The sequence below is a fragment of the Nyctereutes procyonoides genome, unplaced genomic scaffold (genome assembly GCF_905146905.1).
Source record: "Nyctereutes procyonoides isolate TBG_1078 unplaced genomic scaffold, NYPRO_anot_genome, whole genome shotgun sequence".
Taxonomy (NCBI): Eukaryota; Metazoa; Chordata; class Mammalia; order Carnivora; family Canidae; genus Nyctereutes; species Nyctereutes procyonoides.
This window is the reverse complement of record NW_026575052.1, coordinates 48784190-48854287: the sequence shown is the minus strand read 5'-3', so window position 1 is coordinate 48854287 and position 70098 is coordinate 48784190. Positions and strand designations below refer to the sequence as shown.

The 70098-nt window shown below is 53.8% G+C and overlaps 1 protein-coding gene across 6 annotated transcripts; it reads right to left on the bottom strand.

Annotated features, from left to right (window-relative positions):
• Positions 1–44911: 44911 nt before the first annotated feature.
• PCDH1 (protocadherin 1) lies at positions 44912–67854 on the bottom strand. 6 transcript variants are annotated; one of them, XM_055332080.1, is made up of 6 exons: positions 67650–67854; positions 58798–59645; positions 53443–55638; positions 48020–48239; positions 47012–47050; positions 45680–45814 (listed from the first exon to the last, which is right to left on the bottom strand). In XM_055332080.1, the coding sequence occupies exons 1-5, from the start codon at positions 67687–67689 to the stop codon at positions 47025–47027; spliced, it is 3330 nt and encodes a 1109-aa protein (XP_055188055.1). In that variant the 5' UTR covers positions 67690–67854; the 3' UTR covers positions 45680–45814; positions 47012–47024. The 6 variants fall into 6 exon arrangements, with proteins under 6 accessions (XP_055188049.1, XP_055188052.1, XP_055188054.1 ...); XM_055332074.1 differs by lacking the exon at positions 47012–47050 and having other exon boundaries at positions 44912–45814; XM_055332077.1 differs by lacking the exons at positions 47012–47050; positions 67650–67854 and adding an exon at positions 66065–66644 and having other exon boundaries at positions 44912–45814.
• Positions 67855–70098: the final 2244 nt, after the last annotated feature.

Here is a 70098-nt window from a genome sequence, read left to right as displayed (position 1 = left end):
TTAATACTTCCAAGTCTGTCTCTTAATCTGCAAAATGGGGACACTGTAGGAACGGACCTCATAGGATTGAATGAGGTAAAGGATATACATGACATGCCTAGAGTGTAGTAAAAGTTTGATAACTGATGATGGATAGTATTTTTTACAATGACCTTGGAGAGACATTCAAGATCAGAGTGAGTTTTCTTCCCACGCCTTGGGTTATGGTTTATGATCCCCGCTTGGGAGGAGGGTCTAACTGACCGCTGTTCTGGTCGCACCACACAAAGGGCTGCGGTCAGCTTTGGGACCACCTTTAACAGTTCTCTGAGCCCAGGAACCAGGATGAAGAGGGAACTCAAACCCCTGATCCATAAGGGCTAGAGGAACTGTTCAGCCAGTGAGACTGGGGGTGTCTGCGGGCTGGAATGGAGGACTTCTGTCACTTGCTAGAGGGGGTCTGGGAGTGAATATGGGCCTCTGCTGAAGGCTCACTTGAGAAATAGGAGCTCTGCAGCAATAAAAGAGGCTGTCTCCTGGGGAAGTGAGTTCCCTGTCCCCAGGGGAGTGTAAACAGAGCATGGAGGTAATAGAAAGGGGCACTAAGCATCCCTCAGGACTCACTGGGTGTCTCTGGGCAGCTCTCAGAGCGTGTCAAGGAAGCTCAGGATCAGAAGTGGCCCAGCCTCTGTGGGGGGGGGGGGTTGGGGGGGTCTCGGGGGGTTTGCCCCCACCCTTCTTTTCTGTATTCCTTTTTTTTTTTTTTAAGATTTTATTTATTTATCAATGAGAGACACACACACACAGAGAGGCAGAGACACAGGCAGAGGGAGAAGCAGGCTCCATTCAGGCAGCCCGACTTGGGATTCAATCCTGGGTCTCCAGGATCAGGCCCTGGGCAGAAGGCGGCGCTAAACTGCTGAGCCACCAACCCAGGCCGCCCCCTGTACTCCTTCTTTTCCTTCTCGGAGTTCTGTTTCCTTTTCCCCACTCCACCCTGCAGAGGACCCCTGAGAAAAGCCAAGTCCAAATGGGAATGGAGTCTGCATACTGTGGAAGTGTTCGGTTAAATGGAGTGAAGATAAAGGAGAGAGAGGCAGGTGATACACGTGAGGGAGGGTGACAGAGGGAGGAAGGGAAGGCAAGGGGGCAAGAGGAGAAAAAAAAAGGAAGAAGGGGAGACAGAGAAACCAGAGCAGTGTGCGGAGAGAGGGAGAAGCAAGACCAACAGAGAGAAAATTCAGGAAAAAAGGCTGAGAGGGAGAAACAGGAATGAGAGACAGAGAGAGAAGGCAAGGATTGGAGGCCGCCTCCCCACCTGCAGCTGTGCTCCTCTCTCCTGGCTCTGACGCCGGCTGGTGGCTGGTGGGTGGGCCCCAGGCACACGCGTGTGCGCACACAGGCCTGGCCGCTGAGCCACCCTGTGTCACTGCAAGCGTGTCAGCCCCGGGATGGGGATGAGCCGGCTTTTATCTCCTCCGGCTGCACAGGATTTACAAGCTTTTGAAATGCAGGATTAATAAGAAGAGGCCGGTGTTTTAATCTATAATGGAACAGAAAGTATCATTATTGTTAAATAATGCACAGCCTGTCGTTTATTAAGAATTAATGGCTTATCGAGTGCTCAGGTTGCTGCAGCCGCCTCTGCCCTCCCAGGCCTGGGCTCCTAGCCGCTGGCCTGGCCGTGTCTCTTGAGTCCTACTGGCCAGGAGCAGGCGGGAGGGGCAGCAGCCAGGCAGCATGGGCCTGAAAGCCTGTGTTTCATTCCCTGGCTTGGCCTTTCTCAGTGGCCTCCTGCCCCCCACCCCACCACCCACCGGCTGTAGTTGTGGGGGAGATACGATGGGCAGAGTCCACCTCCTGCCTTCAGCCTGGATACATCTGTGCCTTCTGAGGAGACAAAAAATGTCCTGACCACATGGGGCTTACCCATTCCACCTCTTTTTCTAGGCCTATGCAAATTTGGCTTCCACCTCTCACACTGAGTACTCTGGCAGTGGTGACCATGCAGACACCAGGGGGGAAGGAGGTCCCTTCTCCCCTCTGAGACTTAGAGACAGAGAAGCATCTATAGATGCACCTTGGCCCTAGGAGCAGGGAACCAGCATTTCTGGAGAACTTTCTCTGTGCCATTCATGTCACAGATATCTTCTAATCTGCATCACCACCCTAGGATGTACTGTTTCCTCCAATTTATAGATGGGAAAACTGAGGCTTGGGAAAGTTAAGTCATCTATCCAAGGCCATACCACAGATGGCAGAGCCAAGTTCTTCTGTTACCCCAAGGCCATTTGTACTCCAAACTTTGGGCACTGGCTCTGGTCTCTGTCTCATGTTGGGTGGCCTCAGGGATGGTACTGCAAGAACTGTTATAGGGTCCGTGTGTCTGTTGCAGGGAGGGAGCTGTGACTGCAGTGATGCCCCATGCAGCAGCAAACCCAGCATCTTTACCAGCTGGGAAAACTGACTCAAGGAGCCAGGGAGTGAGTGGGTCAGGGATGACACCACAGGAGCCGGACACACAGCTCAGCTATCACAGCCACACTCCATCCTTGAGCCCATGTGACAGAGAGCTCCCTGTCCTCCCCTGCTACCAATCCCATATGGTTTGGGTCTCTGGCCAGAAATGCCCATGTCTGGACACAGAGGCTGACCAGGTCTCGACCATACCTGAGACAGGGATCAAAGCTGTGTGACCTTGGGCAAGTTACTCTGCATCTCTGAACCTCTGTCCAATGGTAATCGTGCCTGCCTCAAAGAATTATTGGAAGTACTGAATGAGAAGCCATCATTACTGATACTGGCAGCTGAGAGTGGCACTGGCAGTCATTGATTCCAATGAGAACACACTTCCAGCACCCACAGCCCACGGGTTCCCACCCTAGCTCTTCATTCCACAGACAGGTTGTGAGTATCAGAGACTATGTGACAAGCCTCTGCTTACTGAGTGCTCTGGCCAGGCTGTGGGGGGTGGGGGGACATAGGTGTTGAAGTAGCCAGAAGCTGTACCTGTCCCCACAGCCCCTGGCCTCACCCTCACGCCCTGCCCGCCTGCCCATCTCCTCCCACTCCATTCTTGGTCATCCTAGCCTCAGCTCTCTCCTGTCTCCGTCTCACTGCCACCTGCTTCCAGCAACCCCATGTGCACCCTCCCCCAGAGCCCCTGCGTCCTCACCCCGGGGCCTCATCTCTGTGCCCACGATCTGCCATCCTCCACCTTCCATTCCGTCCCCTTTCCCCCTCCCCCGCCTCCCCCCCAGCTCCTTCCTCATTTCCTTCATCTTCTTCTCCCTTCCTGAGCCAGAGCCCAGCTTCCCTCCCCCCTCATCCCCATCTCACCCAATCGCCTTCCTGATTCCCGTTCCAACGGCTCACTGCCTCTTCCCTCCTTCTCCCCACGTGCACGTCTCTCCCCTTCCCCGTCCCCACCCCCAGGATCCCTGCCATTCCAGATCCGGGGTGCCGTGGTCCTGGAGGCCGCGGGGCTACTGCCCCCAGAGGCCGCTGCAGGAGGTGCACGGCAGGGGGCTGAACCCCCAGCACCCCAGGGGCCCGCTGTGGCTGGAGTCGCCCGATGGGCTGCCTGGGCGGCGGCCCGCTCCCGCCCCCGCTCCCGCTCCCGCTCCCGCTCGCACCCGCAGCCGCCCCCGCCCCGGGCGGCCACCACGCTGGGACCCCGGCCCGCAGCCGGCCCCTCACGGGGCTCCCGGTTTATTAACCTGCCTGTCGCTGCTCTCGCCGCTGAATAGGGCCGGGGGGGGGGGCGCTGGCAAGGGGGCCTCCGGCTTTGCCGGGGTCGCCATGGAAACGGGGCCGCGGCCACGGGCTGGGCGGGCAGCGCCGGGGGCAGCAGGCAGCTCGGTCCTGAAGCCTGGTGCAGCCCGCGGGCTGGCTCCCGCCTGACAGGCCCCCGCGGCCCGGCCCGGCGCGGAGGAGGGGGGCCCGGCCCGAGCCGTGGGAGGCGAGGCCAGAGGGTGCGGGCGCGGACCGACACGGGGCGGCGCAGCAGCGGCTCGGGCGGGCGCCGCGGGAGCGCCAGGGCGGCCGAGTGTCCGCAGCCGCAGGCCTCTCGGCCTCAGCCCCGGCGGCCCGGCACCAGGCAGTTCTCCGCGGCACGGGGGCGCGAGCCCCTGCGGCCTCGTCCCCGCTGTCGCCCAGCGGCCACGTGCGGCCTCCCGGCAGCGCCAGCTGTCCCGCGGCGGGCGAGGCGCCCTGGCCGGCCAAGCCCTCCGGGCTGTGGTCGCTGTCGGTGCCGCTTGCTCTCTCAGCCGCTTCCCTGCGGGGAAGAAGGAAGGAAGAGGAAGAGGAAGGGGGGAGGGAGAGGCGGAGGGACTGAGGAGGGGCCGAGACGGGGATCCTGGCAGGTGGGAGAGCTCCTGGAAGTAGGGATGTGGGAGACAGGTGCCCAAGGGGGGACCCAGGGCTGCCCGTTTAGGCTGCAAGAATTCAATAAAGAGCTCGAAATGCGTTTCCTCGTTGAAGTTCCTTCTACCCCGTACTGGCCTTCCCAGCAGTAGAATCTGTCCTTCCTTCAGGCTCACATTAGGCACCACATCCAAGAAGCCCTCCCTGATTCTCACACCAGATCCAGTTGTCTCTTTTCCGAGACTCCTTGCCACTTGGCCTCTAGCTCCACCCTAGCACTGCGGTTCCCTCAGAAGAGCAGTAATGGCTTGGACTGAGGTTTCCCATGACATGATGTGCACTGAAGGCTTTATGCCCGTTTTCTCACTTAATTCTCCGCACAACTCCATGAGCTAGGTAGCCTTATCATCGCCATTTTACAGAGGAGGAAGCCCAGGTTCAAGTTAAATAAGTTGCCCCACATCACCCAGTTGGAAAGTGAGGGCTCAAGGCCAGGTTTTCATGACTCCAGGGCCACCAGTTTTTCTTGCCACAGGCAAGCAGCCTCCTCCTCCCCTCTTCCCGACTCCCTTCCAATGCCCAGCACAGTGCTGGTGAGTAGTGGGTGCTTGAGAGCTGTTTTAAATTAGGTTGGTGGTTAGGGATCCCTGGGTGACTCAGCAGTTTGGCGCCTCCCTTCAACCCAGGGTGCGACCCTGGGGTCCCTGAGTCAAGTCCCACATCTGGCTCCCTGCATGGAGCCTGCTTCTCTCTCTGCCTGTCTCTCTCTCTGTGTCTCTCATGAATAAATAACATCTTTAAAAAAATAAATAAATTGGTTGGTGGTCTAAAAAAAAATTGGTTGGTGGCCAATAAATAAATAAATTGGTTGGTGGTCAAAAAAAAATTGGTTGATGGCCAATAAATAAATAAATAAATAAATAAATAAATAGGTTGGTGGTCTCTAGAAAGGTCTGAGCATGTGGCTGGGCATCGGGCTTGAGAAGGCCAGGATGGAATGGGCAAGAGCTGGGTGCCCTCAGTTTTGCTGGGGCCTGAATTAGCTGGGCTAACCTCATGAAAAGCAAATGCCACTGAGCCTTCATTTCCTCCTTACACTGCCTGGAGGCCACCCTAGGTCTCCAAACTACCCCTTCCCTGAATTCCTATGGCTCCTGGGCCATGGCCCCCCCTGGTGGCCAGAGGGTCACAGTGGTGGGTGGTGGGAGAGTGCACAGGCAGAGAGCTTGCCTGTAGCCCACTGGGCTTCTCTCTATACCTTCTCTCGCGGGCTCCCTTGGGGAATGGAAGCCAGGGGCCTCAGATAACCAAGTCATTGTGGAGCCTGGCCCTTAACCCAAGCCTAGAAGACAAAGTCCCCTCCCTCCTTCCCCTCCTGCCCCATTTGAAGTGGGCGGGTAGGATGGTGTTGGCAGAGGACCTGCATCACAGCCTCCCCCCAGTGTAGATTCCATCCCCATTCCTGCCTTATATCCAACAAGAGAGGGTTTGAGGCTAAGGGGTGTCTGCCAGGAAACATCACGAGAGGCCACTTCCCTCTCAGGTTAGGGTTTTGATCTGGAATCTAGGAGCTGGAGTCCCAGGGGGGCTCACATCAGTACTGCTCTTCCACCCCAGACGGGTACACGCCATCCACCTCCTGTAGGAACCTGCAACACCCGCACCTCAGCTTTGAAGGCAAGGCTCCTGACAGGCTGCTGTTCCCATGGCAACCCCATCCCAGGCTGCCCTGCCCAACCGTCCCTCCGCCTGCCTTCCCCCAGCCTGAACCCACATCACCTTCATTCACAGAACAAGAACTGCTTAACCTGGCAAAGTGGACCGCTTCCTCCTAGCTTTCTCTCCCCCATTCCTCCCATTTTTTTCTTCCTTTGCAGTGGAGATCCACCAACCAGAGAGAGAAATGCTGAGAGTGGCAGTGGGAGCAGGCCTGGATTAGAGTGGGTAAAGAGCTGAGATGGGGATGGGAGGAGCCATGGCTCAGTGTCCCCTCACCCCTGGGCCCCAAGGCTTGTATCTCTGCTCTCCCATTCCCAGTTCTGTCTTGATTCTTGGACCTGTGTCTCCACCGGCCCTAGTTCTGTGACCATCCAGGCCCCAGACAGGCGCCCTGATGAGCCCAAGACCCTAGAGCACAACAGTGCCAGGTCTCAGCCTCCAGCTCAGGTTTTTCTCTCCAGTACCAGCCAAACTGGAGCTCAGCCCTGGAGCTCAGCCCAGGAACATTAAGGCCGCTCCTGACCCTGTGCCCCTCCTGTATAAGACACTGCCTTGCAAATGCAAGAGGGGTAGGGGGATTTTAATTTATAGTGTGATTTTTGAAAAGATTTTATTTATTTATTCATGAGAAACACAGAGAGAGTCAGAGACACAGGCAGAGGGAGAAGCAGACTCCATGCAGGGAGCCTGATGCAGAACTCGATCCCAGGACCCCGGCCGGGATCATGACCTGAGCTGAAGGCAGACAGTCAACCACGAGCCACCCAGGTGCCCCTTATAGTATGATTATGACAAGAGCGGGAGGGAATCTCCCACACCCCAGCCCTGGGGAAACAATTCAACTGCCCTGGCTGGGAGAAAAGAATCTTGGTTTCTGGCACTGGCAGGTGCTGTCAGAAAGTCAGGAGGAGCCTGCTTCTAGCAGTCCCATCCCTACAGGAGGCCCTAAGCATGGTCAGCAGCTCAGCTTCAGAATCAACCAGCCTGGGTTTGAATCATAATGCCCTAATTTACTCACTGTTTGATACTTTCCTTCTCTGAGCCTTGATTTCCTTATCTGAAAAGCAGAGATAATCATATTCAAGTATATGGCGAACATCTATGAGCCCTACATCCCTTCCAGACACAGGGCTTTATATATGATGTTTCATTCTCAGAACAGCTCACTGAGGTAGACATCATTATTGCTGTGTCTCTTCTGCAGAAGGTAAAACTGAGACTCAGGGAGGTTAAGGTGAGACTGCAAGGGGGAGAGCAGGGTTTTGATTCCAGGCAGCGTGAGATAATGTACATAATAAGTTGGGATATTCTTAGTAGTGAGGTTCTGTGACCAAACTTGGGGCTCTCTCACTTCCTTCACTCTGAGGAAATGCACGGGCTCCTCTGGGCTACAGTCTGGAGGTCAGGGGGGTACCCAGGCTAGGTGAGGTTGGAGATGTGGTGGCTATAGGAAGGCAACTAGCTTTGGTCCAAGGAATGTCTGAATTGGCTTTGTTGTGAGATTGTCTCTGGGCCCAACCCTCAACCTTGGAAAGAAGGCGAGGAGGTAAGACCTCAAGGAGAAAATGACTAATCCAAGGTCACTTGATAAATAGGCAACTCTACTGCCCCACCCCCACCCCCCATCATATGCAGCCTACATCTATTTTAGAAGCCTTGGAAAGTTAGAATCCCCTGGGAAGGGTGGGGAGGAGTGGAAGGGAAGCAATTCTGTTTGGGAGGCTTCCCTGGAACTCAGACCCACCCAAGCAGACTTCCAGTTTCCCCACCTTCCTTGTGCCCACCTTCAGCAGCCCACCTCTCAAGAACCTAACTCTCCCCCACCCCCCACCTTGGGTGAATGTGCAGAACAAACAGCATTGTTCTCCATACAATGGACAAAAAGAACTTGGGAATTCACAGAATGGTCCTGAATTTCAGCTTCCTTCCCCTGCAAGCCCTAAAGAGATCTATTGTCTGTAAACTCCACTTAAAATATGCACTATGCTCCAGCTGGGGAGCCACTTAAGATGTCCCGGAAGAGCCTCCGCTACCGCTACCCCCTTCCCCTCCTTCCCAGGCCCTGTTAGAACAAAGCAGGGAAGAGGAGGAAGAGCAGCTACCAAGAACCAAGCTGAAAACAACCCTGCCCCCCACTCGGTGCTGTACCCCTTGGTGCCTTAGGCCTCTATTTTGCAGCTGAAAGGACTGTCTAGCCCTGGGTTTGAGGGGCCTGACCCACTGGAAACCCTTCATTGCTGTACCTTGGCATGGAAATGAAGGCTTCAGGGTCCTTATCCTCTCCCTGCTTACAGGGGCCTCCAAGGACAGGGAACTCATCACCTTATAAGGCACCTGTTCCACTCCTGACAAGTCTCACTATCATAAGACCTTCCTTAGAAGAAGCCCCGCCCACCTCCCCAGAAGGAGCCCAGTCCTTCACCTTCTGGCTCCCTATTAATGTGGTCTCCCTCTGGCATGTGACAGGCTTCCTGGAATTTGAAGGCTGCCCCAGCAGCCCCCTGAGGCTTTATTTTTCCTGGGCTGAACACCCCTGCACCCTTCCCCCAGGCCCTCTGAGTCTGTGGTTTTGAGTCACTTCACCATCCTGTTTTCCTACTCTGTGCAGCCTGGTGTGTCACTTAGGACTCTTAGTGTTGGAGCCCAGAGCTGACCCCAGCAGCCATAGGCATTTATTCAATAAATATTTGTTAAGTACCTTCCAAGTACCAGGCACTGTGCTCACAGCCGGGGATGCAGACAAGATCCTAACTCTCCCAAGGCTTGTAATTCTGGTGGAGAAGTCAGATACTGATAACAGATAAGCACAAAAATGAATGCATAATTACCAAGTGAGATAGGGATCTGACTAAAGCAACTTGGTAATGTGAAAGCATCTAACAAAAGAATCTGATTTAGTGTGGAAGGGAAAGGAGTGGACCACCCTAGGCTTCCTGACATGTAAAGGATATAGCTTTAACTAGAGAACAAGGATAAGGAACAGAATTCAAGACTGTGCAAAGGCACTGTGGCCAGAAGGAATTTATCTCATTCAAAGAACTAAAGAAAAAAACAAAAACAAAAACAAAGAACTAAAGAAGCCAGGGGGACACCCTGGTGAGGAGTTGCACTTAATTCTAAGAGCAATGGAATGACCCAAATGTATATATGCAATAAAAGCTGATTAAAATTTGCCTAAAAAAGACACAGATCCCTAGCATGGCTGGTCCTAAAGCAGTTCTCCTAAAGCTTTTGTGTGTGCTGTTCCCTCTGCCAAAGGTGCTCTGTTCCTAGGTTTTTCTGAAGCTGACCTGTTTTCATCATTCAGGGCTTTGCCTAGCCTAGCCAGTCTAAAGGAGCTCTGGCTACATGCCCTGTCACTCTCTATTCCTTTAGCCTGTCTTATTATTTTTAATAGCCATTTTCACAATCTGAAGGTGAACTATTTATTTCTTTGCATGTTCACTTTTGTTCTCTCACTAGAAAATAAACTCTGGGCGGGAATTTTGTACATCTTAGTGGCTTCAGCCCCCAGTGTAGTGCTAGCACGTAGTAGGACCTCAATAAATAATAAATGAACAAATGAATGAATAACTGAATGGACTCCAAGATGAAAGGACCTGTGTTTACCCACAAATACACATATATAAATTCATAGATACTAAAGGGCAAATGCATATGTGTCCGAAGTCACATAGAGACGTCTTTTGCCTACGTGGCCACCTCTCAAGGGGCCTCTTAAACAATTCAGAGTCATGGCCTGTACAGTTCATTGCACTGCTTCAGCTAATCAATACCTATACTCTCTGGCTGGACGAAGACCTGTACAAACAGACATGTGTCAGGTCAGCTGTTGGTTAATCAAAGAGGAGGGTGGAATTTTAAGTGCCCTATGAGAGGGACAGTAGTAGAAAGAGATGGGCGATGTGGCTTAGAAGCAGTAGAACAACTCATAGGCTCCATCTCCCACCTCTTTCTGGGGCCCTAGCCCAGTTCCATTGCTCCCCATGTCCTGCTCTACTGGGCAAACCGGCATTGTATGGGAGCTAGAACAGAGAAATTTGAATTTAGTGGCATTTACAGAGCTTGGAATTGGACTACTTAGGCAACTTTTTTAACAAGTATTTACTGAATACCTACTAAATGCAAGGCACGGCTAGGGACTATCACTTTTATACATAATAGCTGATTCAGGGCAGATTGTGAAAAATGATTGAGGTTGAAATTTTAGGGATGCCTGGGTGGCTCAATGGTTGAACCTCTGCCTTTAGCTCAGGATGTGATCCCGGGGTCCCAGGATCGAGTCCCACATTGGGATCCCTGCCAGGAGCCTGCTTCTCCCTCTGCCTATCTCTGCCTCTTTCTGTGTGTCTCTCATGAATAAATATATAAAATATTTTAAAAAGAAATTTTAGAAGTAGAAGCTTTGTGGGGCTCCTGGCTGGCTCAGTTGGTAGAGCATGTGACTCTTGATCTAGGGGTGGTAAGTGTTAAAAAAACTAAGTAGAAGCTTTGTGTTCTCAGAGTCCACATGGACTGGGGGGACAGGGCATGGTTATTTCCCAGAGAGGGAGCTCACGGATAACTTCCCAGAGTATTATTTAAAATAATGACTGCATTGATTGAGCACTTACTATGCGTTAGGTACTTTTTACATGGATTCTCTCACTTAATCCTCACTATATATCTTTGCGTGTGTGATTGCTCTTATTATGGGAAGAGTAAGTCTCAGGGGGGGTTAAGCAACTTGCCCAAATTTTCAACAACTATTAAGTGGCAGAATGAATATTCAAGCTCAATGGGAGAGTCCAGAGCTCCTCCTATTAACCATAAGGGTGGTCATAGCTATGCTAAAAGCAAAGGTCCTAACTCAAGTAGGCAGGTACGTACAGTCCATTCTAGGAAGAAGACAGCTTGAGCAAAAGCTGGTAGGCATCGCTGCCAGTCTGTCTGTTTTTGAAAATCTCTGGTAGCCTGAGATCCTGGGAGATTAAAAAAAAGCAGGAGCAGCAGCGAGATTTTTGTCAACTGGCCTTTAGCGTGTTAGCCCCATGGTAGTTTCTTGCACTGGGTGTGTCTTTCTCTAGTCCCCAAACAGAACTTAAGAGTGGGGGACAAGGAGGTGGCCGGGATGGTGCTTCTGGTGAATTGGTCTTCTCCCTACCCTGGCTGGTGGGGGCCACTTGGGGACACTCTCTGGGCCAAGCGCCTCCTCTGCCCATCTGCATCCCTGCCTCCTGACTCATTTCATTCCAACCAATAGATTTGTAACATGCAAATTTAATGAATAGGCAAAGAAATGATTGGCTCATTTTCCCCTGATGTAATAATGCCACTATTCAAGTAACCCCTAGGTACCTTCCCCCCATCCCATTTCTGGGCATTTGATCATGTTTCTGGCAAGAAACTCCAACTCCTCTATTTCCCCTTTTCTTTTCCCATTCTGAGTTGGTGAATCACTTAAAAACGCCCTACTCATCTCCTAAGGAATAGGATGTGTGGAGGACCAGAAGAACCCTTAGGCCCAAACCACCACAGTCCTCCTGAGAGGCCCCGTGTGCATCTGCTGGCTGTGAGCAGCATCAAATCCAGGACAACAGAGCCCATTTACTAAGAGATTTTGTGAGAATCCATGTCCAAAAGCTTCCTGAAACCAAACCCCGGCATATCGGCTGTTCCTTTCAGCCCCTAATTTAGTAATTCTATTGAGAAAAAGAGATTGTGGGTTTTTTTATTTGGTGTGATTTATTCTTTATCATATAAATAATAATAATTTACAAAGCTCTTCCCCAAACAGAAGAGAATCTGTACATAAAAATAAACAAAAATTAAACTGAGCTGGGCCTGGTGCCCAGAAAACCAGCCAATTCCAAACACAACCAGGGGGAAAATTCCTCCAGGTCCTGGGAGCTCTGAGGACTTGGCTGAATTCTGGGTGGAGGCTCTGGTCTGGGAAGCCATTGCCCCCTATTCCTGTGATCTTGTGCAGGACGATGGCTCCCCTGGCAGCCAATCATGGACAGCCAACCAGCAGACTTTATGGGCTGGGATGTGGGTGGAATTTGGACCCAAAGGCATAATCAATTTTTAAAACTCCTGGGCAGTGTGCTTGCTGCTGGCTTCCAGGGACTGCAAGAGCTACTGTGCTGGGAAGATGGGGTATTTACTGGCCAACACCCAAAGTAGGTGGAAGCTGCCTATGATTCCATTTTTCCCCAGTAGTTCATTAGATGATTGGGTTGGGCAGCATATCCTCTGATCATCTTTTCCCCTGGAGCTCCAACCCCCTCCCTGGAGGCTTGTTATTGCTATAGATATTGAAAGATGACAAGCAATCTCCTTGACCATTGATTAATTTCCCTCACGAGACATTCTCTGGCTGTTTGCAACTTCTCTCCCCCACCCCTCTTTTTTCCAGAAAAGTCTCTAAGAACAAGACTGCTTTCCCACATTCTGACTTGTACCTTTACTTTAGAGACTTTAGATATATGGGGATGCCTGGGTGGCTCAGTTGGTTGGGCATCTGACTCTTGATTTCCACTCAGGTCATGATCTCAGGGTCATGGGATCCAGCCCTGCATTGGGCTCCATGCTGGGCGTGGAGCCTACTTGGGATTCTTTCTCTCCCTCTCCCTCTGCCCCCACCTCAGAAAAAAAAGAGGGGAAACTGGGTGGCTCAGTCAGTTAGGCGTCTGCCTTCGGCTCAGGTCATGATTCCAGTGTCCAGGATCGAGCCCCGAGTTGTGCTCCCTGTTCAGCAGGGAATCTGCTTCTCCTCCCTCTGTTGCTCCCCTGTTCGTGCTATCTCTCTCACTCACTCTCTCTCAAATAAATAAATATTTTTTAAAAATAAATTACAAAAAAAATTTTTTTAAGATTTTATTTATTTATTCATGAGACACACACACACACACACACACACACAGAGGCAGACACAGGCAGAGAGAGAAGCAGGCTCCATGCAGGTAGCCCGATGTGGGATTCGATCCCAGGTCTCCAGGATCATGCCCTGGGCCGAAGGCAGGCGCTAAACCGCTGTGCCACCCAGGGATCCCTAAATTTTTAAAAAAATTTTAAAAAGAGCTTTTATATGGCTGGAGAGACTAGAGACTGTAAGTACTCTCTTCCTGTCCCAAGGCAAGAGTTATGTCTGCATTGATCTCCAAGGTCAGTCATCTGCAATTAAAAACTTTATAGATGGTGGGATGCCTGGTGGTTCAGTGGTTGAGCATCTACCTTTGGCTCACAGCATGATCCCGGAGTCCTGGGATCGAGTCTCACAATGGGCTCCTCATGGGGAGCCTGCTTCTCCCTCTGCCTATGTCTCTGTCTCTCTCTGTGTCTCTCATGAATAAATGAATAAAATCTTAAGAAAAAAAAAAGAATTTTGTAGATGGTGAAGGTGGTGCTGATAGTGAATGCTGACGACAATGATGGCAAAAATGATGAGGAAGATCCAGAGAAAAGGGAGGATGATCACGATGCTAAGCATGCCCTTGTGGCAGAGGTGATTATCTGGCTTAGACTGAAATCAGAAATGAGAATAGAAGGCACCTGGCTGGCTCAGTCAGAAGAGTGTGCATTTCTTGATCTTGGGCTCATGAGTTTGAGCCCCACATTGGGTGTAGAGATTAAAAAATCTAAAACCGAAAACAAACCTAGAGTCCAAAAATGGGAAATTGATGCATTATGAAGGTGGCGGTGGTGGCAACGGTGATGGTAAAAGCAAGGAACCCGAGAAGGGAAAAGTGAAGGCAAATGTGTGCAGGTGAAGAGCTATAGGATAAGGGGGTTAAGAGCCCAGATTCTGCAGCTAGATGTTCTGGTTTGAAATTCCAGCTCTACCCGTTTGGCTAAGGTTAGTTACTTCACCTCTCTGCCTCCCATCTGTAGAATGGAGATTGTAACAGTACCTGCCTCATGGGGTTGCTGGAGATACACTTAAAATGCCCCGCTCATGGTAAGCACCGTGGAAAGGCGGGTGATATAAGGTGTAGATGGGAGTTACAGCTACATCTGGAGGAGTGAGGCCCAAAAAGCGTAGCAGGCAGGGATCAAAGAATCAGGAGACCTTGGTGGGGCTCAATCATTCTTTACTCCCTGTGACTCCCCACTACCCCCTGTCCTTAGCTGCCTGGTGAGTGAGAGGATAATTGAAGTGAGTAATATTCACACTTCAGAAGTCCCCTTGAGCAGTAAAGCTCTACATGTATGACCAATACATGGCCCTGTGGGAACATCCAGGCCCAGACAAGACCATGCAGGTCTGTAAGTCCAGGTGTAGATTCATCAGGCATTCTTGTAGCAGGGGTCAAACAGAGGAAGATACTCAGCAGGTTGGACCAGCTTCCTTCTACAGATAATGGAAAGATGAGAGGTAAGCTCCTGCCTGGGGGAGGGGGCCCCAGCTGCCTCTCACTCCAAGGCAGCTGCCAGGCCCCAAAATACAGCCCTGATGGGCTTGTGCAGCAAATTTCAGTTATACCGTGATTTCAGCTATGTTGGCCTCTGGTCCCAAGCTGAGCACATGTAGGATTTCATTACAGAACCAGCCTTTCCCAGTTCTGCCCTTTTTTCACATTCTCCACCAGTCTCTTCCTCCCAGGGCTGGAGGACAGAAATGGGAAAAAAATTCATTTATGCATTGCACCTAATTAAAGCTTTATAGGCTCTTCCTGTTTGGACCTTACCTAAGAAGGTTAGAGCCCACGAATGTCTCCAGAAACAATAGGTAGCTACCAGGAGGCTTCAGGGGGGCAGGAAGTTCTCCATCATTCCTGTCCCAGAGGGAATCCCCCCTTCAGGCTCCTGTGCCCCTGAAAGTCAGGGGTGGGGGAGTGGGCTCAGCCTTCAGTATCTAGGAGCCTTCATCATTCCCTTGCCTCTCCTCTGGTTCCCACCACGAGCCACTCCTGAAGTCCTACCATGGCCTGAGTTCCAGTCTTGGAATTCTCACTCACATATATGGCCTATGGGCCCGGCATGATCTGCATCCAGGAGCTGAGGGATGCCTGGTGCAATCTGCCCTCTGGCCTACCCCTTGGCTCAGATCCCAGTCCACCTCAGCTCTATGTATGTGTTTGGTTGGGGCTTAGAAGACATAATACATATATTAACAGTCTCTGTATTGAGCTCTTACTGTGTGCCAGGCTTTGTGCTAGATGTTCTACATGCATCATATCACTAAATCCTTATTTACAGAGGAAGAAACTCACTCAGAGAGGGTGGTCACACAGTTAGCATCAGCGTCTGGATTCATAGACCTCCCTGATGGCAAAGGCTGGGCTCTTACCCCCTAAGCTATGCACCACCCTCCGGGACGGACAGGGCCCCCTCTGGATACTCAGAGCAAGTGGCACTGAGGACAGTGTAAAGAGCCAAGAGGTTGCCTCAGATCTACCTGTCCACCCGTGATTGTATCCACCCGTGATCATGTTCACCTGAGACTGTGTCTGGGGAGCCTCCCAGGAAAGCTGGAGCAGAGCCCAGGGCTGCCTAGACAGCTCAAGGAAGCTGCCAAGTCTCTGCTGAGTCAGCAGACCCCCATCTAGAGGCGCCCATAGTCAGCTCACCACGAGAACACCCCAATACTTCCCTACAGCTTCTGCCCCTCCATCAAAATGACCCTCTGACCCCTCTCTTCCCTGCACACTCTCCTATCTCTAGAATGTTCCCTGTGGCTCCCCCAGTCTCCCTTCCTCCTGAAGCCCCAGGCCTGGATGGTTTGGCCCCTCCGGCCTGCAGATCTTCCAGTTGGGCTTCTCTTTGGGGTCACCGCTTCAGGTGCAGCTCTGCATCTTGTCCGGACTTGTATAAATCAAAGGAGGACCTGAGTGTCCTAGGCGCTCCCCTGGACCCCCTCCTCCCTGCTCATCAGCCGCACAATGGAGTCAGGGGGCTGGGGGAGGGCTGGCAGAAACCAGCTTCTTTCTGAGGATGGAAAACAGAACTGCAGGAAATTCGCAGGCCGAGAAATGTCTGCTTGGCTCCGTGTTTGTTCTGCGCTCTGCGTCTTCCCCGGCGCGGCGCCCCTCCTGCCCCGCCCCCCGCTCCCCGCTCCCCGCCCCAGCGCTCCGCGTGGGCGCCGGGGTGCAAGGTCGTGGCGCTGGGGCTTCGCACGAAGGTGCATCTTGGGGGGCGGGGGGGTTGCGCGTGTGCGCGTGTGCGCGCACGCGTTCCTGGTGTGTGCGTTTCCGCGTGTGTGCTTAGGGATGGCTGACCTGCCCCTCCTTTCCAGGCAGCTGAGCCAGAAACGCCAGCGGCAGAGACAATTGTGCGGGTGGGGATGCTGCGCGCAGAGCCCGCGGAGCCCGTGGGCAGGCAGAGAAGCACCACACAAGAAATTGATTCCATTAAAAAGTAATCTTAAATTTAATAAAAGTTATGATTTGATTATAGCCACAGAACCTACAGGCAAGAGGGAAGGGGGGTGTTGGATTCTAGTGATGGATAAACAGAAAGAGGAAAAAAAAAAAAAAACAAGAAGAGAGGGGGGAGGGGAGGAGAGAGAGATGCTTAGGTTTGGATGCATAAGAGGCTGGAGAGACCTGGGGGTGGGGAATGAGACCATTTTCTATCCCTCGGATGGAACTAAAAAGCCTGTGGCTTGTTTCCAAAGAGGAAGCAGACTGAGGAGTGAGTGAAGAGATTCAAGGGGCTCTGGGGAACAGAGCGCGGGGTTGGAGGGGCTGGGGCAGGGAGGCAAGCCCAGGGGAGGAGGCCTGAGGAGGGCCAGCCCTGCGGCCTGGGAACAGGTGACAAACACAAAGCTCCAGTTCAGCAGACAGAAAGGCAGTCGTGGGTTTAGATTCCAAGTCAGCCTTTTCCTAGTAGCGCCATCCTAGCAGCACCACTTAATCTTTCAGACCCTCAGTTTCTTCATCAGCTAAATGGAGCTGTGGAGACAGCCTCACCAGGCGGCCCGGAGGATGACTGAAGCCAGGCAGGAGCTGTATCTGGCATCTCCTCAGTGCCCAATAAAGGATGGTCTGCCCACTTTCCCTCCCCTGCCAGGGCCCTCACCCCCCACACCACCCCCTTCCATTTATATGCAAGCACTGGTCAATCTTACTCCCTATTTACTTTTTAAAGTTTACTCATTTGTTTTAATAATCTCTACACTCAGTGTGGGGCTCAAACTCAATACCCTGAGACTGAGAATCACATGAGCCAGCCAGGTACCCTCAATCCTATTCCTTTTCTAAAAACTGTATTTGCAATGGTGGGGACTGAGTGGCCTTCATCTCCCTTCTCAATGTGGGGAGTTTGTTCTCCTGGACAGAGTCTCACACTTTGTCCTTTTTTTTTTTTTTTTTTTTTTTTTTTTTTAAAGATTTTATTTATCCATGAGAGACGGAAAGAGAGAGACAGAGAGAGGCAGAGACATAGGCAGAGGGAGAAGCAGGCTCCCTGCAGGGGAGCCCGATGCAGGACTCTATCCCAAGACTAGAGGATCATGACCTGAGCCAAAGGCAAATGCTCAACCATTGAGCCACCCAGGCGTCCCTCATACTTTGTCCTTTGCCCACCTCTCTAGAGCATGGACAGGGCATGGACAAAGCAGGGAAGCCACATGCTCTAGAACCTACTTCCATTATAGGCTAAGGGACCACCTGGAGGACACATCTCCCTGCCTAATCCCCGATCCCCGACCCACTCATCCCAGGATCACGCTGAGGCATAGAGCTGAAACTCTCTGGGCCCCTTGGGTGAAATATTCCTTGGGTAACACTGCTCAGGCCTGGCCCTCAACCACCACAATCAGCTCCTGTCATGCACAGCATTTGGCTTTTCATGCAAGCCTCCTGCTACTTCCTTCCAGAGAGTCTGGGCCTTGTCTCCAGGTTGGGCGGAGGGAGCCAGGGCCCTGCAGGGTCAGCTCCAGCATCAGTGAGTAGGGCCTGGGCAAGAAGCCAGGACATCATTGTAAAATGCTAAGTGAAGAGAGAACCAGAGATCCTAGCTACCCTAGAGTCCAGAAATTGGGAACCAGGAAATATAATCACAGTAACAGGAGCCTCCAGGGGACACACAAGAAATCATTCTGGGAATAATGTGACCGACCAGTTCTGCTCAGTCATCTTCTCCCCTCCCAAGCTGTTTTTAGCAAAGTAGCTCCATCTGAATTCTCACTCACCCTCTGGCATGTTAAAGACACCTGCTGCTTGGAGAGATTGAGGAAGATAGGACTGGTGGTATGAGCTTCTCCATTTTACTGATGAAGAAATTGAGGTCAGAAAGGATAAACCGGGATCCCTGGGTGGCGCAGTGGTTTGGCGCCTGCCTTTGGCCCAGGGCGCGATCCTGGAGACCCGGGATCGAATCCCACGTCAGGCTCCCGGTGCATGGAGCCTGCTTCTCCCTCTGCCTGTGTCTCTGCCTCTCTCTCTCTCACTGTGTGCCTATCATAAATAAATAAAAATTAAAAAAAAAAGAAAGGATAAACCATTTCCCCTAGACTACACAGCTTGTAATAGATGGATCTGGAACTGAAAACCATGTGTTTAGACTCCTATTACAGAGCTCATTCTTACCAGACCCCCCAGCTTCCCTAAGCAAGCCATCATTCATTGTGACTACACCTACTGGAGGCCTCGTCACCATTGCTGTCACCAGGCTGCTCAGCTTCACATCTTTTGCCAAAATCACCACCGTAATCCCCAGGGCAGCAGTCTCTGGGCTCATACATTCATCCTCCTCCAGGAAGGGAGCCCAGTCTTGTATTCTACAGCCCATGTAGTCTCCAGAAAGAAGAGCCGATAGTCCTGAAGTTTGGAGGAGGGTGCCTCAAGAGAGTAAAACACAATGACCTGTAGGGGCTTTAAGATTGCTGCCATCTGACTGGGACTATGGCACAACCTGGCCATTACCCCCTGAAGGATGGCCTCCTCCCGCCCCCCTCCAGCTTTGCACACCCCTTCATGGAACCACCTATTCCCTGAGATGAGATGGGTGGGCCACCTCCTGGGCAAGGGTCTTCAGCAGGGCAGCCCTGCAGCTTTTTGCGAGCATGCACATTGGGTCCCCAAGACAGAGATCTCACTCTGCTTCCGGACCTTGGTCCTGTGTATTATCCTCGTCCTTGTTCTGTTCTCTGTGCACAGAGCAATCCAGCCACTCCCGGTGATAAAATCCAGCCAGCTCACTCTTTCTTTTTTTTTTTTCTTATTTTATTTTATTTTATTTATTTATGACAGTCAGAGAGAGAGAGAGAGAGAGAGAGAGAGAGAGGCAGAGACACAGGCAGAGGGAGAAGCAGGCTCCATGCACTGGGAGCCCGATGTGGGATTCAATCCTGGGCCTCCAGGATCGCGCCCTGGGCCAAAGGCAGGCGCTAAACCGCCGCGCCACCCAGGGATCCCTAGCTCACTCTTTCTTGAGGAAGATTTTCTTCCTCCTCCTCTGCAGAGACAGAACACAGAGGGCAGTGGCTGGGGTGAAGGGATCATTTAGTGAAAGGTCCTCCAGTAGATGGCCCTCAGGCTGTGTTTTCAAAAGCAGACCTTTATGCTTTACTTGCAACAGTTCCCAGCTCCAAGTGTTGCCTGGGTGACCTTTTAGAAGGAGCCACCATGGAGTCCTGACTTCTATATGACATTCACTAATAAATCACCTTCTCAGCCTCTCCCCAGAGCTGGCCACCCATGATGAATGAGGTAGGGGGTCTGTGCTGGGAAAAGGTGCTCACATTGCCCAAGAACTTCCTGTGTGCCAGGCCCATCCATACTAGAGGCTTGGCCTAGAGGATGCCAGTTGATCCCCACATCAGCTTCGTGAGGCAGTTCTTACAGTCCCTCACTTTGCAGTTAAGGAAATAGCAGCTCAGAGAGGTTAAGTGATTTATCCAAGGTCACACAGGAAGAAGATGGCAGAGCCAAGATTTGGACCTAAATAGATCTGATTTGAAATTGAAAACCCATGCTCTTTCCACCCTGGGTGCCTTTAATCTCTGCTTCAGCCCCAGGGAGGGTTCTTCACAGGAAAAATGTCTCCACTCTAACTTGGCAGTTTCTTTTGGGGTGAAAAACACATACACTCTTTGAGCCAACAATCTCTCTCCTAGGATGAATCCTCAAGAAACACTCATACATGTGCACAAGGTGTATTAGGTGTTCACCACACAAAATATATTAGATATTTAGAGTAGATACATGAAAGAAGAAAAAATCCTCAACAGGGGTACCTGCCTGGCTCTGTTGGAGGAGCAGACAGCTCTTGATCTTGTGATCTTGAGGCCCTGAGTTTGAGCCCCATGTTGGGTGTACAGATTACTTAAATAAACGTTAAAAAATAATTTTAAAAATAAAATCTTAAAAAAAAATCCAAAACAATCTTAATGTCCATCAGTAAGGGGATAGAAAAATAAACAGAATTACCATGAAGGCTGTAAGGAAGATGAGGCAGGCCTTACTTGAACAGCAGGGAAATCTCTATAGAACACAGACGTAACAGAGGGGAAACACAACATTTGAATTCTGTGCAGGTTTATATACACACATATATTACATATATGTATTTCATTTGTGTAGGGTTTTTTCCTTAAAGCATTGATGGTTTCTCAGCAAGGGGAGATGGAAAAAGGTGGAGAAGTGTGAAGAGTTAAGTAACTCTCAAGCACCAGGAATCAGACTCTCCACCCTGTCTGTCTTTTTTTTGAGGCTGGGTCCCCCGTCCCCCCGAGGGTTCCCAGCACAGACATCCATGTGCCTGTGACAAGAGAAAAGAGTTTCTTTTCTTTTTATGATTTTATTTATTTATTTGAGAGAGTGAGCAGGAGAAGGGGGGAAGGGGAGAGAGAGAGAGAGAGAGAGAGAGAGGGAGGAGTAGACACCCCGCTGAGCAGGGAGCCCTACCATGTGGGGCTCCATCCCAGGACCCTGGGATCATGACCTGAGCCAAAGGCAGATGCTCAACCTACCTGAGCCATGCAGGTGCCTGGGAAGGGACCTGTGCTGGGCATGGCTTCCTCCTAACATTCCCTTCCCCACCTGGTACCTCCTGCAAGCAGTGCAGACAAGGCCCCAGGAGATCATTTCTTAGGTTATAACCAATAGGGTTTCCACACATCTTGCCACTCCAGGGTGAAGAGGAAAGCCAGGGTCACCTGATGATGTGTTGGAATTGTGCAATCTGGACCATTTACAAGTCCAGCTTGTGACTTTGTTCCTCTTGTCTCTCCTGTCTATCACTAAGTTTAGTATTCTGTAAATTAGATGAAATCTGGAAACATCTGATAAGGAAGGGGTTGGGAAGATGCTGAGTGTGTATGATAAGCAGGGATTGGTTGAATGTTTTCATTTGTCTTTAAATGTCTGTGTTGGAATGAGGTTTACATCGTAAGAGCTGTTAGTAGGGACATCTGTTGCAACTGGGTGTTGTCAAGATAAACTCTACCTGACCATGCTTTCCTCCCCATGCCACAGTCAGATGGACTTTCTGTCATGACGCAGATAGAGTGTATATAGCAGTATGGAAGTTTTCATCCCACCATGTGGGTTGGCCCACATGCAGAATCAACTTTGGCTATGTGTTCTCTCCAGTAAATTCTGGTATCTGGCTTCACTGTCACATGCAGGTTCAGTGATCCTAATGTAGCAGCCCCCACCCCCCATACACACGCTCCTGCTTTCCCATCAGATGAAGCCCTCGTTCCTGCAGTTGTCTCCCTGCCTGTCTCCTTTGATTCTCTAAGTTGACTTAGAATCTCTTGGATAGAAGTCCAGCTCGAACTGGCTTGAGCTTTTTTGCACACATAACTGAAAAGCCCAGATGTAGACTTCAGGCACAGCTGGATCCAGGCACTTGATCATTTGGCTGCTCTCTCCAACTCACGGGTCTGTTCTCCTTTGTGTTAGATGTACACTCTGGTAGCTATTTCCCAAGTGGTTTTGTTTTAAGATTGATTGATTGATTTTTAGAGAGAGAGAGGGCAGCCTGGCTGGCTCAGTGATTTAGCGCCTGCCTTCAGCCCAGGGCATGATCCTGGAGACCTGAGGTCGAGTCCTACGTCAGGCTCCCTGCATGGAGCCTACTTCTCCCTCTGTCTATGTCTATGTCTCTGCCTCTGTGTGTGTGTGTGTGTGTCTCATGAATAAATAAATAAAATCTTTAAAAAACGAGAGAGTGAGCATGTGAGCATGTACACATGCACTAGCAGGGAGAGAGGCAGGGGGAGAAGGAGAGAATCTCAAGCAAGGAGCCTAAGGCAGGACTTGATCTCACCACCCTGAGATCATGACCTGAGCCAACACCTGAGTCAGATGCTCAACCAACTGAAATGCCCAGGCACCCCATCCACTCCCCAAGTGTTTTAAGCAACTCTAGGCCTAAACCTACCAATGTGCCCAACCCCATAGAAAGCACACCTTTTCCCATAGTTTAGTGTTGATCATACTGGATCAGCTTTTATTGAATCAAGGGGCACAGGGATGAAAGGCACAGCTGGGCCAGCTCCAGTCCCGTGGCCCACCCTGAGGTCTTGGCTAGTCAGGTAGAGTGAGCCCTTCCTACACCAAATGGACCGAGACGAAAGGGATGGCTCCCTTAGGGAAGTGTGGGTGAGCTTAGCCCCAGAGCGAAGATGGGAGAGTGGGATGACAAATGAACGTGACACTGACTTGGAGGCAGGATTCACTCCTAGTTGTCTCTCTTGAAAAACTGGGTGGAGGGATCCCTGGGTGACGCAGCGGTTTGGCGCCTGCCTTTGGCCCAGGGCACGATCCTGGAGACCCGGGATCGAATCCCACGTCGGGCTCCCGGTGCATGGAGCCTGCTTCTCCCTCTGCCTGTGTCTCTTCCTCTCTGTGTGTGTGTGTGTGTGACTATCATAAATAAATAAATAATTAAAAAAAAAAACTGGGTGGGGGGGCGCCTGGGTGGCTCAGCGGTGGAGCAGTTGAGCATCTGCCTTCAGCCCAGGGCGTAATCCTAGAGACCTGGCATCAAGTCGCATATCGGGGATCCCTGCACGGAGCCTGCTTCTGCCTCTGCCTGTGTCTCTGCCTCTCTCTCTGTGTCTCTCATGAATAAATAAATAAAATCTTTAAAAAAAGAAAAAATAAAAACTAGGTGTGGTGTCCAGATGGATTTTCTCGCTCTCCCCCTTTTTTTTCTTAAAGATTTTATTTATTTATTCATGAGAGACACAGAGAGAGAGGCAGAGACACAGGCAGAGGCAGAAGCAGGCTCTGTGCAGGGATCCTGACGTGGGACTCGATCCCGGGACCCCAAGATCACACCCTGGGCCGAAGACAGGCGCCAAACCGCTGAACCACCCAGGCATACCCCAGATGGATTCTCTGCTCTCAGACACCTCGAGCCTGGTTTCTTGTCGTGGCCTTGGACAGGTGATCTGGGTTAAGGCAGCCCTCAGGTCTTTCTGTGTCATCACCATTCTCACTACTCCCTTGCCCATTTCTGCTCCCAGTGGAGACTCTGTGGTGCAGACAAGGCAGGGAGAAAGGTAAGAGAAAGGCAGAGAAGGGGAGAACAATAGAGATAGAGAGGAAGAGAGGAGCTCAAGAACAAGCTTCCAAGGCTGTGCTGGTGCCGGGCACCTCGGCCCCCCTGCTCCTCCTTGCCTGCATCCCCCAGCCTGTGAGAGGTGTGTCACGGTTGAGCTGTGCCAGCACCCTGGCCGGGCTGGGCTCCAAACACCCAGTGCTTTGTCAGGGTGTCATTATCCCCATTCTGCAGCCCTTATCACCTGGAGGGTCTTTCTTCTCCTCTGGCCCACATGCCAAATCTGCACACAGGTGCCTCTATGTTTGTCTCCTGCTTGGCTCCTCCAAATTGCTGCAACCTTCGGGGCCTTCTCCATTGGTGTTTTTGCCCTGATGTATGCCATCCTTGCTCCAAGCCCATTTCCCCCCCTCTTGTCTCTTTTTGACTGGCTATTTTTTTTTTTAGATTTATTTATTTATCCATGAGAGACACAGACTGAGAGACAGGCAGAGACACAGGCAGAGGGAGAATCAGGCTCCTCACAGGGAGCCCAATGAGGGACCCGATCCCGGATCCTGGGACCATACCTGAGCCGAAGGCAGGTGCCCAAGCGCTGAGCCACCCAGGCATGCCTCTGACTGGCTACTCTGACCAGAGAGTCAAGACCTCTGCTCCAGGGAGCCTCCTTGTCCTCCTTGGGACTGGTGGAGAAGCTAGAGGTCAGTGAAGTCATCACCAGGCTTCTGGGCCCATCCAGTCAACTGAACAACCAGTGAGAAGAGAGCACTCACCCTGCATCTAGACTATAATATCCACTGTCTTCTCCACAGCTTCAGATTAGCTGCTCCTTTACCTACCATCCCCTATGGAGGACCCATTTTCCCTGGGCTCCTTGTCTTCGTCGAATTAGACAACTTTTTTTTTTTAATTTTTATTTATTTATGATAGTCACAGAGAGAGAGAGAGGCAGAGACACAGGCAGAGGGAGAAGCAGGCTCCATGCACCGGGAGCCCGATGTGGGATTCGATCCTGGGTCTCCAGGATCGCGCCCTGGGCCAAAGGCAGGCGCCAAACCGCTGCGCCACCCAGGGATCCCGAATTATACAACTTTTTCTTGGAGTTTAGGAGATAGCAAGGGCCCTGAGTGAGATCTTCCACCAATTCACTGTGGAAATCTTGGCCAATTTTCTTGCCCTCTGGGCTCCTCAGTGACTCCACGTTAAAGAGGTTGAAACTAGATCAAGGAAGTAAATTCTGGCACACATACCACCGTGTCTAATCCAGTGCCCATGGCAGACATTGCTAATCAATAGCAGCACTCTCTTCCCAGGATACACTGTAGGCAGCTGCTGCTCATCATTCAGTATTAACTCGTGACTTGAAACTTCTTTGCCACTCTGGACTGGTTGATCTCTAAGGGCCCTTACAATACTGACAGTCAAGGATGCTTTGGGCCTGGTTGAATCAATATCACTCCCCTCATTTCCCATTTCTCCCTCCAGCTCATTCTTTTGATCATCCTAATTCCTCTCTCTCTCTCTCTCTCTCCCTTTTTGCCTCATTTCCAAGTTCCTGCTGCTGAGTCCATGTAAACCCTAGATGATGTCTGGGTCTCCAAGGTTCTGTTTACTGTCACTCAATTTCAGGCTCCTTGAAAGTTACATTTTCCAGGCAGTCACACTTACACATGTTGGGTGGCTCCGTGGCATTGGCTCCAGGGAGGGAGACAGTAATAGAGACACCAGAGACAGTCAGAGGAGGAGCAGGAGTGACGTGACCAGAGAAATATTAAGAGGAGATAAAGGGTGGGCAGACAGAGGGGCTAGAATTAAAGTTATGTATCAGGACTACTAGGGTAGGGATAAGGAGGGGCGGTTTGAATGGAATTTATCCTGGACCCCTAAGGTCACGGTGGGAGGGAGGATGAGGTAGCATCTGAGAGAGAAGGTCAAAGGGAGCATATAAATTGGTAACTCAGCTGGCAAAGGGATTCTCTGCTGGGAGGAGCGATCAAGAACTGTGATAATGACATAGACTTTTGGTGGGTGCTTCCTGCACATAAAAGCACCCACTAGTTATTGATCAGAAGAGTTTGGTACGAGAAGGTGAGTGCTGGCCCAAAGCAAAGCCTCACCTAAGTGGCAGGACATGTCTATTCCATCAGAACTGCTTAGACCAGTTTAAGAATTTCAGAAAGTCCTATCAACTTTATCTGAAGAGCATATGAACATGTACAGGGGCCAATCAACCAGGAGCCAAGTGACCACGAGAAAACCACATATCTACATGCCTGGGTTCAAACCCCAGCTCATTTACTTAGTAACTGTGAGACTTTAGCCCCAGTCTTCTCATCTATAAAATGAGGATGACAGCATCTGACTCATATGGTCATTGTGAATATTAAATAAGAATGTGTGTTGGGGGGGCACCTGGATGGCTCAGTTGGTTAAGTGTCTGCCTTGGCTCAGATCATGATCCCAGGGTCCTGGGATCAAGTCCCACATCAGACTTCCTGTTCAGTGGGGAGTCTCCTTCTCCCTATCCATTGCCCTCTCCCTCTGCTTGTGCACTCTCACTCTCTAAAATCAATAAATAAAACCTATTTTTAAAAAAAGAATGCATGTTGGAATGCCACTGGCTGGCTCCGTCAGAGGAGCAAGCAGCTCTTGATCTCAGGGTCATGAGCTTGAGCCCCACGTTGGGTGTAGATATTAAATAAATAAACTTTTTTAAAGAAAGGAATGTATGGGGGCACCTAGGTGGTTCAGTGTTGAGCATCTGCCTTTGGTTCAGGGTGTGGTCCTGGAGTCCCGGGATCGAGTCCCGCATCGGGCTTCCTGTAGGGAGCCTGCTTCTCCCTCTTCCTGTGTCTCTGCCTGTCTCTGTGTCTCTCATGAATAAATAAAACCTCAAAAGGAAAAAAAAAAAGGAATGTGTGTAAAGCACTCAGCACAGTGTCGGTCTTGTGACTGATAATAAACAGGAGCTGGTAAGTTGGTGATGTTGGCATCATTATTATCATGATGATGTATCTAAGGGGTCTCCTGAGTGAGCCCCTAATTCACTCACCCTATATATGCCGGGTGCCCGCCTGTTTGCCTGTGTTACGGACTTTAATGATGTGATTCTCCCAGGCACATCATCTAATTCCCCTGTGTCAGATAAATCTTGTCTGAACCAAAAAGGCTGCAATTCGAAATGCCTGCTCTTGGGTGGGGATTACAAGTGGTGTAGGGAGAGCTGGACAGCTCCCCTCAGGCCTGAGAGGAAGGGTGTGGGTGGGGCTGGGCAGCAGGCAGGCAGGCCGGGCAGGGGCCCCAAGATGTGGGCAGGGGGGCGCCTTCTCAAGTCAGTCTTTGTTTCCTTCACAGTCGGGCTGTGGGCGTCCCAGTCCAGGCTGCCAGCCTGTCGGACCTCACTGAAGGAAATGGGAAGGCAGTGTTGCTGCTGCTGCTGTTGCTGCCCAAGAGAGGCTGGCTGGCGCAGGAGTGCGTCTGGCTAGGGTGAGCAGGGACTGGGGGGCTGAGGGCCAGCAGTGGGGATGCTGGGGACCCAGGTCCCAGGATGACACTGATGAGGCACCAGTTGCCCCAATCCCCGAAGCTGGCCTCTGCCGCTTTGCCGAGGTTTGAACTGAAGGTGGCAGGGATGGAATGAGCCAGAGATCATCTAACCCCGGGTGTTTTGTTCAAACATCTCTGCCACGTGCAGAGAGGATGCCCAGGTTCAGTGGAAAGAAAGCCTGGTCTCCCTGGAGGCCTCTACCCACAGGATGCGAGTGGTGCTCACTGGGGTCTTGAGACCACAGTTACTTAGAAGATGTCCCTCCAGCGGGGGACCCTACCCTCAGACCAAGTGGAAAAGCCGCCCGGGGAGTCACACAGCCATGAGTTCTCGTCCCAGCCTTGTCATTAACTAGTGTGACCTAAGGCTTGGGCCAGCTCTGTGAGCAACCCATACCTCAGTTTCCTCACCTACAAGTATGGATGATCAAAACGGGCTCCTGACAGGATTGAGAATGATGCAATGGGTCGTATTTGGCCCAGGTCTGGCACATAGCAAGTGCTTGAAAAATGTGAGCTATTATTCTTCTAATTATTACCATTGTTCATGAGGTCCCAGGATGTACTGTTGTTGAGCAGTTACACCAATTCCAGCCGGAAGTTCATAGGCCCAGTGTGGGAGGGGATCTTACCAAATCTGGTATGATTTGGTTCTGGTCCTTCGGCCACCCTGAGGAAGTGGCTGGGGCCAGCCGCAGAGGGGCTGGAATATCCCCTGCAGGATCCTGCAAAAACCCTTCTCCTATGGCCACCTGATCACACAGCTGGGGCAGAGAAAGGGATCTCAGATGATGCCACTCCTAGACCCTGCTGCTGTCCTGGCCAGGGTCTGAGAGGAGGTGGAGGGGTGAAGAATAGATGTCTCTGAATGGTGTTGCTCAGAGTGGCTGTCTGCCTACTGCTGGGAAACAGAGCAGGGAAGAGGGCCCAAACCTGCTGGAATTTCCCTGAATTTCAGTCCTGACAGGACATCGGGGCTGGCCATGGCAGGGGTGGGGGAGTGGGGGTGGGGGACAGCCCACCACTTCTCCAAGCAATGGCTGAGAATGTAGAAATCACTTCTGATTTCAGATGGGGAAGGCCAAGAGGAGCCTCCAGACCTCCTCTGCCTTCTTTCTCCTCAGGAACAGACTGGTTCCTGTGTTTACCTGAGGGGGTGGGGTGTCGCCTTATCTGGGTATTTCTCTGTGCACGGGTCCTCCCTTATCCCACAGGGGTGGAGGCCTGGGCTGGACTGTATATTTCCGGAGTTGCCTACTTGAATCCCAAACTTTTATTTTTAGATAATTACACATTCGAGGGAGGGGGGGACTGGGAGGAGACGCCTGGGGGCCCAGAGCAGGGTGGGGGAAGAAGTTCAGGGGTCAGACTACAGAGACTGTGGGACCCAAGTGGAATTAGGCACCAAGGGGAATGTGTGAAATGGTGGGGGAAATGAGGGGAGGAGGTAGGGGGATCCCACTTTCGCAACAGCACAATGCCCCAGAGCAAGGAGCAGAGTCTTTACAGACTGGGCAGGGGAGGGCCGCCTGGTGGAGAGGGATGGGTCAAGGGTCACCTCTATGGCATGTAGCTGGATCCCCAGGGAGGCTGAGGAGCCTGGGAAAGAGACTGAGAAAGTCGCCCCCCTCTCCCTCCCCCTCCTCAGACCTTTGGGACTAGGAGAGCAGCTTCCGGACTGACAACTCCTCAGGCCCCCGGCTGGGGACAGGCTGGGGACAGCTTAACCCCTCTGGCGCTGGTATTCAGGAAAGGCAGAGAGCAACAGATGTGCCTACATCTTCTCACACCATGACCCAGATGCCGTGTCCCTGCTGTCTGGCTCAGTATGCTCATCCCTGAGTCCTGACCCCCCCCAAACCCATATTGCATGAAGTGGCCAGAATCCAGCTGATTCTCTTCCCCCAGAGCACAGACAGAGGGGAATGGGGTCGCCTCCCCGAGGGATGGTTGGCACAACATCTGCTCCCTCACTAGTGGGTAGTAGTGGGTAGTGGGTGCCAGACAGAACTCAGAGCTTATAGGATTAGTAAGTCACCATCCTGCAATGAATGGGAGACTCCAGGGCTGAGAAGAAACTTCACTGACAGAGGAGCCAGTGTGTCTGTGTGACCTTGGGTAGTCACTTAACTCTCTGGGCTTCAGTCACAGCTTCTAAAAAACATGAGGAAGTCAGACCGGAATGGTCTTTCATTCCCTGGAGTCCCGTGACCAAAGCAGCCCCAAGTCCCCAGACAGAACTTCAGAGCCTTCCTCTCCACCTGCTCCATGAAGGCAGGAAGCCATTTGCTTTTTCTAGGCCTGAATAAGCCTGCCCAGCATGGTGCCACACTCTTCCAACTAGTTGTGACGGACAAGCAAATAGATGAAAGACCCACCCTTGACTTAGGGACTATTTCCACTGTCTCCTCAAAAGTATTGGACTTGGAGCCATAAAGACCTGACCTGGGTTCAAATTCTGACTATTTGTTACCAACTGTGAGGCCTGGGGGAGCACAAGCCGCTCCAAGCCTCAAGTTCATTTATCTGTAAAAGAGGGGCCAGAGGGCACCTGGGTGGCTCAGTGGTTGAGCCTTTGGCTCAGGGTGTGATCCCAGAGTCCTGGGATCAAGTCTTGCATGGGGCTCCCCACAGGGAAACTGCTTCTCTCTCTGACTGTGTTTCTGCCTCTCTCTGTGTCTCTCATGAATAAATAAATAATATCTTTTAAAAAATATATAGGGGACAAAAGTAAAACATTTACCTTATGGACTTGTTCAGGGTAAATCCAAAGAGCCTTTGTAAACTCTAAAGTGGTATATAAAAGCAAGAAGTATTGTTATCAGTCATATTGTTGTTAACCCTAGACCTGGTTCAGAGGTACTGTAAGGAATGGTGGTTTTAAGCCCAAGCTATCTTGATAGTCTGGTAGGTTTCTTAACCTCTCTAATACTCACTTTTTTCATCTGCAAAATGGGGATTATAATAGTACCTACAGCAACAGGTGGTGAGTGTCTGTGAGGGAGTACACATAAATGGTTTGCAGAGTGTCTGGCAGCTGGCAAACTCCATAAATAGTGGCTCCTATGGGGGTGCCTGGCTGGCTCAGCAGAGCATGTGGCTCTTGATCTCCAGTCGTGAGTTCGAGCCCTGCATTGGGTGTAGTGATTATTTAAAAATAAAATCATTCTTTTTAAAGATTGTATTTATTTCTTCATGAGACACTCAAAGAGAGGCAGAGACACAGGCAGATGGAGAAGCAGGCTCCATGCAGGGAGCCTGACATGGAACTCTATCCCAGGACCCCAGGATCACGCCCTGAGCCAAAGGCAGATGCTCAACCGCTGAGCCACCCAGGTGACCCAGGATTGAAATCTTTAAGAGCAATATAGTGGCCACTGCTATCTCCACCTCCCCTCCCCATTAATTCTCCCCACCTGGAGGACGTGGTTGCTTCACCCTCACCTTCTGTGCCTGACGTCGGATAGTGGATGAAAGTATCTTGCAGGAGCTGCCTTCCTCACAGTCCAGAGGATGAGGAGGGGCCAGAGGATTAAGGCTGAGTGTGTGTGGGTGTGTGTGTGTTCAGGGGGGAATGGGGGTCGGAGGCTGTCCCAGCCCCCCCCACAACCCAGGGTTGAAGCCCTCAGCCTGCCAGGCGGGCGGCTGTGAGTCGGGAGCTGCTTATCAGGTTAGCGCGAGCCGTGGGCTCGGCTGTCTCCGCACATTACCCGCCCCATCCGTCCCGCGCCGCGCGCCCTGCCTGCCCCCGGCTCGGCCTGCGCTAACCAGCTAATTGGATCTCGGCTAACCTGGTTACGGCCAAGTTCCCGGCCTCCAGGAGCCCCGGCGGGGGCGGGGCAGAGCGGCTGCGCAAGTGAGTGCCAGCCCGCGTGCCTGTCGGTGGGAGCCAGTCTTGGAGCTCTTGTTCTAGGCACTGCGCGGACCCCCGCCCCGGGCCCGTGGAGATGGGATCTGGGTGCCGGAGGTGAGCCCAGAGCACCCCAACCTGCTGTGAGTGGTTGAGGGGTCGAGGGCGCCAGCACGGAATCACATGGCCCCACCGCAGAGCTCAGCTCTGCCACCAGCATAATCCGTGTGATTTTGAGGTGGCTGAGCCTCAGCTTCCTCCTCTGTAAGTTGTATTACAAAATAATGAAATGTACCACTGAGGGGGGTTGTGAGGATTCAGAGAAACAGAGCATCCACTTCAGTGCCTGGCACTGAGTAGGCACTCTGGAACGATACCCGGGGTCACCGTCACCGTCACTCACCCTCACCGTGAGGCCCTGGAATGGGCTCCAGCCACTTCCCCCATCCTGGTGGGGGCTGGGGTGGGACCTCAGTGGGGGCGGGAGAAGCTTTCGTTCACAGTTGCTTGCAGGTGTTTCCTCTGAGGCGAGACTCCAATCTCCTCAATTGTTCCTTATGCAAATATTATGCTAATGACACGTCAGCGCACCCCTGGGCCCAGCTTGGGGAAGGTGAAGAGTGGGTTGATACCCCAGGTTTCACTTTGGCCCAGATGGTCCTCTTCCTCCTCCAAAAGAGGAGCAGATGCTGGTCCTCTGACAACACCAGTCCTGGGGCAGAGAAGGAGAGAGGGAGAGGAAAGACCCTGATGGTGAGAGGAACAAAGAAAGGCCCCAGTCTTGGTAGGAGACGGACAGCCTCCTCATCGCCATAATCATCGACATCAAAAAGGCCTTTGGAAACGTCAGATTCTTCCCCGCCCTGTAAGGACTACTCTACAATTACTGAGGCCCAGCTTCGGGCCCTGGGGAGCGGGGGAGGGGGGGGCGTTGTTGAGGAAGAGTGAGAGGAGGGAGGGGAGAGCTAGGGTCTGCTCAGAGACAAGTGGCCATTCTCTTATTGTCCTGGAGGGCAGGGGCCTCACTTGGGCCTTCCCAGTGCCCCAGCTTCTTCCAGAGAGTGGGCTCACTGTAAAGCAGGGAGACCGTAAATCAGAAAGTAATCCTGATCTCTCTCTTCTGTGTCTCTCATGAATAAATAAATAAATAAATAAATAAATAAATAAATAAATAAATAAATAAATAAATAAATAAATCTTAAAAAAAAAAAAAAAGAAAAGAAAGTAATCCTGATCTGGCTGCGGTTCTGGTCTTGCTCCTTTCACTTTTTTTCTTTCTTTTTTTTTTTTTTTAAGATTTTATTTATTTATTCTTTAGAGACACAGAGAGAGGGAGAGAGAGGCAGAGACACAAGCAGGCTCCATGCAGGGAACCTGATGTGGGACTCCATCCCAGAACTCCAGGATCATGTCCCAGGCTGAAGGCAGGCACTAAGCCACTGAGCCACCTGGGCTGCCTCTCCTTTCACTTTCTTACCGGCTGTGTAGCTTCACCTCTTTGATTTCCCCAGCTGTAAGATGGGCATCCTCATCCTGCTTCTCTGTGTTCTTGCAAGAATTAAATAAGATCCCATAAGGCCTCAATGAAAGATGATCCTGACTGGCAAACACAGTGATAACCAAGAATAAAGCCAGTGCCCATCCTGCTCCATGGCCCCACGTTTGGGTGGTCAAACAAAACTGGTCCCACCTGCCACATGGCAACGTGATGTGGGATTGGTTTTCTGAATGGAGGTAAATAATAAAGTCAAATGGTGTGTGCCCTCCCCAACTAGTGGGTTGGAGATCGAAGTCTCCACTGAACATTTAACCTGCCCTGGGAGTTAATGTTGGACGAGATTTACAGTTGAACTTTAGTCTTCTGAGGCTGTCGTCCGGATGGTATAAAAATAGAGACAGGAGAGGATGTACGAAGATGACACTGCAGGCACAGCTACAGCAGCAGGCAAGGGGTGCTGACAAAGCCAATGTGAAACCAGCCCCTTCCCAATAGGGAACCCCTGTGAATACTGCCCTTGTTTTGCTGAGATGTCCAGGCCTGTGGACAGCTCTGCCATGTCCCCTCCGGTCCCTGTAGAGAGGAACTCCAGCACTTGGAGTCTACTCAAGGGCAGACCCTGCCCTCGAGACTTAATAGGTGCTCAATAAATACAAATTAGATGGATAGGGGAGACAGCCACGAGGACACTGCCAAATAAATACCAAATTGTGCAAGCAGCAGGCCACTGTAATTAGACCAAGGAGGATAGTCAGTTATTAATATCAGACACGCGGCAGGGTTAACAGCCACTGAGGGTGGCTATAATGAAGAGAGAGACACCTCCTGTGCCCTCAGGGCCTTCCCTCCAGCCGAGGGCCAGAAAGGGCTGATCCGTACCAGGTGCCCTCCCTGCCTCAGAATCTCCTGCTTTCATGGTGCCCCCAAGTGAGGGCCCAGCCTCTCCCATTCCTGCCTCCTTCCAGGAACCCCCACAGCCCTTATCTCTAGCTCCATTATGATGCCTATCAGTATGGAGCCCAATTAGTTTTTTTATACCCAAGCCTTATCTCCACCACAGGATCCTAAACTCCCCAGGGACAGGATTTATCCTGTCCCTATTGCTGTGTCCCCAGTGGTGGAAGCCAGCACCCTCCCAACCCTCCCATAAGAAGGAGAAGGGGAGTTAGAAGAGAGATAAAGATAAAGACTCTAGGGAGAGGAAGGACAGGCTAGCTCAAAGAAGGAGGGAGAGAGGAGACTCAGGGAAAAGGAAGAAGAGGGAGATGGGAAGGCAGCAATGTCTGTTCTCTGGATTAGAGGTCACAAACCTAGCCCTGCCTTTGTTTTTTGTTGTTTTTTTTTTTTAAAGTTTATTTATTTATTCATGAGAGACCCAGAGAGAGAGGTAGAGACACGGGCAGAGGGAGAAGCAGACTCCACGGAGGGAGCCCGATGTGGGACTCTATCTCGGGACTCCAGGACCACGCTCTGGGCCCAAGGCAGTCGCTAAACCGCTGCACCACCCAGGGATCCCCTAGCCCTTCCTTTGGTGTGGATGGTCTTCCTGGAAAGATGAGGCCACACCAAGAGCCTTGCCCCCATGTTCCTGGCCTGGACCTGTTCTTGCTGCCCTGTCCAGGTCCCCTCCCTCCCCAGCTCCCCTTGGCAACCCGCCTCTGAGGAGGTGCTCCTGGGTGCCATCCAGCGGGGTGGGGGCCCGGCAGGAACCATGCCAAGCCAGGGAGCACGGCCAGGAAGGAGTCCGCAAGGCAGATGCCGCCCCTCTCCTGCTGCCTTGATTAGAGAAATTGAGATGTTAATAATATTCCGAGATGCAAGGTGCTAATTAAAGTTAATTACTGTTTCCTTGTGAAGTAACCTCTCCTCGTGTTTACCAGGAGCAAGGCTGCCAGCCGCTCCCCTGGCTCGTGCCAATCACTGTGCCCACTGCTCGGTGTCCCCACACCCTCACGGGTGCCCTCAGCTGCCCCAGCCCAGCCTGGCCCGGGCAGGCACCACCTTCTGAGGAGTAAAGAGGCACCTGAGCATGCATGTCCCATGGAGCCCGGGGACAGGACCAGTGGCTTCAGGGGCTGGTACCCCTTCCCCCTGCTCCTCCCCTCCTGCAGAATCTCACACAATCTCTTTCCAGCTTCTGGATCTGGAGCTATTTACTTAACCTCTTAGAATCTCAGTTTTCGTATCTGTAAATAGGGCTAATTCCTACTTTGTCTAGTTGCTGTGAAGATCACACGAGACATGGCCTATAAAAATGCTCAGCACAATCACATAGCTGGAATTTAATAAGCTCTCAATTAAGGTTAACTGTGATTATTGTTGTCTTTGTTAATAATCATATCCCTTCCAAATCCCTCTTCTGTGTGGTCTGGCTTAGGGACTGAGAGTGGGGTGGGGGTGTCAGTTGAGTATACATATGTTCTCTACACACGCTGGGACAGCACCCAGGCACACCACACACAGAACCCCACACCAACACACTTGGGAACACACACACACACACACACACCCGTTGCGGGGGTGGGGGTGGGGGGCTGCCTCACCCTCCCTGGCCCCAACACATCCTCTTCTCATGGCGCCATCTCTGGTCTCACTCAGCCTCACCCAGAGAAGTGGAGAGAAGAGAGAGGAAGCTGATAGGCCTCTCTCAGAAACAGTTCTGCAGACCCGGTTGTGTGTGTGTGTGTGTGTGTGTGTGTGTGTGTGTATCTCCACTCTTGTGTTCCAGGCTGCGGAGGGCTTTGGGGGATAGACCACCCTCTTGGGAACCAAGTCAGGTTGCCATGACAACCACTGCAGGTGTGCACCTCCAATCCCTTCCACTCCCCCCCCCCCCGCCCCCGCCGTGACACACAGCCACTCTGGCCAATTCTCTCTGGCCAATTCTAGGGGAGACACGATCATTCTGATGGGAGTCTCCCCGGCTGCACCCCAGCTACCACCACTGTCCCTTGCATGCCTTCTCATGAAGCCCCTGGGCTGGGGAGAGGGCCAAGGAACCAGGCAGAGCCCTGTGAAAGAACTCCTCCTTCACCCCCAGCTTGCTGTGGGGGGCTTAAAGCTAATGAGTGAATTTTGCTGTCACCTTTGATTTGGGAGGTTGGAGGCTTCTAAAGGGGCCTCCCTGGGTATAACCTGGGTGGTCAAAGGGTTAAAGCTTCCCTGCTGGCTCTATGCACACCCCAATACCCCAATCGGAAGTGTCCTAGGCTCTGTCTCTGAGGGAAGCACTGGCCAGTCCACCCTGGGGCATTTCCTGTTTATGAACCTAGAAGGGTAAGGGGAGGGGAGCTGAGGCTGGGCATCAGGGCCAGATTTGGGGGTGAGGGTGGATCAGAGGGATATTGATGGCACCAGTAGGCACTGGGAAACTGCCAGTCTCCACTGTTTCTACACCCCACCCACTGTAGCCCCAGACTCAAATTCCAAGCATAGCCTTGCTGAAGCACACCCTGTCCTTATCTCCCAATTCCAAGCTTGACCTCCTCCTGCCCCAAAGCCCCTGGCTCTAGCCCCTCTGGGAGCCTGGATACCTTCCCCTAAATCCCATGCCCCCTGGCTTCAGCTCCATCTATCTCCATATTCCACCCCCCTCGCCTTCCACACCTCCTTCCCACTCTCTCTGAAGCTCAGTCCTTCTAGCCTATATCCCTACTCACCTGGGACCCACCTGCCCTCTGGCTCCCTGGGCATGCTATTGCTATAGAATCCCCAAGAAGATTTCCTCTCATTCATTCATTCATCATTCATTCAGCAAACATTTTGAGTGGTGATAAATAAGTTAAACAAGATTGTTGCCTCCTGCAAGCTTTTATTCTAGAGGAAGAGATAAAAATTGAACGTAAACAAATAAATGAAATGATGATAGACTGGGATAAGGTCAAGGAAAGGAACAAATGGGGAGCTGTGACAGAGCCTCCAAGGGCACCTTCTAATCCCCTACTTAGATATGGAGTTGGGAGAAGGGTCAGAGAGAGTGGGGAACAGGGGCCACCTGGAGGCAGAGATTTGGCAGAGGCAGTCTCCTAGCTCATCTGTAAGTGGTGGACCTGGAAGCCAGGAGACCCTGCTGCTAGCAGCCCATTCTCACCTGCTCTAACAGATACCTTCCTCCTCAGTCAACCTCCTTATACCTCCTCCCTGCTACCCCCACCCCCATCCCCCAAGCTCTTTCCAACTACTGGGTTCTCCAGATAATGCTGACCTGAGGGGCAAAGGGGCCCATCCTTGGGGCATCTAAATGGGAAACTGAGGGGCGCCTGGGTGGCTCAGCTATTGAGCATCTGCCTTTGGCCCAAGGCATGATTCCAGGGTCCTGGGATCGAGTCCCACATCGGGCTCCCTGTGAGGAGCCTGCTTCTCCCTCTGCCTATGTCTCTGCCCCTCTCTCTGGGTCTTTCATGGGTAAATAAATAAAATCTTTAAAAAAAATAAAGGGGAAATTGAATGGGCAAGACAAGCATGACCATGTCTAAATACAGCTACAAACCCACACAAACTTCCACAGCTGTAAGAAATAAAATCTGCATGTGCTGAGGAAGTTTTGGGGAGATCATGGCCAGGAAGGGGTTCATCGGGGCAATTTTCTGTGGGTGCAGCACTTTGAGGGTTGGAGCACGTGCAGAGGGTGCTGGGCATGTGGAAAGGCTCCAAGCCATGTGGAGTTGCAAGCACATTCACAAACACGGCTCGGGAACTTTACCCTTCCCAGTGCTGCAGCCCCATGAAATATTTAGGTTTCTGGACATTGCTCATCCCTTTTGTCCCCCTCAGCAAGTACACTTCCCCTACATCATTTATAGTTGTCCCCTTTCCTCCTCTTGGAATACTGCAGAGAAGGGAAGGCCAGACCCCAGACTGGAGAAGGGTCTGACCTACCACTGTGGCCAGGCAGCAGGATGACAGCCTACCTTGTCACACACCACGCCCATGGGTAGCTCCAGAGCAGGCAAGCTGAGAGGTCTTTTTCAGCCTGAAAGACTGGGGAAGCCCAATAGGGAGGGAGTTTGGAAGATGCAGATGTCCTGGCTCCAGAAGGGAGAGGAAATGAGTCTGAGAGTGATGAGAAAAGCTGCATTTATTGAGCACTTACAATTTATTGTGCTAAGCCGGTTACATGCACCATCACCTTAAATCCACACTACAAATTTAGGATTTATTATCCCCATTTCATAGCTAGAGAAACTGATGCTCAGAGAGGTTAAGTAACCTGTTCAAGGCAGCCCAGACTGGCCCCAGAAGTCAAGCTCCACATGTACCAGCGAGGTCTCACCTTAGGGTGGGAAGAGAGGTTTTGTGTGTGTGTGTGTGTGTGTGTGTGTGTGTGTGTGTGTGTGTGTGAGAGAGAGAGAGAGAGAGAGAGAGAGAGAGAGAGAGAATGACAGGAGAGTCATGACAGGCAGTGTCTGCTTACTTCCATTCCCTCTTACTTCCAGAAGATGAGGTTGCTCTCAATACAATCTCCTCTCCCTGCTTTTCCTCCCCGATTCAGCTCCAGCCAGAATTCCTAAATACTTCACCTGTTTATTAGACAAATACTGTTGGGCAGATATTAGGAGATCCTGAGGAAAGGGGAAAAAGAAGAGGAGGAGATAAAGAGGGGTAGTCAGAGAGAGAAAGAGGGTGGGAGGTAGAGCAAGAGACACAGAGACACAGGGGCCAAGCAGAAAGCAGGGGCATTTGAGAGAGTGCTGGGACAGAGGGCCAGGATGTATACTGACCCACAACCTGGACAGTTAGAGCACAGCCCATCCACTGGCTGGTGATGGAAGGGATGGAAGGTCATAGAAGGAACTCCCACTCCCCACCCCCAGCTCTGTCTCCATCCACCCTTCCCCCTTCACACCCCAGCTTCTCCTTCCCCTCCCCCACTGTCTTCTTGGGAACAATTCTAATTAGACTAAGTGACTAAGAAGGGGTTTCAGCCTGAACAGCCAATTAGGCCGGGAAGAAAGGAAAGGAGCTCCCCCAAGTCTCCCACCCCCATCCCCCCTCATCTTTTACCCAGACTAAGTATTCTTCACCCAAGCCTCCACTCTGTCACTCGGGTTTCCCTGTCCCTGCTCCTCCCTCACTGCCCCATTACCAATGGGTGTCCCCATTACCTGTGTCCAGACAGCCCCCAGCCCACTGTCTAGTCCTCACCTACAGTCCCTCCATCCTCAGGCCCTGGGTCCATTCAAGCCTCTCTGGCAGGGGGTGCAAGGAAAAGAGTGGGGTCCTCCTTGGGAGACTGTCTTTCTGAGTCATTTTATTTCTGATGTTTCTCCTCTCTCCCTCTCTCCCTTCTCTTCCTCTGGCACTTATTTCTAACATCCATGGACCAGGCCTACTGGTTGCCATGGAGACGCAGTGTGCAGCTGGATGGTGAGTGTGTGAGAGGAGCTGTGTGCGCTCTGCAGCACAGGAGGGGGGGGGCTGTGTGTGAAACATATCCATGTGCAAGAAATCTTTCTTCCAGGTCTCCCTGAAGAGAGACCCAGGCAGGCCAAGAAGGAGACTCCTAAGGGCCCCAGTGATCCTAAAACACTGGGCCATATTCATCAGGGACACCTCCTAACCGCCTGGAGGTCAGATACTATAAATGCTGTTCAGTCCAGGCTCTGGACTGGCAGATTCTGAGGGGCCCCAGCCTGCCCCTCCTATCTAAGGAAAGGATCAGAAACCCTGGGAAAGGAGCAGGGGTAGGCAGAGGACTTTCCTCTATAGAACAGCTAGAGCACAGATTAAGCTGTGCAGATGGACCTACTGATAAGGCTAGCAATCCCCCAACACCACTCCAGGGATTGGGAGTTTGTGTGTGTGTGTGTGTGGTGGGGGTTGGCCCAGCAAGCTGGAAAATCTCCTCCAGTTCTATTAACTTTACCCTGTATTTGTCCAGAAGGGTGGGAGAGGTAAGAAACCTAGATTCCTGCCCTCAGGAAGCTTACCATCTTACAGGAATCAGACAAACTCTTCTCTTGCCTCCCATCCCAGGGCCTTGGCAGGCCCAGTTTCCTGTACCTAGAATGCTCTGTTCTGAGCTCTACATCTCCAGGTGCCATCAGAGAAGCTTCTCAGGCCACAGTAAGGCAGCCCCATCCTTTCCCCCCACCTCGCCTCGTTATCCTCCTTCATGTCCTACTGTTTGTTTCCTTCACAGCACTTTAACACAATCTGTAATTATCTCATTTGTTTGTTTATTGTCTGTCTTCTCTACTAGAATGGAAGTTCCAAGAGACAGTAGGGATCATGCCTGTCTAATTCAAGACTGCAATGCCAGCACCTGGCACAAGGCCTACGACATAGTAGGTGTTAAATATGTGTCTAATAAAAGAAGGGACAAATTGTTTCACTGAAGCCCCACAAGAATCTTCCGTAATGGTAAGATTATTGTCCCCATTTTACAGATGAAGAAATGTACAGTCACCTGCCCAAGGTCATACACCACTGGGAAGCAGGACAGTCAGATTTCTAATGTAGGTTTCTTTGATTCCACGTGTGAGGGAAGGAGGTGGGGACCATCTTTCCTAACCTACAGTGCACTTGGCTCCTCTTCCTGTTTGTCTGTGGGTGTGCCTCCACTCCCAACCTAGGCATCACCAGAGAGACCTGTGCAGAGAAGTGAGGAGGACAGTCAAAACCTGTGAAGAATGTGAATCTGACCTTTTCTTTCAGGGGCTTAGAAGTTCTCCATGGCTTTGCTTTCTCTCCTTAGGTTGACTAGCAGGCCCTTCTAGGCCTGCTCCCCTGCATTCTTCAATTTTACCTGCCCTCCTGCGGATCATCACTTTCTTCTCCTTCTACCCCAGGCCCTCCACACTCACAACTCCCTCAGGCCAGATCTGTCCTTTGAAACTCAGCTCCAGCACCCTGCTTTCTGCCTTCCAGGAAGCCTTCTGGAGAAGACACTCCTTTAGCACTCCAGCCTGAATTTACAGTTCAGGGCAGGGCTGAACACATGATGCAGTTATTATTTACCTGTCTGCCTTTCCCACAGAGACTGCGTGTCATTCTCAGGGTGTCCCAGCACCCTGTGCTGGGCAGGTCAAGGGAGAGGCTCAGGAAATGTTTACAGAATGAGTGAACCAACCAAGGGCAGGATTAGAATACCCACGTTTCTTGACCCCTGACATCTTTTCCAAAGCTAGGCCTTAATAGGAGCCCCTCACCCCCAATTGTCTGGCCAAGTCTGGGGTGGAGATGATGTGAGGTTCTCTGATTCACTGGCTGCCTCCACTGATCAAATGAGGCCTCAGGGTTAGGGGCTGGTCAAGTAGGAGGATTTGTGATTCTTTAACTGGAGGATTTGGCGGGGGGGGGGGGGGGGGGGGGGGGGGGGGTGCAGAGGTTGCTCACTGAACTGGAGAGTTGACCTGATCCCTTGTGGGTTCAGAGGCTGTCAAAGGGGCCTCAGCCCTTCCTCCACCCCCCCCCCCCCACCCCTGGCTATGGAGCACTAGATTCAAGCCTGATCTTGATGGTGTCTTCCTTCTACCCACCGCCGCCTCCCGGGGTCCGTCCCTCACAGCACATCCAAGCACAGGTCCCTGAATGTAGTAAGGGGACCTCGGGTGGGCATCAGGCTCTGCGAAGCCCCGTGTATAGGAATGGATGAAGGGGCGCCCGCGACCTCCGCTGTACCCGCGGCCGATCCGGGTTTACACGGAGGCTCAGCCAGGATTAGTCCCTGCGCTCGGCTAATCCCAGCCGCGGAGGCGACCCCGGGGTCGGAGAGCCAGGCCCACCGGGTGCAGGCGGGGCCCGGGCGGAAGCGCGCGGAGGGGCGGGGGCGGGGGCGGGGCGCCCGGGGAGGCGGGGCCGGGAAACCGGCGGATCCGGCCTCTGTTCTGCGACCTCTCCCCAGCCGGTGTTTACCCGGGAGCCGGACGGAGGAGGCCGGGGCCGCGGCGGCCCGGAAGCGGGGGGAGGGGAGCGCAGTGGGAGGCCGGGGTGAGACCTTTCCGGGCCCCCTAAATCGACCTCCAGCCCTGGTTCCTGAGCGCGGGAGGGAGCGACAGGCGTGCCTCCAGCCCCTTCTCCCATTCAGTGCGGCAGTTCCTACTTGTTGCCAAACGCGAGGGGAACAGGAAGGGGTTCCCGTCCTTGGAAGAAGGCAGCAGGGCTCACGCGTCCCCAGCGCCCCTCACCACCCGCCCCCCCCCACGCTGCAGGTGGGGCCGCGTGGCCTGGAGCGGGCGGGCCGGGCGGGTGGCCGGGGAGGGAGGCGCAGGCGCTGGGACAGGCGCGGAGCAGGCGTCCGGCCTCGGCCCGCGTCCTCCCGCCGCCGTCCCCGAGCGGCGCGGATCCAGCCCAGCGGGCCCCGTCCGAGGCCTCTAGCCCAGACTTAGCCCCCAGGCTCCCCGGGACGCAGGCCTGAGTGCCCGGAAGAAGCGAGGTGGGGTCCGGTTTTCACACTTTTATTGTAAAGCTCGGGAATAATTACACGGGTCTTCCATTGACAGCTCAGCAAACAAACCGGAAACGAACCGAACCGGAGAGGGTAGGGGCGGTGCCTGCGCATGCTCGCGGCGGGGGAGGGGCGGTCAGAGAAAGAGAAAGACAGAGACAGAAATCATTACAAATCAACGGGATTGTGCTCGCAGCGCCGGGGGCGGGGCGGGGGAGTAAGGGCGGGGCGGGGGCCCTTCCCGGGAGGAGCGAGGCGGTGGGAAGTGGCACGAACCAAGAGAAACACGACCCCAGTGTGGGCACCCACGAGCCCCAAACCCCCCTCCCCGGACCCCACCCCCCAACACACGAGAGAGACACGGCCCCCCTCCCCACTCCGAAAACCCGAGGAGACACAGTCTCCCTCTCCCCACGGGCAGACACACCCGCCCGGGGACCCCAAGGGCGAGGCAGAGTCCCCCCTCCCAGAGAAGTCCCACGCGGAGGCGCCCCCTAAGAGACTCTCATGGCCAGCAGAAGCCTTCCCAACACCAGGAGACAGCCCACGCCCAAGGAAGAAATGGCTCCAGAGGCCGGATCCTCGGGAGAGAGGTATCGCAGGGCCTCCAGGAGAAAAGACAACTCGGAGCTGCCCAGTCTCATCCCAAAGTGCTGCAGGTCAGAGACACCCCCAGAGGAGAGATGCAGGGAGGGTCAGAAATATCCCTTCCCAGACATGCTTCAGAGATAGCCCCCTTCCCTGGGAAGAGAGATGGCCCAAGACTGACATGCCTTAAGTACTCCCAGGAACCCTGGGAGGAAAGCAGGCTCCCCAGAGAGCCTGGGTAGGGGGGAGACATGCTCCCATGGTCCCCGGAGGGAATACATGTCCCTCCAGAGACTCCCAAAGGGAGAGATAGGGCCTAGGGAGCCCCCAGAGGTGAGAGATGCCCCAGAGCCCCTCCCCCGGGGATGTGAGACAGGCTTCAGGGACCCCCGGAAATATGTCCCCATATACCCTCCCCCTACCAAGAGACATGCTCTGAAGTAGGGGGTTGGGAACCAACTAGGTCCCCTCTAGGAAGACACTGACTGGGTCAGGCTGGGTTTGAGGGGGGGGGTCTCCTCTGGCCAAATGTCGTCTATTTGTACATAAAACTGTACGCGACACAAGGCATTGGGGAAGGACTTCACAGACCTAGGACCAACAGGGGTGGTCCCCAGTGCTGTCACCTATCCCCTGCCCACCTTTGGTTTCTCCTCGAGTGCCCAGGTGGTGACAGACTCAGTGCCCTAACCCCAACCAGGGGGGCTGGGACTCTGCCTTCGCCTGTGGGAAGGGCTCCTCTGTGCTTCTCAGCCCTCCCAGCCATCTGGGCTACCCCCTTCCTTCTGGCTTCTCCATTGTGCAAAATGCTCCTCTGCCCTTCCACTCAGTGCTCAGGAGTCTCCAAGACCAGGGCAGGGTACCCAGGCCACCAGGGGCTTCCAGGGGAGTCCAGTGACTCCAGGAATGCCTCCTGTCTGGACCACCCTCTCCACCAAGCAAATGGGCCTCATACAATCTTCTTGCCAGAATCCTGACCTCCAGGACCCAGACAGCCCTTGAGGCCACTGCCCCTCCATCTGGGCACCTCATGTTACCAACTCTACCACTATTGCACCTGCCCTGTTTGTGCAGGGGGAAGGGGGCTGTTTCTTTATCAAGCCCCTGGCCCACTTCTGGGCCTCCCCCAGGGAAAGGAGCCTTTGGCCAACTCCCAGACCTGGTTGCTGCTACCTCAGCCCACTCTACCCTCTGCCCTCAATAGAAGGGCTGTGTATGCTGAGGCTACCAGCCTAACAATGCTCTCCTTCCCAGCACTGTTACCCCAAGCCAAGGTAGGGGCAAGGAGCAGAGAATAGGGTGATTCTTCAGGCCCCTAGCTTTCCCGAGGTGCAGTGGGGTCTCTGGGGTTACAGGAGTCAAGACCCCAGCAGCACAGCTCCCAAAGGCACCAGACGACCCAGCAGCCTGTACCCACCCCTCCCACGCTTGGGCCGGCCCCCAAGCTTAGACTAAGTCAAGCAAGGGCCATACCCTGAGTCTCCAGCCTCCCAGCCTGGGCCCCTGGGGAGCTGGAGAGGTATGGGCCAAGGCAGTGGGGGTTTCTGGAAGGAAGAGGGACTGAGGCTTTGAGATGGCCACAGTGGGAGATGAGGGCTCTACAGGATGCCCCTCACACCCTGGCCCCCTGAGGTGCAGAAAGCAATCCCACCTCATCATGGCTGACTAGGCTTCTCTGCCCCCCAATCTCCCCACCCCCTCCCCCAGGGGACCCCTGACCCTGGCAAAGGGAAGCCCAACTGGAAGAAGGGGGCCTGGAGCCCAGGGTGCCCTGAGGCAGCGCTTCCCACCCCCTGAGATCAAGGCAATGGTGGTTTTACAGGCTGACGGGTCAGTCATGGCAGGGGCTGGGGGGGGCAGGGAGGGGGCAGGGTGCAGGTTCCCCCTGTTGGAGGCAGCAACCAGCCACCCCTTGAGCAAACCTTCCTGCTCCCAACTCACCCAACCAGGCCAGAGGCACAGTCATCCCACCCCTGTCCAGCTGCCCCCCCACAGCCTCAGGGCCCCTCTGTGATGCTCATCTGGATGTGGGGGGGCCAGCCTGAGCGGGGATCCCCCCAACCCAGGGCACAGCGCAACAGTTCCAAAAAAATAGAGATTTGTATTTTTAAAAAAAATTAAATAAAAGCCCAGCTCTGCTGATAGGCGAATGTTACCCCCATCCCCACCCTCACCCACCCATTGTTTCCCTGGCCTGCACCCCCATCCCACTACGGCCCCAGGGGTATTTACAACATGGAACAGTAGAGGCCTGGGGTGGGGGGCACTGCGGCAGGGGGGAGGGGGCACAGGGTAGCCTCCCCCCCCCAGAGGGGTCCCCCAAGACAACACAACATCAACAAGAAAAGTTGCAAATCAGGCAGAAATGGGGACATCATTCCAAGGTCCTTATATACAGACACTGCATGACCAGCAGGGAAGGAGGTGCCCGGATGGGATCAGGCATGGGCATGTGGCAGGCAGGTGGGCCAGCCCAGGAGCAGTGTAGGAAGACATGGCCTTCACCCCACTCCCACCCCCATCCCCACCCCACCTTTGGTAACAAAAGCCCTTCAGGGAGCCCCTGGCGGTCAAGAGTTTCCTCTGGGAGTTCCCAGGGAGAGGGGCTCCCCAGCTCAGCCCTGAAGCAGGGCTGGAATGGGGACATCCTGTCTCCACCCTGGTCGGCCATGTGGGAAACGATGAGTTAAAAGTGTGTTGCCCACCCTTGACTCCACCATCTGCCCGAGGTGAGGGGGCGTTCCCCATAAGTGGAGGGAAGGGAGCCTAGTCATTGTAGAGAAGCCCTCTTGGGCACCAGCTGGGGGGAGCCCCATAAAGGGGAAGAAGGGCTCCCAGGGGCTGGGGCTGGGGGATGAAGTGAGGAGAGAGAACCTGGACCCTGCTTGGGGGAAGGGCCTGCGTGGTCATGAGGCCAGTACTCACCCCAACCTGGGGCCCTGGCTGGGAAGTCCACACTGGAGGGGTCAGGAGCAGGACCCTGGAATGGGCCCATCTGGGACCTGGCCGGTGGCTGGGAGGGGCAAGGCCACCGGCCAGGAGGGGGCTCACAGGTAGATCTCGCGCTTGGCTGTCTGGGCAGATGCCGGTGTGGCTGCAGGTGGGAAGTCCGAGGTCTGGGTCAGGGGGATTTCCTCCAAGGTGGCCGAGTCCTTGCAGGAATCATGGCTACTGTGGGAGAAGGCACTGTAGGAGGGCAGGAGGCGCACGGGGGCCGTTTTGGTGTTCCGGTCTTCCGGGGGGCTGGGGCTGCCGGCGCCCACAGGCTCCTGCCCTCCTCGGTCCTGGTAAGGCACGAAGGTGGAGAGTTTGAGGGCGCTGCTCTTGGTCCGGCGGCTGGGAGATGACTGGCCAGGCATCCAGCACGTGTCGGAGTGGCCAAACTCGCTGCACTCCTGGGTACATGTGCCTGTCATGGCAACGTCAGGCAAAGGGCGCAGGTCTGCAGGACAGAATGGGGAGGACAGTCTTCAGGCAGAGTAACATCACAAAGCTCCACTCCATGGCTTCCCACAGGCACCTACGCCCTGCCTCGAACAGGGGTGCACGCCCCTTTTGCCCACTGAGTTCACAGGCACACACACCCGCAAATAGACACTCTCCCACCATCCACCGCAGGCGCTTCTCTCTCTCTCATACAATTTATCTTTAAATAGATGTGTTTCTCCATCCTCAGCCACCCTCCAGCTCGCCCATCAACACACCCACCAAATCTTACCTCAGACAGGTGCACAAACACACAACCCATCTACACACTCCCTCATCTATCTCCAGTCAGGCTTAAACAAGCAAGTCTATCCTTAGGGGTAAGGAAACCCCCATCCTCATTTAAGGGCACAATATCTCCATCTGTCTGTCTGTCAGTCATGCACACTCACACACTCACACACACATATACACACACACATGCCTATCCTCAGATTAGGTATGGACACACAAATCTATACTGGGCATCTCCATCCTCAGATAAAGGTTGGGCACATACTTTCCTTCTGAACCCCCTCAAGCCTCACCGTGCTCCCAGCTGTCCTGGAACCCACCCTAACCCAGCATGGTGAGGCCTTGCTTGAAAGCCAGGGAGAAGGGAGCTTCTGTGTGGGGAGTTCACATAGAAGCACACACCCACATACTCATAAGCACACTCATGCAACCCCTCCCCACCTCACTCCAGCCCCCTATACCAACCACCACCCTTGGTCTAGTCCCGGCTCCCTGCCCAGAACACCCACGGGAACAGGAGTTGGCCGCCTGACATCAGTAGCCGGTGTGGTTGCTGGGCAGCGGGGGGGGGGGGGTGTCTCCATGGGAACGGCTGGGCCATGAGCACTTCCTGTCATGGTTGCCCCTGTCTGCCCTCGCTCAGGGACAGTACCAGGCGGTGACCCTCCCTGAGGGACATGACTGAGCAGCACTGCCTGGGTCAGGGGCTCCCCGGGTCCCACCCACCCTGGCTCGGCCTCCTGCCAGTGCAAGGTGAGGAGAGGACAGCGCTGTCATTAACCCTCAAAGCACCAAGGCTCTTCAGCTCAAAGTTGAGGGACCCAGCTTGGCACCAAGCAGAGCAAGGGCGCTGGGTGGGCGGGGCTGGGTGCTGGGCCAAATCCCCCAGACCCCAGACCCCAGAGCAGCCCCCACATACCTGGCACTCCACCTCAGGGCCTGCTCCGGCCAGCCGGCTCTGCGCGGGCACAAAAAGGACGAGATGGGCATGAGAGAGAGCACGGAGGGGCAGGGTGGGGTGGAGGGCACTCGGAGACCTAGGGCCTGGGCTGTCAGACAAGGGCCCTGGGCCTGATGGCTGGGTGTGGGACGTCGCAGCGTTTTTGGGGGGGTCAGTTTGGACTGAGGGAGGGGACAAGACCCGAGAGGACAGCTCCAAGCGGGAGAGTCTTTCAGTCCCAAGGGGAACCTTTTTGAGTCTCCTCCTCCAGCAGCTATCATGGATGCCCTCACACACACAAGCATACGTACTACGCACACACACACATTTTGACAGCACATTCACTGTACATTCCCGCACTGACCTCTGCTCTGGCCCAGACCTCCCTTCTGCCATCACCTTCAAACCCTTCGCAGACCAACCTTTCCCCTCCTGAGACCTCCCACTCCCTTTCCTCAGCCAGACCCTCTCCGGCTCCTCCCTTCAGGGGAGTGGCATACCCTTTCCTGAGCTCCTCACAGAGGAGCTGGACTCTTGAATCCAGGGTCCCCCTCTCTTTTCTCAAGGCCCTCTGACCCCATGAAGGGACCCCCCCCCCCATTCCCTCAAGTTTCCCTCACCACCGCCTGAGCCCCTGGCCACTCCTCTCCTAGGCCCCGTTCAGGAAGGCAGTATGATGTGGTCCTGAAGGCAAGGTCTCTGAAGTCAGAGAAGCCTGGGTCTGAATCCCTCCCAGCTCTGTCACTTCCCACATGTTACTTTGGGTAAGTGACTTAACCTCTCTGAGCCTCACATGCTTGCACTGTAAAGAGAACAGTGAAGTTCTCACATCAGAGTCGTGAGGATTAAATGAACATATAGCTGAAAGTACTTAGCACAGTGAGTACTGAGTACTGCTGAACACATGGAAGACATTGTTGAGGTCTCCTCACCATGCTCAGCTGCTACCCATTCCCAGGGGGCCCTGACCATGCTCACACTCCTCACCGTTCTCGGGGTGCTCCATCTCTCCTATGCTGCCATCAGGAGTGGTGCGTTCATAATGATCCTCAGGCAGAGCCAGGGGACCGAGTCGGGGTCCCGAGGATGACTTGCTGGATGGCGTCTCGGACTCCTCCAGGCCACTGTCATAGTAACTGTGCTGGGATGGGTCCTGCAGCTCTTGGGCCTGACTGGTGGCGGAGAAGGTGACGCGGCGGTGAGGTAACTGCAAGGAGAAGGAGGGTCACTGCTGGCAGGCCAGCCTGCCCCAGAGGCCCACCACCACAGTGATCTCCACCCCCAGCCTGGTCCACCCCAGAGCTCCTGGTCCCCCAGGCCTCAGCAGCGACTGAGAAGAGGCCCAGCTCCCTAGCACAGCAGAGCCCCCAAGGAAGCACAGACCCCGATGGAGGACTGCCCCTTAATGGGGACAGGATAGCCAAGACTACACGCAGCAAGTCCCACCACAGCACAGGCCCCAGTGTTATTATAGCCCCCAGGCCACCACAATAAGCCCAACCCAGTACAACCACTCTCACAGCACAGCTTCCCAGTATTGGCATAGCCTTTAATTCCAGAACAGCCCACACCAGAATAGCACAATACCAGCCAACTCCCCTAATTCCAGCATAGCCTTCAATCACAAGCAAGCTTCCAATTTCTAGAACAGCTTCCTTAAAGCAGTATGAACTTCTCATTCCAAAACAGCTCACCAATACCAAAACAGTTCCATAATTCCAAATAGCACCCCTGAACTTCAGCTCCTCACCTGTCTCATTGCTCTTTGACTTCCCATTGCCTCCATCTAAATGAGATCCCAATGTCTTTCTGATCCTCTGTTCCTACCCCTGGCAGTGATGCAGTAGGCAGCCTCAGGACTCCCTGCTGCGTCCCCTCCCACTGGCGGGGGTGGGGGGTGGGGGGTGGGCTTTGTCCCCACTGCATCCCCTTCCAGGGAGGCCTGGGAGTGGAGAACGGTGGGAGGGAAGAAGGAAAGGGAGCCCATTGAGAAACCAGGGCCCTTTGGGGGTGGGGAAGCAGAACAATGGAAACTCCCCCATCCTCCAGATCAGGAAGCAGAGTATTAACTGTGAGGGCAGGGCCCAAGAGGACCTGGGCAGAGGGGGAGGGGTCTGGCATCCATCAGGAATTAGGAAGGCTGGCCTCAAATGGAGACTCCTTCTAGCAAATAGGAAGGAGCTTCTGGGAGGGGACAGGCTTGGACTGGAGGTTGGGGTGGGGGCGGTAGAACTGCGCAGGCTGCTCCCAGCCAGCAGCCCCACATGCCTGCCATGGGTTAACGATCCTCCCAGGAACCTGGCAACCTCAGCTTGGCACTTGGCACAACCAACCAGTCACCCAAACGCCCACCTGGGACTGTCACTGATTTTCCTGTCATCCAGAAATTAGGAGTGGTGGAGGGTGTAGACACAGGGTCCCCTGGAAGCCAGGAGTGGGAGCAGCTCAGGCCAAGGCCCTGCTGCTGCTAAGACTCCAGCCTCCCTCCAAGCCTCTAAGACTTCACAGGTGCTTTGTCTTTACTCTAAAACCCTCAATAGGAGGTTATCAAGAAGGCCATGAGAGGAGATCCTGGGTTTGCAGACCCATCCTCCTGGTACCTCCTAATCCATCACAGTCTTCATTCCATTCAAGGCAGCTGGGGTGGGGGAGGCTGTCAGGACGAGGAGCTCTTAAGCTGTTGGGAAGGCGGCTCAGAACTGCCTTTCCATCTTGGCTCCCATCTCATCTTCAGGAATAGGCAACCCTTCTTGGGATCTGTGTTGTGATCCAAAACACCACAGGGTCTGGGTGATGACAGACAAGATCCCCCAAATTGACCTGTGGGTGGGATGTTGTAAAGGGGCATCATCCCCCTGGTCGAAGTGAACAGTCTCCAGGAAGGGTCTGTGAGTCACCGGGCAATCTGGTTGTCAGGGGCTTCTCTTTGCAGTTTTCTCCAAGACGATATAGCCAGCAGTCCTCTCTCCCTAAAAAACCTACACCTGGTAATTCAAAGCTTCAATCCTGCCTACTAGGCATGTCACTTGGTCCCTTTTGCCTATGATTTTCTTTTTCTATAAAATGGAGGGTTGGGGCATGCTCAACCCTAAACATTCCCTATACATCTATCACTATCAAATCTTAAAAGGCCTAGATCCAAAATCTCTCTGATGCTAGTCCTCAAGTTCTAGACATTTGCTGGGTATTTCCTATTAGCTGTCCTTACTGGCCCTTCAGATTCAACAAGTCTGAAACCCAATTCTTCTTTTTCTTCAATCAGTTTTTGCATGGACAATGATTTCGTCACTATGCCATCACCCAGACACAGAAAGATCATGTCCACCTGGGAATGCTGGTAGCTATGATACTCATTGCCCATCCCTACAGTATATCCAATTATCCTTTGAGTCCTAGAGGTCATTTCTCCCTAAGTTTAGCCAAATCCATCCATCCATTGTCCCCACTGCCACCATCCTAGTCCAGACCTCAGAGTTTCAACCCTGTACCTTCACCTCTACCCCCTTTATACCCACCATACACTCTGGTGAATTTTTTAAAACTCAGTTCATCCAAAACTCATGAGTGCTCATTGCATTCCCCATTAAAGAACTTTTGGCAAGGCATCTGTGTACTCCACAACCTCCAGCTCTTCCTCTCTCTACTCCCTCCTGTGCCCTCCACTCTAGCCCTAATACTTACTCCCCTTTCTGCCCTCTCCCTGTCCTCCACTTGGCCATGCTCACTCCTGCCTCAGGAGCTGGCTCACTTGGTTGAACCTCCTGCCCAAGTCCTGCTCATCACTGAAGAGCTGGCTCAAGTTCAACATTTTCCTCCCAGGAGCCCACTCCCATGTCCTATGCAGGTTTCCCCATTCCCATACCGTGTTCCTCAGAGAGAGGGAGGGGGCACTGTGGTCAGATAAATTTGGAAAACCCAGAGTTTCACAAAAGGTTAGCAGGCCCCTCTTTCTTCAGGCCTCGCAGAGCTTTTAATAGGCTCATGTGATTGTACGTCCCCTACTCCCTACACTGACTTAATCGTGGGACCCCTCTTGTGCAGCATTATGGCTAACAGCAGACTCTGGAGATCAGATTTCCTGATGCTTTGTGTGTGAATTCTGACTCCACCGCTAACCAGTTTTCACTTCTGGAAAATGAGCATTAATGACTTATGTCACAAAGAGTTATGAGCATCGAATGAGCTAATTCACATAAAGTGCTGAGTATGGTATAATGCACCTCATGTAAAGATTTAAAAAAAAAAAAAAAAAAAGGAAGCACCTAGCAGCAGAAGGAATAGTGGAGCAGCAAGCTGGGGAAAGCTTCACTATGGCATTTCCTGCTCCATGGTCAAGATGCTCAAATGTGTCATCTTTTCACTCCTATGTCTTGTATGTACACGACCACTTCCCCTCAGGGTCTAGTACCATGCCGATCTCACAGGAGAAGCGTGGCCTATGTGTTTTGATGACAACAATGGTGTTGTGGCTTGGTTGTGTCTGAATGTTGGGAGGACATGTTCAATGTGGCTCCACGGATGTGTTGGGTTGCAGCTGAGGAAAAGATAATCCCTCAGACCCTGGGAAAGAAAAGATGAAGAGGCTAAAGGAATAGAAGAGTGACCTGGTGGTAGCAAGGATGAGAACAAGAGAAGAGAGAATGGTAGGTCAGGAGTTGCTGGCTGTCCCCCTAGAGATGCTTATTTGTCCAGGAGAGATGAGACGTGACTAGATTTCCCTTGCCATACCCCATTCCTCAAAGCCCCCAGGTGTGTTTATTTTGGGGGTACCCCCAGGGCACTGGGGAGTTTGTGGATGGAATCAGAGTAGAGTGCTGGTGCCTTGGACCTCCTGGGAGTGTCTCAAGCCTCTTCAGTTGTCATGGAGACATGTTGCCTCTGGCCTCAGAGATTCCCCCGGGACCTGAGGCCCCTCACCCAGGCTGTAGCCCCAGTGCCCGTCAGGCACAGCCAGAGACAGGGCAGACCCAGGAGAGCAAGAAGTGAGAGACGGAGGGAGAGAGAGAGTGTGTGTGAGTGAGAGCCAGCAGCCCAAGGTGGTCAGAGCAAGATGCTGAAGGAAAGGAAGGGAGGAAGGGCAGGACTAGGGGACCTCAGCGTCGGTCAGAAGGGAGCACCCTAAGAATGGGAATACAGAGCAGGCCAATCCAGAGAACCTGAAGATTCCCTCCCCTCTCCCTGGGCCCTCCCTCCCAGTAGCCCAGGCTGGTGATCATGGTGGGGACACACAGGGCAGGGCCCAGTAATTGTTGGGTATTGAGTGATGTTGAGATGAAGAAGCTGGGAAAGGGACTTTGGAAGATCTCGTCCTGAGGGAAGGTGGCTAGTAGAATCAAGGGCCTCTCTGCCTTCACCTGAGGTGGGCAGGCTGCACTTCACCCTCACCCAGGTGTTCTGGCCTGAGCTCTGTCAGACGCTGCTCAGGTGAGCAGATTGGAAGGGTCAAGTCTCAAGCAGGGGACAAAGGGCAGGACCTGGGTGCAGCTTGCTTGGGTGCTCCTGCCCTTTCTTGGTGGAGGAGGTCATTCCTAGGGAGAAGGCTTCACAAGTACGGAGGGGACACATTGCCAGATGTGGGGGTAGATGGGACGATGGTAAATGAACATAGGGCTAGGGTAGAGGGCAGGTCCAGGAAGTGGGAAGGGGCAAAGAGAAGGGATGGGGAAATTGGGTAGGCACCTAAGGACAAAGGGCCATTTCCAGTCTCTCTCACTCCTTCTCTCAGTTCCAGGAAAATAAGAAACAAAAACTCCAAAAATAGAGAACTTTATTGTCAGGGAAAAGTGTTTGGGACTGGGGAAGGGGAGCCGGGGCCCAGCCCCAGAAGCCTGGGGTGGGGAAGAGGCTGACACAGCACACACAGGAGGCACAAATAGGGAGCCTCCCCCTCCCTGATAGAGTCCCTACCCAGTTACCCAATAGGACCCCAGGTCGCCCTGTTTCCCTTCTAGAGAAGCACACCAATGGGTGGTCTCAGCTAGAGACCCAGGTTTGGAGAAGACTCTACTTCTTCACTTTCCTTCCCACCTTCTTGCCTCTGACCCTTCTGCTCACCTGCCCATCAACCCCCACTGGCAAGACCCAGCAGCTGGTTTGGCATCTTGGGATCTGACAGTCACAGGCCTCTCCCTGTGGGGAGGGGGCAAGAATGCCACAGAGCACACCCTCCCTCAATTTTCACTCAGTCTAACCCTCCATGCCTGGGCGAGGAGGCAGGGTCATCATCAAGGCCCCAGCACCCCCAGATCCTCAGTCCCACCTCCCACCACTGGCTTGGGTCGGCCCCTCTAGGCTGGTGAGCCTGCAAGTTGGATACGCCTGCTTGGTCACTCCCATACCTCAGTCCAGATGGCCCCATGGTAGGGGTGGGGTAAGGGCCGGGGTGTGCTAAGCCGCAAGGGCTGGCCTACCTGCTTGCTGGGGTATTTGGGGGGGTTGGTGCGGTAGCTGTAGTCGGAGTACTGCTCAGAGCCCGTGGACGTGGTGTCACCAGTGCCCACAAATGTGTTTGCGGGTGGCAGGTCCTGCACCACTTGGTGCTTCTTGGAGGCCGAGGGTGACTGGGGCTGCAGCTGGATGGAAGGCAGTGGGGAGTTAGAGCGGTAGTGGCGGCCCAGATCAGGGCTGCCCGGTGGGTAGTTGAGGGGCAGGTGGATGCGGGGGCTATCTCCGGGGGCGTCGCTCATCAGATTGAACTTGAGGGATTTCTGCAGCCCGGCCTCGTCCTCATCTTCCACTGGCTTCACGGGCTTCGGGGACTTGCTCTTCTTGCCCTTGCTTTTGTTGCCCTTGGAGGCTTTGCTGCTGGGCTTGGGGGCATACAGGTCCTTGGTCTCCTTCTTACCGGCCTGGTAGCCACTCTTGGCCTCCCGCTGCCGGCAGTAGCGTACAAGCACTGCCAGGGCAATGAGCAAGGCCACAGCCACGACACCAGCCACCACACCAAAGAGGATGTTGCCACGTTGCTTGGAGCGCTCATATTCTGGATCCCCAGCAATGTCGATGTCCAGTGGCGTGTCCAGGCTGTGGCCCAGCAGGGTCTCCAGAAGCGTGCGGTTGGCCAGGGTCTCATTGACATAAAGGTGGACCAAGGCTGTGCCATAGCGTGGGGGCTTGCCACGGTCACTGACCTTTACCACGAGGCGGTGTAGCCCATGGTGGCGCCGCTCAATCTCCTTCTCAAGGGTGATGGCACCTGAGTGTGACCCAATCTGGAAGAGTCCGTAAGGGTTGCCACCAGCAATGCTGTAGGTCAACTCCGCATTGACACCAGAGTCAATGTCTTCAGCTGTCACCTGGCTGACCGTCTCACCAAGACGGGTCTGGGGGGTCAACAGCTGGTGAGAGGTGTTGGAAGGGGCAGTGATAAAGGGCGCATTGTCATTCTCATCCAGCACATTGATGGTGACACCAACATAAGCTGAGCGAGGTGGGACACCACCATCCACTGCCTTCAGCTGGAAGGTATAGGTGCTTTGATGCTCTCGATCAAAGCTCAGGCTGGAGAGGATGGTGCCCGTACCGTTTTGGATAACAAAGTCACCATTGTCCTGCTCCACCGTCAGCTGTACCCGGGCATTCTCCCCTTTGTCCCCATCAATGACAGTCACCATGCCCACTGGACTCAGCGCTGGCATGTTCTCCATCACCGAGAAGTTGTAGCCACTCAGCATAAACTTGGGGTCATTGTCATTGCAATCCAGAACATTGACAAGGACGGTGGCTGTGCCCTGCAGGCTGGGACTGCCTCGGTCAGCTGCCACCACTTTTAACTCATAACTGTCCCGCTGTTCCCGGTCAAGGGATGTCTTCACCCGGATCTCTCCAGTGTCAGGTGAGATGGTGAAGAGCCCCTTGGCAGCCGGCTCAGGCTCCAGAGAGTAAACCAGCTCGGCATTAGAGCCTGAGTCGGCATCGCTGGCAGTGACTTCAGCGACCACTTCACCCGGCTTGTTGTTTTCTGGGAAGGCGACCTCTGTGATGCTCTGTGTGAAGACAGGGGCATTGTCATTGACGTCCACCACCTGGACCTTGAGGGAGTTGGTGCTCGAGAGTGGGGGGTTGCCAGAATCCACAGCTACAATCTCTATGGTATAGTCTTTGACCTTCTCGTAGTCGAGCGGAGTGGTGGTCTGAAGGAAGTATTTCTTTTTGCTGTCACTTCCTGTCTCACTGGCCTGGCGTAGCTGGAAGGGTACATCATTTGCCACCACACAGGTGACAGCTGCATTCTCTCCCTCATCTCGGTCAGATACCTGCACCAAGGCCACTGCTGTCTCCTCTGCCACATCCTCTGAGATATTGGCCATCCCGTCTTGATGGGTCACCAGCCCTATGCCCCGGATCTCAATGGTGGGGGCATTGTCATTCATGTCCTTCACAGTCACTACCACTTGGGCACGGGCACTCTTGGGGTTGGTGCCTCGGTCCTTGGCGAGCACCGAGAAGCGCAGGGTACTTAGGTCCTCACGATCCACGGGGCCCTGCACAGTGATAAGTCCAGTGTTTCTGTCCAGTCGCAGGAGACGCCTCACCACCTCGGGTGCCTGGTGGAACGTGTAGTCAATCTCCGCGTTGGCACCTTGGTCTGAGTCGTTGGCCTTCACCTATAGGGTAGAAAAGGAAAACAAGGAAAACAGGGATGGGTTAGTCTGGGGATGGCAAAGTAAGGGACATGTGTGCTGCCTTGGCAATGAGCATGGCAGATACAATTTATCTAAAGTGACACCCTTTCCAAAAGCAGCACATGGACTGCCCTTTGCCCAAGCCTGACACTAGGGCACAGTACTGACCTCTTTCCCCGAGGAGGAAAGATGCAGCTGGCAAACCCTCAACAGTGTTACAAGTGACTAGTAGAGATGGGACAGGGCACAATTTAACTCCACTTACTGTTCCTGTGCTAGTGTGCCCCCAAGTATGGGGATGAGGATCCAGTTGGCAACTGGGGCAGCCTTTCCACTCAATTAAACTGGCCTTCAACCTATCTGAAGACCTGGAAAGGTATGAGGCACATATATAAGACATATATGTCTAATATGTGTGCGTGCACTTACATGTGTTCTGAGACTGGGATTACATGTTATTGTGTGAGAAGGCATGTGTTTATGCATGTGTGTGTCTGCTCATGAGTGGAGACCCACATGCCCACCTGGAGGCCACAGGTGAGGGGATTTCTTTTGAAAGCAGCCAGGCAGGGATCTGGGTCAGGAGCCTGCCAAGGCCACTGCTCTCTCAAACTGGGGAAACCTGTTTCAGCAGCTTCTTCCCTCCTGGTTGGCGCTGGCTAGGCACCAACTTGAGGAATCTGGGCGGCTGCGAGGGAGGGGTTGGTGGAGGCCACAGAGCCTGCTGGCAGCGGGCTGGGATCCCAGCATCAAACAATGAACTGTCTGTCCCTTTGCAGTGGGCACGCCCTCCCACGCCAACGCCGACGTACACTTGGCCCAAGTCTCTACAAACATGAGTGGTGATGGGGCAGTGGGAACCTGGTGGGAATGGCCATGAGGTACCACCGGTCAGGGAGACAGATGGTTGAAATTATGTCCCAGTCATGCAGAACGTGATGGCACTGGGGGTGGGGGAGCACGGTGGTAAATGGGGAGGACAGGACAGGTATAATTTGGCAGAGTCTCCAGGGAGCACAGCAAAAAAGTCCTGGGTTCAAATCCCAGATGCACCCAGTTCCCAAGTAATATGTGACCTTGGGCTAATTTCTCAACCACCACAAGCCTCAGTCTACAAGTGTATAAAATGGGATAATAATAGAATCTATTTCATGGGGCTGTGGTGAGAATTAAGTGAGATAATACTTGTAAAAATGTCTAACACTGCCTGGTATGTGGCAAGTGTTCCCTAAATAGCACTTATACCTCTTTTCTTTTTTTTTTTTAATAACATTTCTATTTCTTTTTTTTTTAATTTTTATTTATTTATGATAGTCACAGAGAGAGAGAGAGAGAGAGAGAGAGAGGCAGAGACACAGGCAGAGGGAGAAGCAGGCTCCATGCACCGGGAGCCCGATGTGGGATTTGATCCAGGGTCTCCAGGATCCCGCCCTGGGCCAAAGGCAGGAGCCAAACCGCTGCGCCACCCAGGGATCCCACTTATACCTCTTTTCATCCATCCAACCATCTGTCCAGTCTCTGAAAATCAGTGCTAACACAGTGCTAGGCACTGCATCTAGCGGAGTCTCAAACCACTGCTGGTCTCCTCTCTTTCCTGTTAGGAATAGGACTTCTTCACAGCGGAGACACCTGGGCAGAGGGCTTCCCAGCTATACCGGTCCCTGCTCACATCCTGTCAAAGCCAAACTCCATTTCTTCTCATCACCTGCCCTATCCTCATTCTCTCTCTCTGTACATACCTTTTCGCGATGATTCCCACTTCTCCCTGTCTCTAGACTGGTCACCCAGCTTCTTATCTATCTCTTACTGTCTTAGCTCCCTCTGTCTCTGTGACTCTTCATTTCTGTCCCTGTTTCCCTCCCAGTCTTGCTCAGCTCTTTCTGCCTCTTTCCAACCTTTCTTTTCTGCCCCTTCTCAAGTCCTGTCTCTGTCCCACTCTCCTGCTTCAGCCTCCTGGAATGGGGTGTAGCTGTTACACACACAGGCTTTGAAGCCAGACTACTGGATGTGGCCAGAGTGGGATGTGAACACATCAGCTGGGTGAGATCAGGCAAGTTTCCAAATCTCTGTGGGCTCAGTTTCCCATCGGTGAAATGGGGATAATGCTTACCTTGTACTGTGAGGATTACATGACATAATATGCATAATGTGTTCAGAACCGTGCCTGGCACCCAGGCTGTTATTATTCACCATCTCTGACTGTCTGTCTCCCTTTTATTCCTGAGTCTGTCTTCTATGTGTTCAAGTCCACCAGCCTCTAAAAAACTGCCTAAAACTCCTCCCCATGCCCCACTTCAATTTAAGGACATGGAATGAAGGGTTTCCCAGGACCATAACGGTGTACAGGGCAGGCTGATGCCTTCTCAGCTCTCTCACTTCAAAGACAGACAGCTTCAGCCCAGGGGGAAGGAGAAAGGAGCTGGGGCTGGCGGGAGGCCAGGGCTGAGATGACAGTGGGAGATACGCCCACCTGTCTGCAGGGACGCTTTCTTTGCTCCCTCCCAGGCCCTGGCCCCACCAAGCTGCCCAACCCCTGGGGCAGTTCCCATGGAGAAGGGTGCTGAGAACTTCAGCAGAGTTAACCGCCCCCCCCCGCACTGTGCCAGAGTACCCCATTCTCATGAGCACCCTGTGCCTAGGCAAGGAAGCTGGTGTACAGTCAGACATCTGAACACAGTTTTCTAGAACTCTGAGGACTCACTTGGTTAAAATAATCTCATTTGACTGTTAGGAAGAGGCAAAGAAAGGCTCTGTCCTCTAGCTCAGGAAAATCTCATCTGGTTGGGAAGATATTCTCATCTCTAGAGAGATTGTTCTTGTTCTAACTTGGCTCACCCGGCTGGAGGATAAGCCAAGCCATTTGACTTGGGAGGGGGTTTCTCTTCTCAGGAGCTTCTCCAACTTCGGTCAATTTTGGGGATGGGGGCATTGCTATTCATATGCTATGTCACTCTCACTGAGTAGCCTGATAGAGGAAAATTATATCACCTGCTGGGGTAGGAAGGTCTCACCAGATTGGGGCTGGGGAGAAGAGCTCTTACCACAGTATCCTGACAGTTCCAGAGAAGGGAAGTCTCGCCAGGTTGGGTTGGGCTCCCATTTCTAAAGGTGGGAACCCTGACAGACGGAGGGACCTCTCACCTGGATGACCGAGTGGCCTATGGGGCTGTTCTCAGACAGTTCAGCCTCGTAGGAGGGCCGTTCAAACTTGGGGGCGTTGTCATTGGTGTCAAGCACAGTGACTCGCAGCAGGGCACTGCTGGCACGTGGGGGGCTGCCACCATCCTGCACCTTGATGGTGAGGTCATAGGAATCCCAGCGCTCCCGGTCCAGGTTGCCCATCACGATGAGCTGTGGCTGCTTCCCCTCCTGGTCCTCTGCCACCTGAAGCCCAAATAGCTCCTGGGCCTCGGGCCCGGCCTGCAGCTCATAGGATGCCACACCGTTGGGGCCAGCATCACGGTCAGAGGCCACCGGGATGGGGAAGAGTGAGCCAATGTTGGTGTTCTCCGGGATGGGTAGCGTGATGACTGGTGAGGCAAAGTTGGGTGTGTTGTCATTGATGTCCTGTACCTCTATCTGGCCCTCTAACAGCCGGGGACTGCCATTCTGCACGAGGTCCGTAATAGACACCTCAAACTCCAGGATGCAAGGCTCACCAGGGAGCTGGTTCTGGCATTCACGCAGCCCCTCGCGGTCGATAGAGGTCTCAGTGGTGAAGATGTCTCCCGTCTTGCCATCCACTCGCAGGTATGGGGCGCCTACCTCTAGTTTGTACAAGTGGCCCACATCTGGAAAGCCATAGTCAGCTGCGAGGCTCCCAATGAGGGTGTTGGGTGGCTGTTCTTCCGGTACTTTGTACACCACCCGAGTGGCATGACCGGGGGATGCAGCCAGCAGAAGCAGCAGTGCCAGCAGCAACCGTTGCCCGCTGGGGCCTGGGCTGGGCTTCAGGGGCCCCATCCTGGCAGTACCTAGAATCAGGAGGGCTGCAAGGAAAAGAGGCAAAATAGGAGGTCAGCTGGGAAGAGGAACTTGGCGCTGAGGGTTGCCCAATCCAGGCCCTGACTCTCCCTCCCTCTGCTACGTACACACTATCCCATGAAGAGAGCTCAGCCCCAGCCCAGAACCCTGATCCCAGAACCCAGAATCCTGAGTTTCACCCACAGCTGGGTGTAACAGCAGTGTCTGCTCCAGCTGGAGGAGCAGGTAGGGGCCCCGAACAGGTCTAGAGCAGCTCCCGCCCATGGAACGCCCTGACCCTTCTGACACTCCCTCCTCCCTGCTCTCTATTCTGTGCTTTGCCCAACACCTCCTTCTCACCAGCATCCTGCCTTAGTCACCCATGGTAATTACCCTGATACTGAGATATGGAGAGACAGCAAGTAGAAGGGAAAGGCCTTAAGCACCCCTCACATACATGGTAAAAAAGAGACACAAGCTCCCCTAATATTCCCCAGCCCCCCACTGAGGGCCACTCAGGATGGTTAGAGGGAACAGAAAGACGTCGCGTTTCTCTTCCTTCTAAGAGGCCAGTCAGTATATGCATATGAGATATGACGTCAGATCTCTCTTTTCTGAAGATAATCACCCAGAGTGCCCAATGCCCCCACCACCAGCTTAAACTAGGCACCCATCAGGCCTGGAAACCAGCTAGAGTTGAAGAGCAGGAGTTAGCCACCTACCTCCCCCAAACACACATTGCCCCCAGCATAGCTCCCAGGACTCCTCCTCCTCCCTCTTTCCCCTGCTCCCACTAGGGGGAGGGAAGACACTGACAGTTGTGTGGAAAAAGAGTGTAGAGGTCAAGATTGGGGTCAAGGCTGTGGTCAGGGCTGACTAGCCCTGGAATTGGCATTGGGAGCTGCCCCGGCCTGTCCTTAGCAACTGCGAGCCCAACAGGTCTAACTGGGACAGAGCTGCCAATGACACTACCAGCTTTGTCCTGATCACTCCCCTCCAAGCTCTGCTTACAGTCTCTCAGTAAACATCTGGCTCCTATTTAACCCCTCTCCGTACAAACATCTGGCCCCTATTTCATACCTGGCCCCTCCCTCTTTGAATGGTCCAGTCCTATCTCTGACCTGCTTCTCCGTGCCCACCCCCAAATCCTTTCAATTGGAGCCCTGTATGCCATAGCCAACCATAAGCTGCAACCCCATCACCCCAATAACCCACTTCTGCCTATCGCCCCCTCCCCCCAGCTTTGAGGCTATGCATTTACAGACCCTAGCCACACCTGCTACTGTCCCAGTCTTGACCCCTTCCTCCTCTCCAACAAAACCATGGCCAGCCAAGTATTCTAATCCAAAGTCAGGCCCAGCAATTTCAGCAGAGGGCTCAGGATCGCTTTCTTTTCCCCACCTCCCCACTTGCACCTGAAATACCTGCCTCCCACCTTGAAATCCTAGCTATCCTTGTCATAGACCACACCTACCCCACTTAAGGCACTCCCCCCACCCCCGGCCCCTCCAAGCCTTCCCAGGCCTCTCCAGCCCATGGTGACCTCTCCTTTCTCCAACTCACAGCCACTATTGTCTGCCCCAATCCGGAGGCAATGAATCACTGAGCTACCTTGGACCCCGCCCGCCGGACTGTGTTGTTCAACCCCAGTACTATGTACCTATTCCTGTGTTCTCTGGCTCTCCTGGCAAACGCCAGACTTCCTGAAGGTAGGGCCAGACTCCCTACCCTCATTCCCTTGCCTCAACCTATGCACAAAGCTGGCCACCACGCATTCGACAAACGTTTACTGTGCACTTACAATGTGCTAGGCTCTGTTCTGGGCACTGGGACACAGCGGCATCCAAGATTGACTCAATCTGCTATCCTGGAGCTCACAACAGTTCTAACTCAATGACTATTTGTCATTTCTCTTTGGTTGTAGTCATTTGGCACATGTAAGGAATCAGGGTGGAGAAGACATCAGACAGTCTGAGGAGAACCCCATCTGTCCATTTCCTGGCTGCTGAGCAGGAGGAAATGATTTAGAGCCTCAGTTTCCTTATCTGGAAAATGGGAATAACACCACCTAAATGTCCTAGGAAGTTTGAGATCATGTGGGCTAAATGCCTAGCACACAATAAGTACTCAACAAATGCTCCCTCAAAGTACTTACAACTGTAGTTATGTAGCCATTGGGGAAATAATTTGTCAATTGTCTTTGTCGAGACTGAGCAGAGAACAGGAGAGCCTCTGTTTTGTTTGTTCCTACAACCTCAGGACCCTGCCCTGGATCTGGCACACAGTAGGCACTCAGTAAGAGCCTCTGAATAACTATTTTAGTTCCTAGAGTTAGCCTATCCTAGCACTTTCTGGGTGGTCACTGCTTATTCCCTTGCCCAATTCCATTACTCTATCAAAGAACCTACTGGGGTCAAATTTAATCATCTGTTCAGGTCCATAAGCTCTCAGCAAATGCTCATTGAATGCAGATTCCTTACACTGAGTCAAACACTTTGCCTCTTTCAAACACTTCGCCTCTTTCACGTAGCATTTCTAAACCACACCTCCTCCCTGGTCACTCCTTGGCAGTAAAGTACTCAACGTATATGAGGCTGTTATCAGATTAGTGCTTGTTCCTAGTTGCAATCTTAATCACTTTAAAGGAAGGCGGAATTTAGCTAATGCTTCTTCTGGATCCACCCTCCAGCCACTTTCCATCTACCGACGTGGACCAGGCACAAGGCTCGTTTTACTTTCAAGCTCCCAACCCAAACACACTCCCAGAGGACTGTCTCCAAAGAACCTCATTCCTTTCTGGGTACCTTAGCCTGCCTCCCCCCCCCCACCCTTGGGCACACATACAGCGGATCATCCTGCACACCAATTCCTTGCATAAGTCTTGGCAGGGGGGGTTATGGGAATGACTCTAAACGTGACACAGAAGGAGAAATACGGCAGTGACTGTTTGCCTCACTTAAGTCTCTCCAGAACAGGGGTTCTAAACCTTTTTAGATCACAGTCCTCTTTATGAATTTTATGAAACTATTGTACAGGTTTTTCTAAGAAAAATGAATGCTCACAAATTTTGGCTATAAATTCAGAGATCTGTTGTCTGACAGAGTCAGGGTGACTTTGATTTGTAGCAGCTCTGAAGTGCTACAGAGTAAGCCCTTCCTTCCCCCTCTCAGGGTCACAACCCTGGGCTCTAACCCCTCAGGCCTACCAGGCAACACAGACACTGTAAGACCCTCACCCCACCCCCACACATTCTTTTTCTGTCTCACGCATTCACCCTGTCACCCTTAGGAGATCCCTTATCTCCAACCATCAGAGTCAGAAAAGGATTATGGTATACAACTTCTGAGTTGGAAAGAGAACCACAGAAATATCTAAAGCCAGGAAGGTATGGGGGAAAAGGATGTTTCTGGGAGGTAGGAATTTGGGGAACATGGGTTTGGAGGGGTGGCTACTCAGAGAGAGGGCAAGAGTTGAAGAAGGTTTAAGGCCCATGAAGCATCTGGGAAGTTCCTTTAAAATGAGTATTATCAGCAACCCCCACCAGGAATTCTGATTCTGGGGGAGGGACTCGCAGAATCCTCCAGGCAATAGAGTGGAGGCAACAGGATGCACCATGAGGGAACTATGATCTCTGAGATGTACTAGGTCCTTGGATTTAAGAAAGAAATGCAAATTCTTCTGCCACCTTTACCACCATCATCGCTGTCATCATCATCATCATCATCCCAGCCAACATGCTCCATTTACATACATTATCCCATCTAATCCTCCCCACCCTCTGAAACAGGTACTTTATTATCACACCACTCTCCATTGTACAGATGATAAAATTGAGGCTCAGAAAGAATCACGAACTGTCTCAGGTCACGGGAGTAGTAAGCAGAGTCAAGATTTGAGAAATAAGAATGCCTCTTCACATCCATAGGGCTAGGGGAAAGGCTGGATGCAGGGGCAAGGAAAATCAACAGAAATCACAGAAGATAGAATATGTTGGCTGAGTAGTGACCCCCACCCCCACCCTGGGCTGCCAAACTTGCCAGGCAAGGAAAGAAAGAAAGAAGGCTTGGGGTTCAAGGACTGAAAAACCCCAAGCCTCCCAGCCTGTAGCTGTCTTCCCCCTATCCCCACCTCCAGAGGTCCTAGGGATGCAGGGACAGAGTCAGAGGAGCCAGGAGCAGCAGTGAGGCAGCCGTTTCTCATCCCTGCCCCCACCATCCCTGAACTTTGCCCAGGTGGTTGGTTATTGAGTCATTAGTTCCAGGGGACAGCTTTTGAAGTGATTGGTGTTTTATCTGCCCTTGCCCAGGCCCTGGCTGCCTTCCTGGCAAGGGTGTCCCCACCTCTGCCCAGTGACATAGGCACCCAGGACCCTGAGAAGCAGAGCTGCAATATACACAGTGACTCATTCTTCTCAGGCCTGAGGAGAGCAGTGAGGTATGAGGGAACAGAGTCCAGGGAAAGCCAATCTGTGTCAACATGTTGGGGGGTGGGGAGGATAGCAATGAGGGTTCACCTGGAACCTTTATTTCCAGCGCCCCTGGGAGACCAGGGCCCACTTTCTGCCGAATGCTAAAACGCCCAGAGGCAGCCATCAGTGTCCCAGTGACCAAGTCAGCTGTGACCCCCGACACTTACCCCTGCACTGTTACACAACAACCACTGCCACCAGGGGCACACAGATCAAAGGACAAAGCCAACCTCTGAGAGAGAGAGAGAGAGAGAGAGAGAGAGAAGGGTAAGCCTTAGCAGGGCTGTGTGGGGTGGAGCTGTTCAGAGGCTTCCCACAGTGAACAAGTGCACAGCCCTCAGCTCCTCTCCCCTCTCTTTCACAGCCCTCTATTAGCCTCTGCAGGGCTTCCAGGCACCTGCATTCTTGAGTCAGATTGTCGGGGTTCAAACCCTTGCTCCACCACTTCCTAGCCATGTGACCTCGGCCAGGTGACTTCACCTTTCTGAACCTATCTGAACCTATTTCCATATTGTGAAATGGAAATAATAAATCTTGCCTCTTGGAAGTTATTTGGGAAATGAGATCTGTTGCATTAAAATCTATTATACTGTAAAGGATATATATATATATATATATATATATATATATATATATATAATTGAATAGATCATTTTATTTCCAGCACCAGGCACACAGTAGGTACTCACTGGCTCAGTAAATAAATGAACCCATCTCCTGCTAGTTGGGAAGACCTATGAAGACAAGTTTGGTGTTTATCTTGCCACTATACTGCATCCTCAACCACCCACTATGGGCCCTGGCAGATAAAGATAGCAGGTGCTCAATACATTGTTGAAAGAATCTCACTCTGCAGCACCAGCTACCCTTGTTCACAGGAGGGGCAGCCCTAACCATAGGAGAAGGGTCTCCTCCATCTCTGACCCCCATCCCAAGGCCCTCTCCTGGTGCTTCCACCCCTTTTCTCCCAGCAGTGAACTCACCATCTCTCTCTCTAGCCCAGATCCCCTGACCAAGTAGCCACAGCAGCAGCCCCTCTGCTGGCAAAATGCCAGACCAGCAAGACATCCTCTTCCAGCTGAAGTCCCTCTCTGAACCGGGTTAGCAGAGAGAGGGGAAACAACGCCGCTAGAACTGAAACTACATCTCTTCCCCTACCACACTACCCCTGCCTATCTCTGGAGGCCCTTCTGGGCCCTGACCCCTGATTCCACTCCATGCCCTGGTCTAGTTGTAAGCACAGATTTCAATTCTCCTAGACCTCCACATCAAGAAAGTAGCCCCCATCTCCAGACTGTCACAAACACCTGAGCGCGCTCTTTCTTGGCAGCTACCGAAGGTTGGCCCAGAGCGGGGAATGAAAGGCTCCCTCGGTCTTCCGATGTCCCGGACTCCGTCGCCGCCGGGGCAGCCCCGTCTACACCGCTGCGGTCACCGGGCGCTGCCCCGCACACAACCGGAGCGCGGGCGTCTCCTCCCAGAGGACGCAGCTGTGTTGGGGGCGGTTGGGGGTGGGGTGGGGACGGCTGTTCCTCCACCATCCTCGGACTCGGGCGGCCCCACCCCCACCCCAGCGACACGGGGCCTTCGGGAGCTCAAGGCGAGGCGGGGGCCCCTTGCGCCCCCTGCCCGAGGGGCCGCCGCGGGGAATCTCTACTCCTCCGCACCTCGGGCCTCTGCCTGGGGTCCCCCGCCAGCCGGCGTCGGGGGGAGGCGAACAGCGGGCGCCGGGAGGGGGCGGGGAGGGAGCCGGCGCCGGAATCACAAAGCGCGGCGAGCCGGGCCGGGTGGGGACTTTCTCCCGAAACGGACCCTCTCACGGCAAGTGGAAACGGGTCTTTGCCCTGCGCTCAATCCTCAAAGACCTCAACGCTGCACCGACTATTTCCAGCAGGAAGAAACCGTCGCCAATCACCGCCGGGGAAACTGAGGCCAGAAGTCTGGGCTCCCGAGGGTAGCCGAGTCCATCTTGCCTACCAGTTTCGCTCCTGCGCGAGCCGCGATCTCCCTTCGGGCCCCAGGGTCTTGCCCGCGCGTACTGCTCCGGCCTGCAGCCCGCAGCCGGCAGAGGGGGCGTCCAGGTGTGAGAGGGACACAGGTGTGCGAGACCCAGGTGTGCTGGGGACCCAGGTGGCTCGCAGAACGCAGCTAAATGGCCCGAAGAGGGTCGCAAACACTGCCCCAGCCTTGCACCCTCTGCAAAGGGACCTAGGGCCTTGAAGCCCGGGGGGAGCCGGGATGGCGCGGCCTGCCAGTCCAGCCTGTTCCGGGAATACCCGGCCGGCCGGCCCGGAGTGGGGGCGGGGAGGCGCAGGCGGGGAAGCCGGTCTGGGCAGCCCCCAGGGTTCCCGGGTGCTGATATTCACAATAACAATGTCGTGATTAAGATGAAGGGGCGCCAGGGCCTCGCCGACAGCCCCGCGGCTTCCCAGGACGGAATCCGGCCTCCGGCCTCCGAGGGAGAGAGACTGAGCGTGTGTGTTTGTGTGTATAGGCTGCAAGGTGTAATGTGACACTGTTGGTGTAAGGTGTGTGTGAAACCCTGTGTTAAGATGCGTGAAGCCGTGGATTCTGGGTTTGCACCCGTGAGGCGCCGCTGTAGATTCTACTTTCTGTGTTAGGGTGTGTGCTGTCAAGGCGTGTGCTGAGACACCGGGGTTGTGTTTATGTGGGTGCAGTGGAGGAGGGGAAGAGAGACCTGTGTTGTGTATCTATGTTCTGGCCAAGGAGTGGGTAACATAATTGATATTAGGGTGTGTTCCTTAAAGGAATATGTATGTGATGTGCTAGGTTAGGTTTTGAGTGTTCGTCAGGCGCACTGTGTCCGTGACACTCATACACGAGGGCACGGGATTGTGTGTGTCCATGTCGCCGAATGTCACACCGGGTTGTGTCCTGGTGCTCTCTTAGGGCCGTGGGTTGTGTGTCCGTGCTGCTGAGCGTGCAGAGGCTGAAGCGGATTCTGAGCTAGCGACGGGGCCCCAGTGGGCGCTGGTGTGCGGGAGGTATGTCGGTGTGCACATATGTACGGATGTATGTAGCGTGTACGTATGTCGGTGGTCCGGCCCTCCGCGTGCCCGCGGGGAGCTGGAAGCGCCCGAGGGAGCGGAGCTGGTCGCCCAACAAGTGTGTGTGTGTGTGTGTGTGTGTGTGTGTGTGTGTGTGTGAGGGTCCTCGCCTGCTTCGTCCTCCGGGAGCCCCCTCCCCCTCAAACTGGGGACTGCGCGCCTCCCCCAACCACCTCCATTCGGCGCGCTCCTGGAGTCCCCCCATTCCCCGCGGCTCCAAACGCGCAGGGGTGCGGGACGCAGGGGCACAGGTCCGGTTCAGCACCCCTCTCCTCGCTCCGCGCTCGCCGCGGACTTCGCTTCGGAGGCCGGAGTGTCCCGGCCTCAACGCCCGGGTCGGGGCTCCCAGCCGCCCCCGCCTCAGCCCCGGCGCGCAGAGCACCGCCCGGGCCCCCCTGGCCTCGCGCCGCTGAGCACCCCTCCCGCAGCTCCCGCCGGCTATGGCCGCTCCCGACCGGGAGCCGCCGCCGCCTCCACCGCCACCGGATGCTTACCCGCCTCGGGGCAGCGCGGGCCGCCGGCCCCGCTGTCCATGAGCCGCCACCGGCCCCGGCCCGGGCTGCGGCTCGCACCGCGGGGGCTGGCGCTGCGGTTCAGGCTCCGGCTCCGGCTGGCTCCGGGCACGGCAGCCCCGGCGGCTTCGCGTCCGCGCCGCGCTCCCGCTGCCCGAATGTGTGAGGCGGCGGCGGCGGCGGCGGCGGCGGCAGCGGCGGCGGCGGCGGCGGCGGCGGAGCCAGCAGCGAGCGGAGCGCACAGCCCGGCCCGCCCCCTCCCTCCCCCTCCCTCCCGGCCCGCCCGCCCGCCTCCCGCCCGCCTCCCCGCCCTCCCCCCCCCCGGCCGGGAGGTGGAGCTCGGGACCGTTCTGGTCCCTCTGGGAGGGGACCCCGAGCGCCGCTCCCCAAAGCCACGACCCCCCCTCCGCTATCTCCTCACTACCCGGGACCCGAATACACAGCGCGTCCCCCTCCCCGGCTCTTCGCCGTGCCGAATCCCACCCGAGCCCCCAGCTGGGACCTCCTGCATTCCGCTCCCAACCTCGCTCAACACCTGTCCCCTACCCCGCCTCCCGGGAAGCCGGGGCAGGGGAAATGTTTTCCCCAGTGCCTTCTTCCCTGGAGGGCATCTGCTTCTCCACGTCCGCCTTCTTCCCACGCAGACCCCCGGAGGACCCGGCGTGGCCCTCCCTCCTCGCTGCGCTCCGGGGAAGTCCGCCCCTCCCCCTCCGGCCGAAGCCGCAGAGCGGTCAGCCCTGGTGGCCGCAGCACGCCGTGGGGGTGGGGCTATGGAGGGGACCTTGGGAGGAGGAGGGGAAGGGGACCCGAGGGCTCTTCTAGAATGAAGATGGGGGGAATGTACGAGAGAGAGAATGAGGTGACACTCCAGGGCTCAGGCTTTTCGAGGGTCCCCCCGTCACCTGCCCCCAGGGTGGGATGGAGCTGTGGCCTCCCATATTTACCGGTGACATACGCACATTCACGGACTCACACGGGCCCCTGCCCCACGAGGCCGCGCAGTGTCACGGCCTGTGTCACACGCCCTCACAGTGCCACACGCTCCCTGTCACACTCACACTCACCGAGTCACACACGGTCTCACACGCAGTGTCTCACACGCTCGGATTCTGTTCTCCCGCTCAGCTCTGGCTCTCTGGCTCCATCTAGAGGCCTCTGAGCGGCTTGGGAACTCCCTCGCCGGCGCTCAGGGTTTGGTAGCCCAGGCACCAAAGCGCTCCACTTCAATAGGACCTCCTGCTTTTTGCCACATACAGGCCTAGCCAGGGTGTTCCACGTCCGAAAAATGAGGAAGGCTATCCCCGGCAAGGCCTGGCACGGGGTGTGGAAAGGCCTTTTATGGGATGACTGGTGGCTGTGCCTCTATTTGCCGTAGCCTCGTAGCCTCGGCTCCTTCCTGTCCTCCCAGGTTTCTCCATCCCTGCTGCTCTTTTATTCCCTCTTTCCTCTTCCTCCCCTCCCCCCCACCTCTCTGTGGTACACTTTTCAGGGTAAGGTGGGATCTCTGGCCACCTAAGGGGCAAGCAAGGGCTGCCCAAGTTCTCCTGCAGAGCAGCTTCCCCCAACCAGCCTACCTTTCTGGGCTGGGCCCTGTTCTAGTCCCTACTCCCAGCCCTCAACCCCAGGAGCCCAGGTGGGTGGGCTCTGGATGGGAGATGCGGTGAGCTAGTGAAAGGAAAATCTGTCTTGTAGGTGGCTTCTCTATCTCTGTCCCCTGCAAAACTCACACTCTTCTCATCATTGAGCACAGCTCCAAGGAAGAAATCAGTGGTCCGGAGAGAAGAAATCTTCCACAGAGGAGCTGCCCCATCCTCCCTGCCCCCAGCATGTGCCCACTGCCCACGACAGCAAACCCTCCCCAGTCGGCTTGCTTGGAGCCATTCAAAGGGTCCTCTGTTCTCATTCCTTGCTCAGGGTTGAACAAGATAGGCAGCCGCAGAGCTGGGCAGGAAATGCTAATTTCCCAGATGTTCCCCTCCATCCTCCCTGCTCCACCACCATCAAACCCAAATCCTGCACCAAGTGGCAGGAGCAGAACTGGGCCAGAGCAACCCAGGATGTGCCTACTCCTCTCCCTGCTCCCCATCCCCTCCTACCCCAGCTGCACAGCTGGGCTCTGGTGGGGGGGGGGGGCTGAGCCTGGGGAAATGCAGATATGAGAATGGGTACTCTCCCCCAGAAAGGAAGGTAGGCAAAGGACAGGGACTAGGAGCTGGCATCTGAAGAGATAAACCAGGCTCCTGGCTTCATACCAAACTGGGACCTGGCTGGCCAGTGGAGCACCGGGAGGCTCCCAAAACTGATGGTGCCTGAGATTCCAGCTGAGACTGTACCAGGGACTGGAGACTGGGGGATGCTGTGTGTGGAAGTGGTTGGTATTCTTGTGGTTTAAGGCCCTTGCTGTGATATGCTTGTACCTCGGATGGGCTAT

Coding starts and splice junctions, on each gene's coding strand:
- PCDH1 (XM_055332074.1), bottom strand. CDS start 67,689: ATGGACAGCGGGGCCGGCGGCCCGCGCTGCCCCGAGGCGG. Junction 59,646..67,649: donor CCCGCGCTGCCCCGAGGCGG/GTAAGCATCCGG, acceptor TTTTCCTTGCAG/CCCTCCTGATTCTAGGTACT. Junction 55,639..58,797: donor TAGGCCACTCGGTCATCCAG/GTGAGAGGTCCC, acceptor TCTACCCTATAG/GTGAAGGCCAACGACTCAGA.